Genomic DNA, 69,082 nt, shown 5'->3' on the forward strand with positions numbered 1-69,082 from the left:
ATGAGGAGGATGATATGGAGATTTTACCGACACCAATGATTCGGCCTTTAGCATTGTCTCCAAATGTGACTACTCCTCCTTCTTTTGATTCCAAGGTGACGAAGAGACTCTTGTCACCGGTCATATGCCTTGAGCAACCGCTATCAAGATACCACATTCTCTTTTTATTTTCGGCTGCAAGGCATACCTGCAAAATGATCATGTGAAGCTCTTAGGTACCCAAGTTTTCTTGGGTCCTTCGTGGTTAGTGTGGTTGGTTCCCTTAGGCACCCATACTTTAGTTATGTTTTTGGCTTTCACAAATGTACTCTTGTTAGTTTGGATTTTTCTTTGAATACAAGAATAGACTTTATGTCCAGTCTTTCCACAATGAAAGCATGTAGGTTTTTCAGTTTTTACATCTTTCGCTTTTACAAAGAAATTCTTTAGATACTTTTGTTGTTTATTAGTTTTATAACCTAATCCGGCTTTATTAAAAACGGCTCTTTGATTTGAAAGAATGAGATTTAATTTTTCAGAACTTTGTGTAAATTTTTCAACAATTGGTTTGTACTTATGTACCTCATTCTTAAGATTCAAATTTTCTTTGACTAGTTCTTCCTTATCTTTTTTAAGAGATTCAACATTTTGTGCAAGTGAGGTATTAATATCGAATAGGGATTTTAATTTTAGATTTAATTCCTTAATTACTGTTTTTCCCTTTTCATTTTCAATACTAAGTTTTGAATTCTTAATTTCTAGGTTAGTAGTATTAATATTTTTAACGCTCTCCTTTTCAATTAATAGGTTTTCAATGTCTTCCTTTAGTTTTTGATTGGAGGCTTTTAATTCTTTATTTTTTTGCTCCTAACATACTACAATCACCCATAAGTTCTTGAAAAGCTCCATACAATTCTTCTAAAGTAAAATTTATGGTTGGGTTTTGACATACCTCGTCGTCCTCGAACGCCATGAAGCATAAATTGGCGGTCTCTTCCTTCTCTTCCTCGGAGGATGATGTGTCACTATCATCCCATGTTGCCTTCAATGCCTTCTTCTTCTTCTTTCCAAAATACTTGTTTTGTTGAGGGCATTCGGAACGAATGTGTCCCGGTCTCTTGCAATCATAGCATATGATTGGATCTCTTTCTTTTTCCTTTTCTTTTTCCCAATCATTTCTACCTCCAAATTTCTTTCTTGGGAAGGGTTTCTTCCTTCTCATGAATTTCTTAAACTTCCTAACTATCAACCCCAAGTCCTCATCTTGGCTTTCTTCTTCACTCCCACTGCTCTCTTCTTCACACACACTTGAGGTAGCCTTGAGTGCGATTGTTTTTTTCTTCGGCAACTCTTCTTCATGTTGCTTCATCGTGAGCTCATGCGTCATCAATGAGCCCAAGAGTTGCTCTAGCCCCAAGGTGTTGAGGTCTTTGGCTTCTACGATCGCCGTGACCTTTGCTTCCCATGCTTTTGGCAAAGACCTGAGAATTTTACTCACAAGTTCCGGGTTAGTGTAGGATTTACCCAAGCTTTTTAAACCATTAATTATATCCGTAAAGCGTGTAAACATGCATGTGATGGTTTCATTGGGTTCCATCTTAAACAACTCATATTTGTGAACTAGAATGTTCACTTTGGACTCCTCAACTTGATTTGTACCCTCGTGGGTAACTTCAAGCTTATTCCATATTTCCTTAGCGGAACTACATGTGGAGACTCTATTAAACTCATTTGCATCTAAAGAACAAAATAATGAGTTCATGGCTCTAGAATTGAGTTGAGCCATCCTATCATCATTCTCATCCCAATCCTCTTCAGGTTTGGGAACTCGAATGCCATTAACTATGTGTGATGGTTCTTGTGGTCCCTTGACTATAACCCTCCACAAGGCATAGTCTTGTGCTTGAATGAAGATTTTCATTCTAGTCTTCCAATAGGTATAATTTGTCCCATTGAAGAGTGGAGGTCTATTGGTTGCTTGCCCCTCGGCAGGAACATTGTTAAAGGGTGTTCCCATCTAGATCTTTGGCTAAGACGGTTAGGTCTTTCAAGAAATATAAGAGCACCTGCTCTGATACCACTTGTTGCCCAAAGATGGTCACCCAAGAGGGGGGTGAATTGGGTGTTTTAAAAAACTTTTTGACTAATTTAAGATTAAAACACACAAATATATAAACTAAAGCAAGGATAAAGGGATAAGAGAAGACAACCACAAGCACACGGTTTTATAGTGGTTCGGAGCCTTCACTGCTCCTACATCCACTCCCCAAAGCGCCTTTGGGTATTTCCACTATAATCCAAGATTACAGTACGGTAGTTTTGCGAGTTCACTACCCAACTCGTTGTTTTACACCGGGCTCACAACAAACCCTAAACCCCCAATTTCTCTTAGGCTTGGGACGCCTTTTCCTTGTTCCAAGTCCCTTGACTTGAACAAGCACCACGATAAAAGAGTGTACAAAAGAATATAAAAGCTCTAGAAAGCAAATATAGCACTTATGAACAATGAAACCCGGAAGAATCTTTTTGCCGTTGGAAGCGTGGGAGATGTTGATTCTTCCAAGGTAGACCGCGTAGGGTTGAGTGTGAGCTTTGATTCCCGAGCGCGCGAGAGTGGTTGAGCTTGAAATCACTTGGGAGACTTGAAAGTACTTGATTTCCTTCCTTGGATGCACTCACTCCCTTGAGCTTTTCTTTCAAACTTCTCTCTTGAATGATTTTGCTTTGGGTTGGTGAAGAGTTATTGAGAACCACTTAAGAGGTCCCTTTTATAGCCCAAAAAGCAAATATAGCCGTTAGAGACAAAAAGAGAAGGATTTGAAATTCAAAATCAAACCTGAAAAGCTGTCAGTCGCGTCCCAGGCGCTCCGGGGACGTCTCCGCTACAGCGAGAGACGTCTCACCTACAGGATTTTACTTTTTACTTTATCTGGGGTCGACTCGGCACTTTACGGGGACGTCTCGCCTTGTCTGTGCTTTTTGAGTGGGGACGACTCCGCTTCTTTGGGGACGACTCCGCTTCTTTGTCTCCGAAAAACTTGCCCTCTGGAATTCCCTGAGAGAGTCGTCTCCGCTCTTTCAGGGGACGTCTCCGCTTGTGTCCACTTTATGCGTGGGGACGACTCCGCTATCTCAGAGTCGACTCCGCTTCCTTATCACCGCAAAAACCATTCTCTGGAAAACCCTGAGAGAGCCGTCTCCGCCATCTTGGGGACGTCTCGGGGAGTCTCCTTTTTGCTTGCGGGGACGACTCCGCGTACAGCGGGGACGTCTCGCGCATATCCCTTGAGAAACGTCTTTCTGCCGCCACTGAGAGAGTCGACTCCGCTTCTGAGAGAGTCGACTCCGCTAACGCGGGGACGACTCGGCAGGTGCCGGGGACGACTCCAAGTGTGCCAGTTCTTCCTGTTTGTGCCAGAGACGTCTCTGAAACTATCAGGAGACGTCTCGGCTGTCCCTGAACTTTTTCTTTAGCTCAAAATATTCTTCAATAAATTCATAAAAATTGTGGAAACTTGCCTAGACATTTCTTAACAATTTTCTAAGTAAAACACATGAATTCCTCAATCGAATTGTTAAGATATAATGGAATTTTACTCTAGTGTTTTGTATTCATCAAAATCCATTAGGGGGTCAACACTTTCTTTTATGTATATTGTAGAGATGGCTTTCTCAGTTTTAGGGTCAACTCGTCTAGTGACAAGAGTCGACTCATTATTTTCAGGGGCTGACTCTTCAACAAACTAAGTTTTACTGCTATTTATCTTTTCATTTTGGTCGTTCAAAGGTCGACTCATTGTTTTCAAAGGTCAACTCTTGTTTAACTAGAGTCAGCTCATGATTTTCATGGGTCTACTCGCCAATGCATTGAAGTTTTCCACTCTCTATCTTTTCTCTATGGCCATTCAGGTGTCGACTCGTTTGTTTTTTGTGGTCGACTTCTACTAGATTGGAGTCGGCTCATATATTTCATTGGTCGACTTCTCATACTATTTTAGGGTCGACTCGTAATCTACTGGAGTCGGCTTATGAAGGCGTATCAGTCAGCGATAGTATACTAGGATCGACTCGTTGTAAGCTTAGGATCGACTCTTGAGGTAGCTTAGCATAAAATTTTATGTATTTGCATGTGAGCTTTCAAGAATTATTTTCATGGCCTTTTTGAAGTTATGCTTCTTGATGTGGAGCTTCAGATAGATGATATTTGTTTGAGAGTAACTGAAGACTTTCTTCTTTACTTTCTAAAATCAATCAATTAAGCACAAGATAATAGATTGGTTATCTTTTTACTTAATTATTTTGTAATATCAAAATCAACTCTCAGTTCAACTCTAATCCAAATGGAAGATGGAGAAATTTTCAGAAAAAAATGAGATACCTTAAATCTTGCTCGATGTAGGAAGTGAAATACTTGTAAGTAATATTATAGAGATCAACTATTATATTGAAGCATAAACATTGACTTTTGATTTTTTATTTATTAAATATTCTTAAAATGTAAGAAAGAATAGTGTTGTCCTTCCTATATTTGCAAGCCATTCTACCAAAGCATTAGCTTCATGGTATATGTGAGTTAAAGTGTGCTCCTGAAGCCGATGGGGTTGTATCCTTGTATCCTGTATGATAGGTTTTAGCAACCTAAGGGATTCCCTTAACCCATTTTAGAATATTAACAAGGCTGAGAGAATTACTTTACCCTAATAAAAACCAAGGTTAGTAATAACAAGCAGAGTCTCACATAAGGCCCAAATTTCCGCAAACCGAGGACACTTTGTGGGCAAAATCTGAGCCCTTGCATATGCAATATAGGTATTGGAGTTTCATAGGAGAAATCTTGCTCCGATGGCAGATCCTGTATAAAAGAGCCATCCATGTTGAGTTCATTCAGAGTAGAAGGAGGTTTCCATGTGACCTATCGCCTCAATGTGATGGGGGACAACAATATGGCAAACCTATAAGTAGGTAGAATATATGGCTTAAATCTTACTATAAGAATTTAACCCTCTTTCTCTTTATTTATATTAAAGAAATTTGGTGATGATGCTATCATCGGGCCTTAAAATCTAAACCTCTCCTAGCTAGAAGGGGATATTAATGTAAGGTCCGTCTCATAGGCCAACCTAGCCTGATAACAAGTCCGGTCCATTTGATCGGCTTAAAATAGCCTAAAAAGCCTGAGATTGACGGAGCAAGGCAATAACTTTTCAAACCATTAATTAATCAGCATCTACATCTTTCTTAACTGTTAGGTTGTGATTACTAATTGGCTAATCGCCAGATTTTTTTATTAAGTAGGGGAAATCATATTTGTTTCCCCTATTTTTAGTTTTATTCTAGCTTTCTTTCTTCCTTTTTCGGCCATCCACACCACCAGTGCTTGTTGGTGAAGCTCTCAGCCAATCTCACACATTGGCTCATGGCCATGGCAGGAGCCCCTGCCACCGACACCATGAAATCTCTACTATAAAGTCCGAAAATCCTATTCCATCAAATTTCTATGCCTCTTACCAGCCGCCCTATCGTTGGTCATCGCTCATAATAGTCCTGCCGTCGGTACTCCGACCGGCAGTCACCACCACAATCTCTGTTAGGTCCATGAGGCCCCTCCATTATTCTAGAGAGGGGTGAGGATGAGCTCGCCTATTTTGCCAAAGAAACAAAGAAAAAAAAGAAAAGAAGAAAAAAACATGGGTTGTGGGGGATGAGGAAAAAAATCCCACCCTATGCCTAATTCCTTCTTTTTTTCTTTTTCTCTCCTCTTCTTGACACATGGGTTCCACCAATGGAACCCCTTGTAGCAAAAGTTGACCATCATAAGAGGTCCTGAACTATGGTTGTTGGGCAGTGTGCCAGCTTCTACCCTCGTCCTGGTCGGATAATGCTAGATGTGGTCTCTATTAAGCCACCTGCACCTAGCCTGACCTTGGATAAAATAAAATTGCATTGTTCGGACCAACCGAGACATCAAGCATTACTGCTTGGCTAGCCTTTGAGGGTGTTAGGACTCAAGATTTTTATTTTAGTATTTATCATAGCTAAATTTTCATAAAAATATAATTTTTGAATATTAATCATTAAGAGAGATTTTCAGAGTTAGAAATTTATCGGCTGGTTGTCCTCACAAGGTCATTAATGTGACTATATTTTTTAGATTTATCGACAAATTATATAATAATTTCTAAATCAAATTATTCATGATTCATGAATTTGATGTATAGTACTTTATTACATGATGTATGATCGAAGGTATTGATTTTGTTATGAAATATGTTTGATTGATTGCGATATCGCATGGTTTTAGGTATTCCTCACTTTGAAACACGAAATGTATTTTTATAATAAAGAGATTGGATTCGAATTGGTTTTGGGGTTACGGCCTGACCATGTGTCGATATCCTGCCCGTAAGATTATATATTGACATACAATACTGTGGTGTGATTGATTATAACCCTATTTGATTTTGATGAGCTCAAAGCATTTGAGTATATCTTATGTTTACTAATGAATTCAATTTAGTGTTTTAGTGAAAATCTTATAAATTTATGGTTAAGTGTCTCTAGATTTGGTTCAAGACATTTTGGATAAGTTAAGAAGTGAATCTGAACCAAAGTCTGAGACTCGAGTCGACTTCGGGATATTACGAGTCGACTCCAAGCGTATCAGAAGCATTGGCGCAGGCTCGAGTCGACTCCGGAACGTTTCGAGTCGACTCCGACTGAGAACTGACAGACAAATAGAAAGACCCAACTCAAAACCTGTCAGCGAGTCGACTCCTGAAGACGCGAGTCGACTCCGATGCTTGCCGAGTCGACTCCGGAGTAGTATGAGTCGACTCCAGGGAGTTACAGACAGAAAGACAGAGAAGGTATTTTGGTCCCTGAGAGCCGAGTCGACTCCTGAGGAACGCGAGTCGACTCCGATGGTTGGCAGGTCGACTCCAAAGAAAGCGAGAGTCGACTCTCAGTGTAATACAAGGCAAAAGTCATAGAGCAACTTTCAGACACTGAGAGCCGAGTCGACTCCCGCAAAGCCCGAGTCGACTCCGAGACAGCGCGACCCAAAAAAGACAGAAGACAGTATTGTTGTCTCTGAGACGCGAGTCGACTCCAGGACAGTTCGAGTCGACTCCAAGGCAGCGCTACTCCAAAAAGACAGAAGACTGTTTTTCGGATACTGAGAGCCGAGTTGACTCCGAAACAGTCCGAGTCGACTCCAAGACTGCACGAGCTAAAAGACAGAAGATCGGAAGTTCGGGCTCTGAGCGCCGAGTCGACTCCCAAAATTTCCGAGTCGACTCGAGTGAGCAAAGTTGAAGAATACCTCTATGGATTTCTTGGAATGAGTCGACTCCAAAAGTGCAAGGTCAACTCCAGTTTTTGGAGAGTCGACTCCGGGTTAAGTCGAGTCGACTCCCAGTCGAGAAGACCCCTTTAATTCAAATCCGGAACAGTTGTCGAGCCGACTCCAGAAAAGCATGAGTCGACTCCTGCTACAGCCGAGTCGACTCCAGATCGCGCGAGTCAACTCCGATCCCAACGGACACATTGTCAGGATGTGCAGAATATGCAGAACGGCTAGTAAAGTGTGTCTAACGGCTAGTTTCCGTAGGGAATGGCTTAAATAGCCACAGAGGACTGTAGCAAAGCAGAGAAGTGACATTCCTTACAAAGAAAACACATAATCTTCATCTGCCAAAAAGGATTTCAACGAAAAGAAGGAAGAGGGCCATTAACTCCATTCAACCAACTCTTCCCAGCATTAAAGAAGTCTCCTTCAGCCTTCAAGTCTTCAAGAGATTCAAGAGGAGACCCAGAGTTCAAGAAGCCCTCCTCTACATCATCATAAACTTGTTTGAGGGCTCTTAACTTTTCTCTTATTTATATCGCTGTATATCTGCTTTTTAGAAGCTCTATTTTTCTGTTTGTCTTTGTTCAAACCGTTTGTTCCTTACTTGATTCAATCAGGAGATTGAATCAAGGGTGTAAAGGTTTGTTGGTGAGCCTAGGTTGAAACCAACGGTGTAAGGGTTCGATTGAGATCCCGAGAAAACAATCGGGTGGTTCTAGTCGGTGAGCCTGAAAAAACCGACCGAGTTCGTTGTGATCTCGTAAAACAACAAGTTGGGTTATGAGTTTGTAAAACAATCGGCTGTAATCCGAGAGGTTATAGTGAATTCCCAAGTGAGGCTTGGGGAGTGGACGTAGGAGCAAGGGTTAGCTCCGAACCACTATAAATTCCTTGTGTTTGTGATTGCTCTGTTGTTCTTTATCTTCATTTCATTCACAGCACATAGCATCTAATTAATCAACTTGCAAAAGGTGTTAATTAGTATTTCATAAATCAAATAATTGTAATAATTATTTTAAAACCCAATTCACCCCTCCTCTTGGGTTGTCTATCTGGGCAACAAGTGGTATCAGAGCCGGAACTCTTTTACCCAAAGAGTAAAAGATCAAAATGACAACCCCATTTGGATCTTCCCACATTGAGGGCCAGTCCACCCAAAGACCCCCATTCTTTAATAGATTCGACTACTCATATTGGAAGGCTAGGATGAGAATATTTATCCAAGCCCAAGACTATGAGATGTGGACCATCATAATAAATGGACCATACATCCCATCCATTTATCTAGAGGGTGTCACTGTACCCAAACTTGAAAAGGATTGGGATGACAATGACATTAGGAAGGCACAACTCAATGCCAAAGCAATGAATGTGCTTTACTGTGCATTAGATAGAAATGAATTCAATAGAGTCTCTACTTGCAATTCTGCAAAAGAGATTTGGGATAGACTTGAAGTGACCCACGAGGGCACGAATCAAGTCAAAGAATCCAAAATAAATATATTAGTTCATAAGTATGAATTATTTAAGATGGATTCTAATGAAACAATCACTTGCATGTTCACTAGATTTACTGACATTGTCAATAGCCTAAAAAGCCTTGGCAAAAATTATACTAACAGTGAGCTTGTCAGAAAGATTCTTCGCTGTCTACCAAGGTTATGGGAAGCCAAGGTGACGGCAATCCAAGAAGCCAAGGACTTGAACAAGCTTCCACTTGAGGAGCTTCTTGGATCCCTAATGACGCACGAGCTCACAATGAAACAACACAGCGAAGAAGAGTCCTCCCACAAGAAAAAGGTAATAGCCCTCAAATCTGTTTCTACTAACAAAAACTTATCTTGCAGCAGCAACAGTGAAGAGGAAGACAATGAGGGAGATGATGATGAGGCTCTTCTCGTACGTAAGTTCAGAAAATTCATCAACCGTAAGAAGACCTTTCATCAAAGGAGAGGCCCCTCAAGTTCCTATCACAAGGATAAAGGTAAGGAAAGGAAAAATGAGGGAATCAGATGCTACGAATGTAAGAAGCCGGGACACTTCAGAGCAGACTGTCCTTTGCTCAAGAAGGCCAGCAAGTACAAGAAAAAGAAGGTCCTCGTCTCCACCCTATCGGACTCCGATACATCTTCATCATCATCGAATGAGGAACAAGAAGAAAAGGCCAATCTATGCTTTATGGCAAACGAAAATGAGGTAACATCTGAAACGCATTTAGATTTTACCTTTGATGAGTTATATGATGTGTTTAATGAATTAATGGATAAATATAAGACAATAAGCTTTAAGAATAAAGAGCTAAAACTAACCAATCAATCTCACCTCCATAAATATGATAAATTAGTTAAGGATAAGGATTTTATCACTAAAGAAAATTTAGAACTTAAGACAAGCAACCAAATGTTAATTCAAAAAACTAATACCTTGAGTAAAGATAACGAAAAACTAGCCAAGGAAATTTCTGAACTTAAAAAGGATAAACAAACTATTGGAAGTAATTTCACAAAAGACTTAGATGCACTAAAAACAGAAAAACAAAAGTTGGCACTAGAACTTGAGAAGTACAAGCCTTTTGTAGAAAAGTTTACTTATAGTTCAGAAAAATTAGAAATGATACTTAATAGTCAACGAGCTGTGTTCAATAGAGCTGGTTTAGGGTATAAACCTAAAAATAAGCAAAAACTCCTTAGTAATTTCTTTGTTAAAGCAGGAGAAAGCAAAACTAAGAAAATAATATATTTTTGCTGTGGAACATTAGGACACAAAGCAAATGTGTGTGATTATAGAAAAGGAAAAACTAAAAGAAAAATTAAAAGGGTTTGGGTTCCAAAAGGAACCAACATTACTAACCATGAAGGACCCAAGAAAACTTGGGTACCTAAAATTATATGATTTGCTTGTGTAGGAGTGTCTTGCAGCCAAGGTCGACAAAAATTGTTGGTACTTGGATAGTGGCTGCTCAAGACACATGACGGGTGACAAGGATCAATTCTTCACCCTTGAAGCTAAGAAGGGAGGTGCTGTGGCTTTTGGAGACAATAACCAAGGTCACATCATTGGTATAGGTAAAGTATAAATTACCCCTTCAACTTTTATTGATAATGTTCGATATGTTGATGGTCTTAAGTATAATCTACTTAGCATTAGTCAATTGTGTGATAGAGGTTTTGATGTTTTGTTCAAACCATCCCTGTGCATCATAACCAACTCAAATGACAATAGTTTAGTTTTTAAAGGAATAAGACGTGGGAATGTGTATGTAGTAGACCTTGAGGATCTTGCCAAACATAACCCATGTTTAGTTGTTAATGAAACTAAGGATAATGATGCTAGTTGGTTATGGCACCGTAAGTTAGGTCATGCAAGCATGGACACAATATCAAAACTAGTTAAAAGAGATTCCGTGATAGGTTTGCCAAAACTAAAGTTTGAAAAGAATAAAATATGTGAAGCTTGTCAATATGGCAAATAATCAAGGAACTCCTTTAAATCCATTAATTGTGTCTCTACCTCTAGACCTCTAGAACTACTACACATGGATCTATTCGGACCAACTAGAACCACAAGTCTAGGTGAAAATAAATATGGTCTAGTTATTGTAGATGATTTTTCTAGATACACTTGGGTCATGTTCTTAGCTCATAAAGATCAAGCATTTTCAGTTTTTAAGAAATTTCATAAGAAAGTAACAAATGCTAGAGATACTTCAGTCATAGCTATTAGGAGTGACCATGGAACCGAATTTGAAAATTATTTATTTGATAAGTTTTGTAGTAAAAAGGGGATAACTCATAATTTTTCTGCACCTAGGACACCACAACAAAATGGAGTTGTAGAAAGAAAAAATAGAACTCTAGAGAAAATGGCTAGAACTATGTTATGCGAAAGTAACCTCCCTAAGTACTTTTGGGGAGAAGCCATTAATACCTCGTGTCATATTTTAAATAGAGTTTTATTGAGACCCATTATAAAGAAAATACCTTATGAACTTTTGAAAAACAGAAAACCAAAAGTAAACTATTTTCATGTCTTTGGTTGTAGGTGTTTTGTTCATAATAATGGGAAAGATAATGTAGGAAAATTTGACTCTAAATCTGATGAGGGTATATTTTTAGGGTACTCTACAACTAGTAAAGCCTATAGAGTTTTTAATAAAAAAACCCTAGTTATAGAAGAATCTATACATGTAGTTTTTGATGATTCTAGTGATATCTCTTCTAGCAAGAGAGTTAACCTTGATGATGATGCTAAAATTCTTGAAGAAAAGATTGATGAGATGACATTACAAGATGATGAACAAAAATTAGTTGGAAATGCATCATCAAGCCAAGAGGCTATTGTGGATCATGGGATGGATAAAGCTTGGAGGTATGCTCACGGGCATCCTAAGGAACTGATTTTAGATGATCCATCTCAACCTGTTAGGACTAGAGCATCTCTTAGGAACTTAAATAATCATCTAGCTTTTGTCTCACATTTTGAACCCAAACACGTAGAAGAAGCTGAAAATGATGTAAATTGGATAAATGCAATGCAAGAGGAATTAAACCAATTTACTAGAAACAAGGTATGGAACCTAGTTGAACGACCCTCTGAATATTCAATTATAGGTACCAAATGGATATATAAAAATAAGCTTGATGAAAATGGAATTGTAATTAGGAATAAGGCTAGAATAGTAGAAAAGGGCTATAATCAAGAAGAAGGTATAGATTTTGATGAAACCTTTGCTCCTGTAGCTAGACTTGAGGCAATTAGATTATTACTAGCATTTGCATGCTCTAAGGAGTTCAAATTATTTCAAATGGATGTAAAAAGTGCATTTTTGAATGGGTATATTAATGATGAGGTATATATAGAACAACCTCCTGGTTTTGAAAAACATCAATACCCCAATCATGTGTATAAATTGAACAAAGCACTTTATGGTTTGAAACAGGCACCTAGAGCATGGTATGAAAGACTTAGCAAATTTCTACTAGAACATGAGTTCTCTAGGGGAAATGTAGATACAACACTATTTCTAAAGAAGAAAAACAAAGATATGCTAGTAGTACAGATTTATGTTGATGATATTATTTTCGGTGCTACTAACAATCGCCTCTGTGAAGAATTTGCTGACTTGATGCAGAGTGAGTTTGAGATGAGCATGATGGGAGAACTGAACTATTTCCTCGGGCTTCAAATCAAACAATCTAAAGAAGGGATCTTCATCAATCAAGCTAAATACATCAAGGAGATGCTTAAGAAGTTTGATATGGAGGGAAACAAGTCAATCAGCACACCCATGAGCTCATCATGCAAATTAGACCAAGATGAATCAGGTAAATCTGTAGATCAAAAGATGTATAGAGGTATGATAGGATCTTTATTGTATCTCACTGCAAGTAGACCTGATATCATGTTTAGTGTATGCATGTGTGCTAGATATCAGTCTAATCCTAAGAAATCTCATCTAATTGCAGTCAAGAGAATCTTTAAATACCTAATAGGAACAAAAAATATAGGCTTATGGTATTCTAAAGAATCTAGCCTGAACTTAATAGGATACACAGACTCAGACTTTGCTGGTTGTAAACTTGATAGAAAAAGCACCAGCGGGTTGTGTCAATTCTTAGGAGAAAATTTAATCTCATGGTTTAGCAAGAAACAAAACTCGGTTGCATTATCTACTGCTGAAGCTGAATATGTTGCAGCCGGGAGCTGTTGTGCTCAAATCATGTGGATCAAACAACAATTGGAAGATTATGAAATTAAACAAGATAAAATTCCCATTAATTGTGACAACACAAGTGCTATTAACTTAACTAAGAATCCAATTCAGCACTCAAGAACCAAACACATTGAAATAAGACATCACTTCATAAGAGATCATGTATTGAATGGTGATGTTACACTTTAATTTATTTGCACAAATGATCAACTAGCAGACATCTTCACAAAACCCTTGAGTGAAGAGAGATTTAGTGTGCTTAGGAGAGGATTAGGAGTGATTGATCCATCCTAGTGATATTCTCCTCTAGTTCATTGATTTTGATGATTAACTTGTGTTAAATATGGAGTTTCTCATATAGAATCATCAAATCAGATCATAACTTAGTGATTATCCCTTGTTTGGTACGAAAATAGCATAATTTTTAGGTGCGTGCCAGAGTTCGAGTCGACTCGGATACGTTTTAGAGTCGGCTCATGACGAGGAGTCGACTCGCACATAGACGGGAGTCGACTCGAGGCCGATGGAAGCATAAGGGGAGTCGACTCGCGCATATTTTGGAGTCGACTCGAGGTCGAGTCGACTCGCGACTTACAGGAGTCGACTCGAGGTCGGGATCCGAGTTTTTAACCCTAATCCAAGCGTTTAATCAACACTTCTATTCACCGCCTCCACTGTTCACAAACCCTAGAGCCGTCTCCGACAACGTCTCCGACCGTCGTTAGGGCTTTTTCGTCGACCTTCTTCCGTCCCTTAGGTTTTTACCCCATCCCTAGGTCAAGGATGCCTCGGAAAATGGTTGTCCCAAGCCGGAAGAGGCCCCAACCCACGATCGGTGCCGAGCGACGGTCCAAGGCTCGGAACGATCCCGTGAGGCCACAACCTCCAGTTCGTTCCCCGCCGAGGCCGGTTCCCTCACGACCATGCGCCGGGAAGGCGGTCTCCACCGGAAGATACGTCAACTTCGACTATCTCTCCCGGAAGGGCTTCACCATAGGAGATAGGTTGAGGGGCCAAGGTTTAGAGTTCTTTTGTTCATTAGATCTCCCCACATACCCAGGTCTTGTTAGGGAGTTCTATGGAACAGTGCATAGGGGCAATGGAGGGATACAGGGAACCGTAGCGGGTGTCCCTCTATTCATTTCTGAGGATTTCATAGCACAAATCCTACATCTTCCCCAAGTTGGGGTATTTCCTACACACTCAGAGGATAGGACTGAGGCCCTTACGACCATTTTAGGGAGTCCACCCCAGTCCCCACTCGATGAGGTGTCCGCTAGTTCACTGTCAGTTGAAATGCGGCTCCTCCTGAGCATTATTTCTAGGACACTATTCCCTAAAACCGGCCGTTTTGACTTTGTGTCCGAGAGGGACCTAGCTCTCATGTACTACATTCTCCAAGACACCCCTATTAACTTTCCTAAATTGATCTACAAATACCTATGTGAGCCACTAGATAAACCTAGGCTCACCCTTCCATATGGGATGCTATACACCCTTAACTTTAGGGAGTCTGAGATCCCCATTCCTGAGGGGAAACCCTCTTGCGCACTGCGATGGACAGATCGCATGGGTGAGGGAACCCTACACAGCATGGGATTTCATAAGGTAGAGGGAACCTGGGTCAGGAAACCATCCTCCTCTACACCTACCACTAGACGCTCCCCCAGTCCTGATCCAGATTCTGACTATCCTACCTTTTCCTCCACCTCAGCACCATTCACCTCAGCCGGACCCTCCTCCTCAGCTCCACCCACTCAGTCGATGGAGGTCCGGATTTCTCCTGAGCAGCTCCGGGAGTTGCGGCAGGAGATTGTACGGGATCTTCGAGACGACCTGCTGAGGGAGCTCCGAGGTCCAGCCACTGCCCCTTCTTCTGCGTTAGTTCCCTCCTTATCAGCCGTGACCGAGATGATGGCTCATCTGAGGGAGGAGATCTTCAACGTCAGGAGCCTGATACAAGCCCAATTCTCCAACATGAGCGATGTCACAAGCAACACAAGACAGATGCAAGATGACATCCGACACGACATGGGCAGCCTGAATCAGGGGGCCGAGCGCTTGGCGAATGTGTTGATCGCCAAGCTGGATACACTTCAGGAGACTCTGTCTGAGCTCTCCACGACGCACAGTCGGGCCACCTCGGCCATTATCACCCAGCTAGGGAACGTCACGGATGGAGTCAGTCTCCTAATGGAACAATCAAGACTGAGCAGAGGAGCCACATCCTCGAGGAAGCCCTAGCTTATTTTGTGTATTTTGACATGTATTTACTGCTTTACTCTTTGTATTCACAAATGTACCTACACATACATCAATACAATGAGTAGACAATTTTCTTCGATACTGTGCAATTTAATCTCTAACTGCTTGTGTGTTCTGCTTACTTCCTTTTTGCTATGATGACAAAAAGAAGGAGAAATATATTGAATAGACATGTAAAGGGAATCAATGAAAATCAATAAAAAGAAAACTTTTATAACACACAAGAATTTGTTCTTAGTGGATTCGATACCTCGAGGCTCATTATCTCTCTGTTGGGGCTCCTAATGGAGTAATCTCCAGAATCTATTCAAGGGATATTCGGAGATTAGTTGAATCATACTTAAGAACAAATTGGTAGATTTTCCCTCTAAAAACCAAAAATTTAAGTTCAAAAGCTTCAACGCACTAAAAGAAAATTCAGAGAATCGAAACAAAATTGAATGCATATGTTGAGGGGGAGAATCTGAATTTTTTAAGAAAGCAAAATCATTAAATATATATAAGCCAAACAATTGATTGCATGACATGAAGGCTTATATAATTCCAAATGAAAGGGGGAGCTTTAACTCCAAAATTTATTGTTTCACACCTTTCAAGTTTGGATAAATTAAATAACCAGACACTTGAATTCATTTTAAAATTTTATTATAAATTTCCTTATTTGTTGAGCAATTCACTTTACATATACTCAATGTTTTGTCATCATCAAAAAGGGGGAGATTGTGGTGTGATTGATTATAACCCTATTTGATTTTGATGAGCTCAAAGCATTTGAGTATATCTTATGTTTACTAATGAATTCAATCTAGTGTTTCAGTGAAAATCTTGTAAATTTATGGTTAAGTGTCTCTAGATTTGGTTCAAGACATTTTGGATAAGTTAAGAAGTGAATCTGAACCAAAGTCTGAGACTCGAGTCGACTCCGGGATATTACGAGTCGACTCCAAGCGTATCAGAAGCATTGGCACAGGCTTGAGTCGACTTCGGAACGTTTCGAGTCGACTCCGATGGTTGGCAGGTCGACTCCAAAGAAAGCGAGAGTCGACTCTCAGTGTAATACAAGGCAAAAGTCAGAGAGCAACTTTCGGACACTGAGAGCCGAGTCGACTCCCGCAAAGCCCGAGTCGACTCCGAGACAGCGCGACCCCAAAAAGACAGAAGACAGTATTGTTGTCTCTGAGACGCAAGTCGACTCCAGGACAGTTCGAGCCGACTCCAAGGCAGCGCTACTCCAAAAAGACAGAAGACTGTTTTTCGGATACTGAGAGCCGAGTCGACTCCGAAACAGTCCGAGTCGACTCCAAGACTGCACGAGCCAAAAGACAGAAGATCGGGAGTTCGGGCTCTGAGCGCCGAGTCGACTCCCAGAATTTCCGAGTCGACTCGAGTGAGCAAAGTTGAAGAATACCTCTATGGATTCCTTGGAATGAGTCGACTCCAAAAGTGCAAGGTCAGCTCCAGTTTTTGGAGAGTCGACTCCGGGTTAAGTCGAGTCGACTCCCAGTCGAGATGACCACTTTAATTCAAATCCAGAACAGTTGTCGAGCCGACTCCAGAAAAGCATGAGTCGACTCCTGCTACAGCCGAGTCGACTCCAGATCGCGCGAGTCGACTCCGATCCCAACGGACACATTGTCAGGATGTGCAGAATGTGCAGAACGGCTAGTAAAGTGTGTCTAACGGCTAGTTTCCGTAGGGAATAGCTTAAATAGCCACAGAGGACTGTAGCAAAGCAGAGAAGTGACATTCCTTACAAAGAAAACACATAATCTTCATCTGCCAAAAAGGATTTCAACGAAAAGAAGGAAGAGGGCCATTAACTCCATTCAACCAACTCTTCCCAGCATTAAAGAAGTCTCCTTCAGCCTTCAAGTCTTCAAGACATTCAAGAGGAGACCCAGAGTTCAAGAAGCCCTCCTCTACATCATCATAAACTTGTTTGAGGGCTCTTAACTTTTCTCTTATTTATATCGCTGTATATCTGCTTTTTAGAAGCTCTATTTTTCTGTTTGTCTCTGTTCAAACCGTTTGTTCCTTACTTGATTCAATCAGGGAATTGAATCAAGGGTGTAAAGGTTTGTTGGTGAGCCTAGGTTGAAACCAACGGTGTAAGGGTTCGATTGAGATCCCGGGAAAACAATCGGGTGGTTCTAGTCGGTGAGCCTGGGAAAACCGACCGAGTTCGTTGTGATCTCGTAAAACAACAAGTTGGGTTGTGAGCTTGTAAAACAACCGGCTGTAATCCGAGGGGTTATAGTGAATTCCCAAGTGAGGCTTGGGGAGTGGACGTAGGAGCAAGGGTTAGCTCCGAACCACTATAAATTCCTTGTGTTTGTGATTGCTCTGTTGTTCTTTATCTTCATTTCATTCACAGCACATAGCATCTAATTAATCAACTTGCAAAAGGTGTTAATTAGTATTTCATAAATCAAATAATTGTAATAATTATTTTAAAATCCAATTCACCCCCCCTCTTGGGTTGTCTATCTGGGCAACAAATACTATGATAATGAAGGTTATATCTTAGCGTATCAATATCCTACCAGTGGAAGTTAAACATTGGCATATCAACACCCTATCAGTGGGGATTATACATTGGTACATCGATACCTTGTTAGTGGGGGTTATATGTTGACACTTATTACCTTGATAATGGAGGTTAAATGTTAGCAAATACCTTACTAGTAGAAGTTATGTATTGGTATGTCAATATTCTTCAATTGGAGGTTATACGTTGGCATATTGATCTCCTACTAGTGGAGATTATGCGTTGGTACTTTGACAATTTTAAGCTTATTATCTTAATTTTTTATACACCTGTATAAGTTATTTGTTTTCGTACTCTTACAAATTATTATTTTTTGCATGTATGCTCTTATCTCAATAAAGATAGAAGTGAAGAAACAAATAATTTATAAGAATATGCATTCATATAGTAAATTTGTGAGGGTATATTTGTAAAAAAATAATTTGTAAGAATATATGTGTGTGTGTGTGGATCTAAGATTGCAAATGGGTCAGGTGGACCCATGACCCAACCCAATTAAATCCGATTCGACCTATTTTAAAGGACCCGTGGGGCTGGGCTAGGTTCTAAAATTAGACTGTCCATTTTTGTGGTTGAGTTGGAGCTTTTGAATTCAGACCCGACCCGACCCAACTTGATCCGTTTGAAATTTGAATAATTTTGGGTTTGCAACCCCACAACTCGACTTGACTCGACCCGAATCTGCTAGACTATTTGGGCCTGCAGACTGCAGGGGTGTAGGCCCAACTATCCAGGTAGTTACGTGCAACATGGAATAGAGCAATACATGCTACTACACTCTTAAAATCATTATCAACTAGGCATGTGTTGACCATGTGTTGACTTCCATTGCTATGACCTAAATTTAGAAGAAGAAAATAGCTGAAAGCATATAACTGAGAAGACATTTTAACAATAGGAGCTTATTTTTTCCAAAAGGAGCGCAATCTTTAGGAGGTAGCAGCGTCACGATGCTACCCCGCTTATTTAAATTGAACCATATAGAAATTTGCTTACTCTGACAAGAAAATGTATATAAATTGTCCATTAGAATTCTTAAAATTATAAACCCAGCTAGTTGACATCTCCACACCACATCCGAATGGCATAGATCATATCATTTTCTCTCTATTTCTCTACTTTTAAAAAATGATCTTAAAATTATAATAAACTCTCTAGTTTTCTGTAGCATATCCATGGGGTTTCCCATCTCATATTGTTGAAGCAATTTTATCTTTAATACAACTAATAATTCTATGACATCATTGATGCCTCCATGTTCTTATGTCGGCAACTAATAATTCTAAGCATCAACTAGATTAGATTCCTTTTCATATACCATTTTTTGATGCCTATTACCTAAGGGAGAAACTATAGTCTCATGGTCATGGGTTTGGAAACCATCCAAGATCACCATGAAAATGGAAACACTAAACATATGAGGTCACATCAGAAAAGAATGATAACTCACTCGTAGATGGGATAGAGGGACATGGTTGTGGGTGATCATCACATCTGATGCTGAAATAATGGAGAAGAGAAAGAGTGCATCGAGAAGAGTTGGGATGATGAGCAAGCCTATAGATGGAAGAAGAACACTCGATAAAGTAAATCATATGAAAGATGAATGTGGTTCTATCTCAGAAGAGAAAGGAGGCGCCTAAAGCTGGGAACAACCTGGGAAGGGAATGGAAGGACCAAGCTACTGATTTCAGCAAAATAAATATTTGCAGTGTATGCAAAGTCATTAGAGTATTGGCTTATATCCTTACACAGACCTGACTTTGACTCGGACCTAAATATTTTGGGTTGGGACCAGATTATACATGAACTTGACCCAACCCGAATAACCCATTAGATTAAAAATTGTAGTTGTGGATCCGACCACTATAGAAAAATTAGTAAATACCAACTGTTATCAGCTGGTGCTAGAAAGAAGTGTCGGTAAGTTGGCTACTACGCCAAAATTTGCCGACGCAATTTATTAACATTGGAAGATTACGATACTTAAAAGTGTCGGCGAGAAAGGACATAAATTTTTCAACACTTTTGATAAGTGTCGTTATGTTATGACGCTTAAAAGCATTATCGGAAGCCAATAACATGATGATGCTTGACAACGCTTATAAATGTCATCTAGTTCCATATATTCCCTAAATTCCTATCTGACCCACCATTAGCCCCTTTCCTCTCTATCCTAGAAAACTGTTGGCCAAGCTCCTCCTCCTCTACCTCTCCACCGGTCTCCTTCTCCTTCTTCGACTCTCCGCTGGCCTATATCTCCTCCTTTGCCGGCTTCATCTCCTCCCCCTCCTCCTTCTTCTCCTCCTCCCTGCGGGTAGCCCCTGCCAATCCGTGGTATTTTTTGAAACTCTAGCTAACCATCCTCCTCCGTCAACATCATTGTTTCCTCCCCGTAGATCTCAACCGACTGACTTTGCAATAGCGATTTTTCGTTTCTTCTCTCTAATGATATTTTTGCTTGATACCCTCATAATCCCCTTTTGATTTTTTGTTTGATTTGAAGTGATTCACTTCACAATTGGAACATTTAGTTGGTGCCTTCTATTTTCGGTGGAGCTGGTATTTATCACAAGTTTTTGCAAATAACTAAGCTGCAAAATCTGGAGATGAAACCAATTCCTTCTCTAATCTACTTTAGGAACTGAATATCTCTTACAAAAAAAAAGAGAACTAATTATCATGAAAACAACATTCTGTTAAAATTGTTGAGTTCAAATTAGTAGTTAAAATACTATTTAGTGTTGAGTATGACATTCTGCAGGGATTTCAGCACAGGATAACCAAAACTCTTGCATAGCATCCATCGTTCCTTTTTTAAATTGTCTATAATCATCATACCATCCTTGATTGTTCAAATAACTAGGTTGTTCCAACAAAATTTCTTTGATATGCTTTTTAATTTCTTTATCCTGCAAGATGGAATGATATTATTGTCAATAGGTAAGTGTTGTAATGGGCCCGAGTGTTCCTCGCAAAATGATTGGCTTTGGTATTTCTTTAAGGTTGTCAAGAGGTTTAGCAAAATAAAAACACCTACCAGATTCTTTGCAAAACATGCTTGCGTACTACTGTAGATTTATTTATTATTTTCTCTCCAGCATGTTCTTGGGGAAGATATGAAAAGACTTGATACATGCATTGTCCCTCGTATATATGGGAGGTCAAATTTTCAAGAACATGTTCCATTTCCATATCAGGAGTGAAATGCTTTCTCATTGATATAGTGAAGGACATCACCTAGCTGGCATCAAAATCTGATATGCACCTAAATTTCAGTTTTATCTGAGACAATTTTGATAGGCACAAATATAAATATATATATACCACACAATTTCAGTGTTGCTATGAGGGAGATTTCTAGTAGGCAGGAACCGCTTAACTATATATATATACACACACACACATCACCTCTCTCTTCCTCCTTCTTTCCCCCTTTCCTGCTTTTATATTTTTTTACATCCATTCTTAGCACATGCAAAATCTTATTATTATTATTATTTATCGGTTCGAAAGTCCTCTACTCTCCTATTTCTATTAATCACAATTCAACTACTAACTCCTTATCCCCAATATTGTAATTCTGAACTTATTTAGGGTGTGTTTGGTTCGCAATTAGAATTAGAATTGGAATGGGAAGCAAAATGGATTGGAATGGTCACATTCCTCGAGGCGTTTTCTTCGTGACTAAAATCAGAATTGGAATCAGATTTGAATATTAGGTGAGAGTCCATATTGGATTTTAGAGAATTGGGATATTCTCTTTCCCCTCTAGAATCAGAATAGGAATGGAACTCTTCCTAACCAAATAGCTGAAATTAGAGTCACCTATTTTCATTACCACTTCAGAGCCCAACTCTCTCTAACCAAATACGCCCTTATTTATTATTTTTTTATAAAATTCAAGAGAAAGGGAGGGAGGGATCCATGCTTCCGAGACAATGGATAAAACAAATCCATACTTGTACTGCCACTCCTTTTACTATAACTATTAATTGGACGAGTACTACTTGGTTTAAAAGGCAGCGAGGTATTGGGATCCATTTCTTTTCATTATGTTCTCGCAGGTGCTTGTATTAATGGAACAACTTCTAATTGGTTTAGGAATTAGGGTTTAGCCTATTCCCGAAGTACTCTTTTTAGCTTATTTCCAACTATCCTCCTCGAAAACTTTTGTATTATGTAATGGGAGTCCTCTAAAACCGTTATTAGACACCATTATAGACCTCAATCCCATGTCTAGCTCCAACCATGAACATTTTTTTTCCAATGACATGCCAGAGGCATTTTCCAAAGACAAATTTATAGCTAGCCATCTTTTAGGTCACCAAGAATCATAGCACACCAAATACATGTGTGAACTAAAAAGCAAACCTACTCCTAAACCGTCACCCACTCACGCTAGCTTCATGATCCATGCTTCCAATAAATAAACCTCAACGTAAGCTGGAGCGTCCCAATGGGGAGATTGGTTTTGGGTGCGCAGGATGGCCTTCCGCCAAACCCATGCCTCTTCTTCGCAGTCTTGTTTCTTGGTCTAGTTCTCATGGACCCGTTTCATCTAGGTCCACTCAGTGGGCATGATTATAGACCAGTGAAGCATGCCATTGCACCCTACAAGCAGGTCATGCAGCAGTGGCCTAGAGACAACCAAAGCAGGCTGAGGTTTGGAAGGCTCGAGTTCGTCGACAAGGTCTTCGGGCCGGAGTCGATAGAATTCGATCCAGAGGGGCAAGGACCTTATGCAGGCTTAGCCGATGGCCGGGTTGTCCGGTGGATGGGCGAAAACATCGGATGGGAAACATTTGCAGTTGTTAACCCTAACTGGTGAGCAAGACTGAAAACATTCATCTCCCTTCTCTGTTTCTCCATTCAATGTTCTGAACACTATATATATATGTTGTATTAAGAACCAACAATGCTATGATTGTTGCCATGGAAGGTCTGAGAAAGTTTGTGCTAATGGTGTGGACTCAACGACTTCGAAGCAGCATAAGAATGAGAAATGGTGCGGCCGGCCTCTTGGCCTAAGGTTCAATGAGAGGACTGGGGAGCTTTACATTGCTGATGCATACTTTGGACTCACGGTTGTAGGATCGAATGGTGGCGTTGCAACACCTCTAGCAACTCATGTGCACGGGAGGCCTATTCTTTTTGCAAATGACTTGGATGTGCATAGCAACGGGTCTATTTTCTTCACGGATACTAGCATGAGATACACTAGAAAGTGAGCATTTTTGGTTCATAGACTTCCATACTATTATTATTGATCTTTTAGTGCTAATTGGAAACTGGGTGCTGTAGAGATAGTTTTATCTTTGTGTTGATTTGTGAAACTGGTTGATGTAGAGATCATTTTCTAATATTGCTAGAAGGAGAAGCCACAGGAAAGCTTCTCAGGTATGACCCAGCATCTAGGACTACTCAAGTTGTACTGCGGGGCCTGGCTTTTCCAAATGGAGTACAGATATCAAAGGATAAAAAGTTTCTGCTCTTCACAGAGACCACCAATTGCAGGTATCTCTCTCTCTCTCTCTCTCCCCCTCCCTCCCTCCCTATCCATTTGTGTGTGTATGTGCATGCACAGTGTGCATGCGTGTTCATGCACATATTTGTTCACTTATGTGCTAGTTTGCATGCAGCTTACACCTTGGTTGCAGTTTCACCTATGTTGCTGAATCCAATTAAGAACCTCTGTCCCACTCCCACTTCACCATAGCATGCACTTGTTTACTAGTGTTAGCATCACTAGCTACTACTACCATAATTTGATCCAAACAAATTGTATCTAAATAAATTTTTACTAATTAAGTTTGAACTGTTTGAATCTTATGAAGAAAAATCTTATTAGAAATGAATCATTTGGCAAGCTTTTATCATGATCATTTAGAAACATTCGTATAAATTAAAATACGCCTTTCTTTTAACTAGTATCCTACTTCATGTGATTATCATTGAACACTAAAATGCAACAGGCATTTGGTGATACACGATGCAATAATCGCTTGAGTTTGCCACTGTTGCGATGTGCACAAATAGTTCTCAAAAAGACTTTATGTAGTGCATATCTTAATGGATTCATGGCATGTTGCAGGATAATGAGGTATTGGCTAGAGGGACCAAAGATGGGGAAGTTGGAGGTCTTTGCAGACTTGCCAGGGTTTCCAGACAATGTAAGGATGAATGAGAAAGGCCAGTTTTGGGTGGCCATCGATTGTTGCCGGACTCCAGCCCAAGAGGTCTTCTCGCAGAATCCATGGCTAAGGAGTATATATTTTAGATTGCCTCTGAAGATGAGCTTTCTGGCGAGGCTGGTGGGGATGAAAATGTACACCGTCATCTCTCTCTTTGACGAGGAGGGAAAGATTGTCCAGGTGCTGGAAGATAGAGGTGGTGAGGTGGTGAAACTAGTTAGTGAAGTTAGGGAGGTGAATGGCAAACTTTGGATTGGAACAGTAGCTCATAACCATATTGCTACTTTTCCTTACTCCTAGTCTTGCAAAGAATTAAGGTACTCTGAAGAGATGTTATGCATTTGTAGTTCTTAGCTGCGGTTTTAGTGATATATACCTTGTTCAAAACAGTGTAATCACATTGACTTGCTATCTAGTTAAGGTTTGATTGCATGATATTTGCTCATGCCCACAAATTAATTGCTTCACTTGGTCAACTATTCCATAGTAAAAATGTGAGCTAAAATAACATGATGCACTCCTTACTCTTTTTTAAATTCCATGAGATTCTAAAAGTACCATATTTGATTGGTTCGATCTTTACATTCAGCAAGAGAAGAGATCTAGGGAGAAATTTGTGTTGTCTTCCTTGATCGAAAGTGCACAAATTATTCATCTTTCAGAAAAAACCATGATTTTCAGTACTTGAGAAACATGGTGAATTTATCCTAATCGGGATATATTAATGGAGTCTTTAGTTTTGATAAGAATTAAATAAAATGATAACCATGCAGCATCGGTCCTACTGGATCTGATCTGACAAGTTGAATACTTTTAACCTAGTGAACAAATTGGACTAAAAATTCAATGTATAGTAAGAGAACCATATATATTGAAGTCAAATATCACTTCATCAGTGAGGTTGCAAATGGATGGGTGATAGTTGAGAAGATCTGTAGCACATAACCCAATAGTTACAATGACTAAGCTTATTACTATTGCCAAGTTCAAGTATTGTTGGACTTGGTTGATGTTCGTGTGGCTACGCCTTTAGGGGCTTGTAGAGGAGATGGTCAGGGAGCTTGGTAAAATATAAGTCATAGTAGAGATTTATTATGGCGTCTTATATTTAGAGAATAGATTGCTAAAATAACCTCTATGCTTGAACCCTCAACCTAGGGATTAAGGCCTATTGCAAAGGCTAGAGATTTAGGTGTGAATGTCTTCCAATTGGTCTATCTTGGAGTTTGAGGGTGGAGATCCCAACACCAATTTTTTGAGCATACAAGTATAGCTTTTACCTATCATAGGGCTTTGGGGATTACACCTTTATATTCTTTTTGGATCTTTTGAGTGCTTATTGGATTCAATGCTTTTATAATTGGTACAAATTTTTTTAAAAAAAATCTAAGAACAAAACATAGCTAAAATTGATTTTATTTGATAGAGACCATAGGTTGGGAGGAGGGTAAGACGGACATAGAAAGGAGCTTAACTTTTGTAGATGATATCTAAATAGTGCTCATCTTTGGAGTGGTCATTGATGCTAGTAGATGACAAGGGTCAAAATTTGAACTCTTGGATCCATCCTTCAACTTTATTTATTTTTTAATATTTTATTTCATGAGATTGTAAAAGGTGGAGTCAAAAGGATATTAGAGTTGACTTTTGATTTTTATTTGCATGCTAGACCCAAGAAAGTTGGGTCATAGTCTAGGATCTTGACCTTACTCGTATATAGTATAGATGGTTTTTACTTTTTTTAAGAAAAGAGATTTCGGTTAATTGTTCAACTATTTTAAAATATACGAGCTAAAGGTCTATCCCTTAGGTCTTTTGTCATCTCTGGAGTTTGAAAAATAACTTTGAGGCTTTAGTTTTTCACCATTGGTGGGATTCCCAAGTTACATAAAAATTTTGAGTAGTATGGTAAAAGAATAAAGGTCCAACTTTGCTGAATTGTTTTATTACTAATATAAATGTATCCAATTGGTAATTTTGAAGTTAAAGGATCTTTTCTCTTAAATCCATCTATTAGTTTTTAGGGCAAGTTACACTTTGACACTCTCAACTTTGGTTGAGTTCTCTTGAGTCCCCTCTAGTTTAAAAGCTTTCAATAACTAAGTCCTCAATTTACTTGTTTGACTTAGTGTCGTCCTTATGTCCATCTCCATTGACATGGTATGTAGGAATTGGGTCAAATGCCTATGATTCCTACCTATTAGTGTCATTTCAAGACCAAAATATCCTTAGCAAATTTGTCACAACTTGTTTGGATGGAAAGCCATTGGCGCCAAGGTAGCCTAAAATCATATGACCTCACGTGATTACCATCTTTAATAACAAGAATTTCTCTTCTATGAGAGAAACCATAAGGTGAGATAGAGATACTTTTAGAGGGAGATCCTAGAAAGTGAGGGGTGGCAGAGTGGGAGAGAGTGAGAGAGAGTCTCAGCATGGAAGCAGGTGTAGTAAGCTCTGGTTTCTTTTCCTCTTCGACCCACCTTAAGGACTTTTGCCATTGTGGAAGAACAACCTCTCATTGAAAATTTTGTGGACCAATGAAAATCTTGACCTACACTTTTATGGATACTCCATATATGAGGTGTTGTGAAGCACATATCGCCCTTCTAGTTCTTCAAATTTTCAATTCAATCTCCCATTTTAAAATGTTGTTGGATGTAAAAAGAAGTTGTATTTATTTTGCTTGGAGCAATCCCCCTATAATGCATGAGAGAAAATCATTAACAAGCTAATCTAGTGCAGTAAGAAGCTTAAGGGTGAGCTCTGTAGCTACAAAACAAATAGGAGTTATATAGCTTAGTATATGCTAGCTTCTTGGTTGCGGGTGGTTGTTTGGATTTAGGTTGAAATTTGAAATTTAGAGTGTCTGTGAATGGTTTTCTATAGTTGTTTAGTGGTTTTTAAGGGGTCGTGATGGCTATGTATGAGGGTTTCTATATCATTAGTGTCTTAGGATGAATGTTTTGGCGATTAAGACCATATGGTGGGTTAAATATATAAAGGGATATATTGGGGAATATGTAATGAGGTCATCATTTACTAAGTTTGTGCTGTAATCAGTAAGCTATAATTTAATGAAAATGAATATATCAGTTTAATTATTTACTAAGTTTTTATGGAGTTTCGCTCTTATAAGTGTCCAGTCGAGTTTCAGTCTTATAAGGGTCCAGAACTAATATGAAATGAAGCACAACTGAACTGAAAGCAAATGGATTTCTTGTAGGATTCACTATTATAAGTGTTTAAAATTGATATGAGATGAAGAGAAATAGGACTAAAAGCAAATGAGTTTTTACTCAATTGATCTAAAATGATCCCCTGACTTCAACATAATAGCACTACTATTTAAATATAGTGCACAATATAATCATAATATGTGACCATAGTCTTTCTCAACATGCTATTTAAATAGAGCTAAGTACTAATATACCACTACTCCTATTTGGGTTACTTGTGGCAATACTTAATATAGAATAAAGTTAATCACATACATTCATAATTAATCACAAGTTCTAACCATAGTACTAAATTGCCTTCAAAGCTTCAATTCAATAAATTGTCAAACAACCAAAATCACATGGATAATAGTGAAAGTACTATCAACAGTCTTGAAGAGACACTCTCTAAAATGCTTGTAAAAAAGAGAGAACTTACACCATCTCTAAATACAAAATGTATACCACATGCAAACACAAACTATACCAATTAAAAGCAAATCTCTATATCATATACCACCAAATATTCAATGGCCATAAAACAAACCAAAAGTTAAAAAATGTTTCACAGACCAAACTCAATGTCATATACCAAAAATCAAGCCAAGTTTTAAAAGAGTCTAGCCTAATATTCCCTTTACATTACCTCTACACATTTGTTCTTAGGATCTTGTTAAAAGTGAGTGGAAGCATCATCTAGGATGCATCTCTTTTGGTTCTGACAGTTGCATCTAAGCAAGTAGCTATAGCAGTCCTAATCACCTTAGCTACTGAACCCACATATTGTCCTCTCTACATGAACCTAACCTCTTGGACACCATAGACTGAGGGAATGGTTGGAGGTACTGCTCCATGACTTTGGATCCCATTAATTTAAAATTTTCTTATAGTAACATGCAACCATATACACAAAGCACTTGCAATTCAATTAATTGGATGGCATATAATCCAGAATCTATGTATAGATTAGTATGTAAGAGATGACATGAGATGCATAGTTGCCTGTACTCTAACTTGAGATTGGCACTACATTTGATACTGATAGTCTAATTGATTATCCCTCTGACTGTGTGACCTGAAATTACCATCCAATTAAATTGGGTTATAAATGTTGGAAGGAAAAAAGGAGATATGTCATAATAACTAAATTATATGGCTTAGAAGCTGACTAAGGGATTTCATTCCTTTCATTCTTGTGCTCTTTCCGCCTCCCTTTTTTGTTGCAACCTTTTCCTTATGCTTTTGCTTCCATACCTAGCCTTATTTGCTGCTTTGTCCCTGATTCCATGACTTTTTTAAACTTCTTTCTTTTTCATTTTTCTTTAAATTCTTTAGAAATCCTTAAATTGTGCCCCAACTCCTGACAATTATCACATTTGAGTGGAGTGCCTTTTTTTTTTTATCCCAATACTACAACTCACATTATCATCATTCTTCCTTCTTACTTTCTTATGAGCTTGCCAAGAAGCCATGATTGCATGCCTGCGATTGGTTGATTACTAGGTTCCTATGAGTTAAGGGCCATGATTGCATGTCAGCACCCGGTTGATTAATAGATTCATATGCATTCGTCTATGTTTTCTGAAATTCCATTCACTAACATTGGTCTAAGCATTCTTTCTTATGAACAGCGTGACTACCATAGTATGACAGCATCGGATTTTAGAAATATCCTATTTTTTACATTCACGAACCTTTTCACCCAAGTTCACCACAAACCTTTCATCTTCATGGTCAATTTCAAACCTATCCCCTTCTCTCTAGTAAAGTAGTAGTCCATTGCCCCCATCTTGAATTTCTCATGTTTCTTTTGCATATTTGGATAAATGGGGCCTTCAAATTTGCCTATGTCCTAGTAAATTAGTAGTCTAATGCTCCTATCTTAGCTTCCTCCATCTTCTTTTGCATTTTCGGACAAATAGGGCCTTCAAATTTGCTCATATACTCTCTCTCTTTGCTTGAAATCTTTGCATCAAAAATTCTCTTATCATCTCCAACATGGTGATATTGGCTTATCTCTAGCATTAACAATATACTTGTTGAAATATTCACAAAAATTAGTCGATAGCATGGCTAATTTGGGTTTGGGGCTAAATGCATGGTAGCCATCAAGAGCAATGAGTGGTTTGCACCCTTGTAAAAAACCCTTTTTGGAAACATCAAGGCAAACATATAGGCTCCTAAATATAAATCTTTTATTTTACCTAGCCTCTACACGTCCAACAATAGTTATTGAGGTTTGTTATTCTGATTACCTTGTAGTATTCCTAGAGATGACTATATTGCTTCTTATAACTTCTCTGTATGATCTAAGTTGCCTTTTCTTTCAACCTTATGGCACCGTGATACTTTTACGTTCCTCCTAACCTTGTATTTGAATCATTTCAAACTTTATTTACTGTAAGAGCTAATGTCCTCTATGTATCTCTTAGCCAGACATCTAGAGTTAATATTATGGTTATAATATTTTCTTCCACACAGGATGAAAAGTTTAAATATGGAATTTGACCTCTATTTGCATTGGAAATGCATTTATTCTCCACCTATAGTGCTTGCAAACTATTATGACTCTCCATCTATTTTTTTTCATGCACTTGAAATCAAATTCCTCTAGAAGAGTACAACTCAAGGGCCTTCTTAAAGACCTTATAATTATTGAATTTCACTTGAAAATGAAGTTTGATAGGTTTTTTAAAATTAGACCACTTACTGACTTCAAAAAACCTTGTCCTTTCATCATCATCAGCTTTACTATCAATGTCGAGACTTCTTATATCCTATTATGATCATTATTAGACTTTGACTTATTTCCTTCAATGCTAGCAACATCTCTAAGCACATCATCCTCAATATTAACCCTAAATTGTTCAATCTACTTCCTTAAGTCTTCCTCAACCATATTTCTATTAATATTCTCCTCCAATAGATTCATCATCAGCCTCCCTTAGTTCACTAAGAGCAACTGGGAAATCATTATTACTTAAATTACTGTCATGCTGCTTGCTCCCTCTTCCTCATCTTCATGTTCAATAGGTGCCTTTTCTTTATGTTCTATTAATGTTGTGGGAATAAAGGATCTCGAACTTAGTCCTACATCGGCTAGGTAGTGGAAATGTCTGTGCCTTAAATGGATTGGGGAACCCTTTCCCTCGCAAGGCACCTTTTGTGGGGTAAAATCGTGCGGGAGGAAGAGACAATGAAACTTCTCTCCAAAACGGATAATACCTTGCAAGGAACGCAACCATTCTTCTACTTACGATCGGTGGGGACTAAGGTCCAAGGTCGGAGGATACCTTTGACCTCATCATTGGTGCTTTCATTAAGAGCTAAATGGATAGGAGAGCCCTTTTCCTTTCAAGATGCTTTTTATAGAGCAAAACCATGAGGAGGGAAAGAGACTATGAAACTCCTCCTCAAAGCGGACAATACCTTGCGAGATGCAGCTATTCTTCTGCCTACGATCGGTGAAGACTAAGGTCTGAGGCTGGAGGATACCCTCGACCTCATCAAATGTCTTTACAGATTTTTTCCACTCTCTTTGCCTAGGGACCCTAAAATCACCTAGTATCAATAAGATCATGAACCTACACTTCGCCACCATTATTCGTAGCATAAACATGCTTCTTTTCTTGTGTGGCCTGCTCTCCTAATTGCTATGATGCATAAAATAATTTAGATTAAGCACTTCATTCTCCTTCTCTCTTCCCTATTCTTATGTCTGGATCTCGAGTTTTCAACTATGATCAACTTATATCCAAACACGATCCAATAAGAGCTAGGGTCTAATGTCGAGAACCAAACCGTATCCAATAGCCTATCGGGCCTATCTTTTAAATCAAGTCTTACGCTTTGGATCACTTTGGATGATCAGGTTGCAGAGTTCCCGGTCTCCTCAGGGTGGTTCTATATACACCCCCCCTATTGCTAAGGACACCGCCCCAAAAACCAAAAAAAAAATACCCAAACTAACCTTTAGTGTAATTACCATATTGCCCTTGAAATTTTCTCATACACCCCCCTTCCTCCTCCTCCGTTTCGTTTTGAAAAGAAAAAAAAAAACACCCCTCAAACCCCCCTTAAACCCCTCGATCCATTTACATCGTTTAGGCGATCTTTGAAGGAGATTTAAGCCCCATTCGAAGCATGGACAAGCAACTAGTGATTTGGGACGAAGAATCGGCCGCAAAGGTACGTGTTCTACCTTGTTTCGAAATTTTTTTTTTTTCACGGTTCGTGCTCCGTTCGGCACTGGATCGCCGAACAAAAGGCTTCTGTTCGGCTGAACAGTGCCGAACAGAAGCCTTCTGTTCGGCAACCCTCAACCGAACAGATCTGTTCGGCTGCACAGTGTCGAACAGAAGGCTTCTGTCCGGCACTGTTCAGCCGAACAGAAGTCTTTTGTTCGGCGATCCAGTGCCGAACGGAGCACGAACCGTGAAAAAAAAAAATTTCGGGAGAAGCCGGCGAGGTGGTTCCGGGAGAAGCCGGCGAGGTGGTCGGAGATCGGGAGAATGCCGGCGACGAGAGGGAGAAGGGGGAACGGGGGGGTTTTGGGCGTTGGCGAGGTGTTTTGGAGGGGAAGAGCGGGGTGGGGGGGGGTTTGGGGGTGTAGAGAGCAATTTAGGTGAGGGGGTGGGGAGGGTGGGGGGTAATTTAGGAATTTTTAATTTTTTAGGGGTGTCCTTAGCAAATGGGGGGTGTAGAGAGTATTTAATTTTTTTTTAATTTTTGGGGGGTGTCCTCAGCAATAGGGGGGGTGTATATAGAACCACCCGTCTCCTCATGCATCCCTATCCCTACGAGCATTTCTCTCAGGTGCATAGCACGTGACACACGAGGCCTGTACGAACAATATCAGGGCAGCCGCGGCTGTACCGGGATAGCAACAGTTCCGGTCAGGGACCAGCAATCGGGACAACGATCCCCGCGGGCGGGGATGGAGTTGCCGCGCCATCTCTCTTTCTCTTAATCCTAGTCCCCCTCTTGCGAAACCCTAGCGCTTGCGAAACCTTCGCCTCCGCGGCGTCCTCAGACCCCATCTCTCCTTCGCCTTGCTCCTCTCTTCCGGAGCGACCTCCGTGCCGATCGCCGTCCACAACTCCAGCGAGCGGCTATTGGCGTAGAGACCGTCTCCGACCGCCTACTAGGCAAACATCTGACCTTTGTTACCTTTCTCTTTTCTGTTCTGCGGCTTTCTTCCTCCTCTCCCGTTGTTTTGGCCAGATCGTCGCCGCATTTTCAAGCTCGAAAACAACGCTTTGGCATTTGTCTAGGACAGCCGCACCGAAATCGGCCTTCACCTCCACTTGTTTTTAATTATTCACCGACCTTCCTCCTGTTGGCCGAAACCCTAGACTTTTGTGCGAAATACATTGCGGATTTCTTAACCTCGTGGTTTTTTTCCAATGGATTTGGGGGATATTTTCACGTAACATTTTGATTTAGAATCAGTTGTATTAGATCAGGATTGTATTTTTTTCCCCATCCACCCTTGTTTTCTTAATTAATTCTCTGTTGTTCTTCTGAGTAGGGTATTTTGGTTCTACCCGCAAAGATCTATATGCTTGTACTATCTACATCTATCATCCAGAATTCTTCTTTTTTAGTTTTATTTAGTAGTTGAAAACTGGAATCATTTGAAAAAAAAATCTTATGTCTTGGCAATTTAAAAGACTCGTTTTGATGACAGAAAACAGGGCTCCAGGACATGATTTGAAATCACTTTTGAATTTTCTGATCTGTGTTTTCCAAATTGGTAGTTATACTATCATTGAAACTGTACGTCTTTTATATAATTTCTTATGTCTTCGTACTCCACTATCATAAATTTCTGTGGTTTTTTATGTATGAATTTTCTATATCTGTTAAAATTATAATATAGTGGCATCAATAGAAGCGAGGAAAAGCATATTTCTGTTGTATTTGGATTTCTCTTCTTCCCTTTGTGTTGTTTATGACTTATTGCCATAACGGGGAATCAAGTTGCAATGAACGCAGTTTGGTTGATTCTGTTTTTCATCCATTTGTTTTTCATCAATTTGATTAATTGTCGAACTTTGAAATTGTGATTACGAAACTTCACTCATTTTGATCGTTGAGCATGAAATTTTTTATTTTTCTGTAGCTTTTTGTTTGATCAATATTTCCTTTCAACTGATTGTGGATTGATATGTGAATATAGGTTAGTAGGGTTACAACATCAGATTCCTCCTGAACATTTTTAAGGATTATCCTATGGGTGCTCCGAAGCAGAAGTGGACCGCAGAGGAAGAGGCTGCACTCAAAGCTGGAGTTGTTAAGCATGGGGCTGGCAAATGGCGCACGATATTGAAAGATCCTGAATTTAGTGGCATCTTATGTTTGAGGTCGAATGTTGATCTCAAGGTGAAGTCCTTTCTTGACTTAATGTACTTAACATGTTCAGTTATTAATGAAAAAGAAAATCATCAAATTTTGTGAATTAAAAACGCGAAGTATGGTGGAGTTTCAAATATGTGATGTCAAATGCTGCCATATCAATCTAAAAATTGCTATGCTTGTTTTCCTTTTTATCTTATTGAATTGGACAGGATAAGTGGCGGAACATAAGTGTGACTGCAAGTGGATGGGGATCACGGGAGAAGGCCAGGATAGCTTTGAAAAAGAGCAAACAAGTTTCCAAGCATGATGATAACCTGATGGCACTCAGTACAATAGTTAAGGATATCAATGATGAAATTGTTAATGCCGAGCCTCTTGCAGTGTCTAGTGAATCCTTACGGATTCCTGGTCCTAAAGGATCTAATTCAAGGTTTGTGTATTTGATGCCTCATTGCTGCCTAATATATGTGGTTGCATTACTAGTTTCACTCTTTGATCTGTTGGCCCATTAGTATAATATCAGTTGGGTCCGGATATGTAATTTGAGGTGAATGTATTTGCTCTTTGTATTTTTGCCGAAGGTAGTTTATTTACTATATATAAGAGATGCTGCAGGAGATTTCATCTTGTATGCACTATATTTCACACAGTGTCAACATATGTTAATGGGAAGGTGGTTTAGAGCTGTTGAATGGAAGTAGTTGTTTAGATTAAGCTGGAGAAACAAAGAAATGCATACCTTTTCTAGAATTATATATGTCCATGAATAATTGGGAAAGGTAGTAAGTTGGGCTAGGAAGATAGATTGATGATGTATGCTTTATTGTTGAAATTTTCAGTAAAGTTAAAGTTGCCCTGTGTTCATTGAGCAAAAAATTAAAAGTTCTGAATCTTTTGGAAGCTTTGCAAGATTTCAAATTATTATATGGTTTTTGTTATAGTTAATAATTTCATTGGTTTAGGAAAAGGGATGAAATAATAGAAAAAGACGAGCCCAGGAAGAAATGGTGTGAAGAAAAGGTTATGTAGGTGGAAAGAAGATGAGAATGAAGGCGCAGGAAAATAGGTATTAAATAAGGAAGAAGTGATCTATTCTATGAGCAGGGAAAAGAAAAGGTTAGAGGAAGGAGTCATAGCTTTAGGAGGAAGAAGTGGTGAAGGATTTGTTGCAATTGATATATTGTATTTGTTGAAGTCATTGAAATAGTTTATTGATTTACATTAAGGTTTAAAGAGAGTCAGAAAGAAGAATCAAAAAACAAAGTGTTAAAAGGGGAGACCTAATAGGTCGAAGATTGGAACACTAAGCATTGTAAAAAGATTTGGGGACGAGGAGGCAGGAATGGAAAAAGAAAGAGAAAAAATAAGACTAGAGGAATGAGGGGCTGTTAAAGGAGAAATGGAATGTGAAGGATTTATTACTGTCTATCATTCTCTAAAGATAGAAAGGAAGGAGAAAAAGTTTAAGAAACACCATGTTGGGAATTTGTAACCCGAAGTCATTGTTTTGCAAAAAAATAAACTCTATCAATTGGATTATCTCTCTTCATGTAAAACTATAAAGAGTTGAGCAGCCCTAAGATTATTGAAATAGCTGTTGAGTATTGCAGTATTAGTATTGTATATCTCAAGAATGTAGGTCTGCTTTTATCTTTATTCAAGGTTTTGTGGTAGGTCTCTTCATGTCGATTGATGTGTTTGTGGGGAAAGCTTCCATCAGGTGGAAAGCTACTTATAAAACAATTTTAGATGTTACTAGATCACATGTTAACCATAAAACTGATGAGGCATAGTGCAATTGGGCATGTTGATTGTTTCCAAGAAGCACCCTGCTAGTTGACTGGAATGCAAAAATAACATGGTGGTATGTAGAATAAAAAAGGCAACGATTGTAGCAAGCATTATTATGAGGCTGATTTATGGAGATGTCTCTCATTGTTATTCCCATATTCACCGGTGATCGGCCATATGTCTGCATTCCTTATGTAACCATCTATATTTATCTTGTTAGTTTCCTTTCTCAGGACAATGTGGCATGTGCATGTCAAATTAGCAGTTCATTGAAGATTTGTAACTATGGAATAGGAAAATTAAGCTTGAAGACTCATGCCTACTAGCATTTAGCACATGCATTGCATGCATTGGTTAAAGAAGAATAAGGATTTGATGATGGCTATGATGGATAAGGCTTTCAATGATGCTACTACCACAGCACAATTAGAAACTATCTTCACTAATATTTAACAAAAATGTTGGTTTGTTTCTGATCATGTCATTATTAGGTGCTCTCCTAACATGGATTACCTACATGCTAAACTAATTTCAAGAAGGGGAGGGGAAACAGTTGATTTGTTGTGATCATGTCATTATTATTTGATTCTTTTGGTCCAAGTCACATGAGTTGATAAATGCGCTCTTGCATTTGGTTGTTGCATGTTTTTTATTTTGTCTTCTCTACAAGGTTTGCAGTATCGATTTTGGTACCTATACAGGTACCCAACTGGTGTGGTTTTTGTATGTTTCAATTCTTACTAACACTTGGTAAGGGTGGCATAATGAGTTTTAGTTCCCTACTGATAGAAGTCGGCTGGTACATATTGCTACAGTTAGATTCTGCAAACTATGCTTCTTTGCATAATTTTTGAAGAGAGAACTAAAGGGGGTTCATTTATTGGAATAGTATGTGCTTTACATAGATAGTCTTATGGTGGTCTTATATAGATAGTCTCTAACCACATGTACTTGATGTCTTTTAAACTTTGATAAAGTTAGAAAAAACTAGGATGTCTTGTTGAGAAAGTGGTGAACCATATGCTAGTAGAGTGTGCCTTCAATAGAATGAAAAGTGTGCTTTTTCAGTATGGACACTCTTGTTTGAGATCTTTAGAAGTTATGAAAATTGGAAATAACTAAGTGAGAGGAGAGAATTAATCACTAACCACCCAAACTAGGTAGAGACATAGACTCATGTATGGGCAACAAAAGTTTTTGCCAAGATCCTCCAAACCGGTATCGGGACTCATACTGATCGGCAGGCAAGTCAGTATGATACCAGTTCAGTACCATACCGACACACGGTATGCTTGGGCATGCTGTTTTCGAACTGGCACGCCCATTGTTTTTTTAATTTTTTCAGGTTTGATTAACTAGTAATCAATTACTTTTAACTTTTTTAATGATCTTAAGTATAATTTGATGTTTTTTTGATGTTTATATGTTCTCGGTTTAACCTAAATGATGCATATTACTGTTTTCAAGTGATACAAAACATAAATAATTAGTGAGATGTTGTATGCTACAAGAAGCAACATGAAATATCGTAAAATCAACTAGTGAGGTAGAAAATATAAAATAATACAATCAATTATATATATTTAAAGTACAACATGCATACCGATACCTAAAATCTCGTCGAATGGTGATGCCTGTCTAACTAAATGGCGTTGTAGTCTTGTATGTTCATTTCATAAGGAACACATTTTGGGTTATAAACACTTTCGGATCTCTTGCTGAAGTTCTAGCTCTGAGAGGTGTCGTCTGGCTGATAATATGATTGTGGAGGTGTCCATCCGAATATACCAACAGCAAAATCTAACTCATAAGATGCTCCGGACTGCATAGGATGGTAGCCACTGGAAGACGATGCCTCAGATGCATCATATCCATATTCGTATCCATATAGATTACAGACTGCCTATGGCTGCAAATAATAGAATCCAGTATATGACTCGAAATATGATACTCCATAGATCCTACTCTATGTGCGAGGTCATTTGCAGCTGCATCATGTCCTTCTGAATGACCTTGAGGAGCCCATCTCTTATATGCAATCGTATCCTTTGCATTGTGGTTCCTATCTTGTGCTGCATGAGTAAACTAGGACTTACCGGTGAATCTTAGACCATCCTGCGGCTGTCTCATATACGGTGGTCTCATGTCCTCCACTCTCTTTCTGATCAGCAGATCTATGACTATCAGAACTATCATCGCTGTTTCTCTTGGTTTCTAAATCTGAGTGAACTGGTTTCTCTTCCACACTCTGCACGGGGGCTGCAAGTGCCTTTTCTTTTTCTTTTTTGGTGTGCTAAGCAACTGCTTGCTTACCTTTCGTGTTTCTCTCTGCCTGTTTATCCTTCGTGCCCCTCGCTGCCTGCTTACTCTTCGTGCCCCTTTTTGCCTGGCTATGTTGGAAGGATGGATGTTGCCCTTTTGACCAATTGATCGGATAGCGTAGTGACCTCGTCTAAGCATCTCTCGATCATATCTCTGAGAGGATGTCTTGGATAAGGAGTCATGTGATGATTGGCTCCCCAGTGACCCATGTCGCTGTGGCTGATCAGCTGGAAGGATGCGTGGAATATTGCGAGCTATATTTTGGAGGCCCCCCCCCCCAAAAAAGAGAGGAAATGAGATAGGAAAGTGGAAGCATACCTTTTTTAGGGTTGGATCCTTCTTCAATCATGCTAAATTTGTGTAACTGTCGCCATGGGGAAGGGGGTAACTATTCAAAGAATGTTGGAAAGGCCTAAGAAACTTCTCGGGTCTTCCCAACGGTCCTTTATAACAAAAGGAGAGGGGGAGGGGGGCGGTTCGGAATCGGCCCGACTCGGTGTGAACTGGATGGTTCACACCAGTTTTGCACGAAACCAGTTGGTTTAGACTGGTTCCAGCCTGTTTCGGACCAATCCCAAATAAAAGAGGTGAACCGACACGGTCCTCCATTGGGTCAGCTTGGTACGGACCGAACCAGACAGTTTGGCTCGGTTTGGTAAACCTTGGTTTTTGCATTACAATAATTAAAAATAGTTTGTTTTAATTGTTTAATTATGAGAAAGATTAAGGTGATTGCCATTTGCAGGAAGTGGTAAGTGATTTCCTTGCATCCTTATCTAAGTGGCATGATTATATATTATATAAGTTTGATAAAAAAAAGCTAATGATCTGATAGAAATAGTAGTAGTTTTATTCCTAGAAACATAAAGATAGATGAGGCAGAGAGGTGGTTCACTCATTGAACATTGAAATTGAGTTGGCTTTGAAAATGCCATAGAAGGGTAAGAGAAAGATGAAATATCAGCTGAGTTTTGGCAAATCACGAGATAAATTAGGTTAATTTGGATAACTAGGTTACTTAATTAGACCTTGAAAGTTAGGAAAGTGTTCAAGTGATTAAATAAGTGTTATGCTGCACATATAACAATAAAGATGATGCACAACATTGCAGATTTTATTGCGGATTTTATTGCATCATCTATGTTAGCTAAGTGACAAAGTTATTTATAGGTAAATTTCAATAGATAAAATACAACTTGGATTAATGCTAACTCTTAACCTCTTCACACTGGTCATAAATGGATTTATGATAAAAATCTAGGGGTTGTTTGGATGTACAGTTTTGATACAACCTGTATATCCAAAACCTACTAGAAAGAGAGTTTTACTTGAAACAATTTTTGTGGTTGGAATAATAAAACTCATATTCTGTTTACTTGGTAATTAGTAAATTGCAAAAATTTGAGTTTTATGAAGAACCTGGGGATCCTCTTTTTCAGAAAATGAGATTTTATCAAATGGATTTATTTACTCTCAATAATGTGCGACTTCTTTTCTTATCCACACAATATCCTTCCCTCCCCTCTCAAGCCCTTCCTTCTCCCAAATCCCTTCCTCCCTAACACAAGCTTATCCATATCTCCCATCAGAGAATTCGCCGTTCCTTCTTATGCTCGAAACACCACGCCAGCCTCTTTGTGAAGATTAAGCAGTTTGATCTCTATAAACTGTGTACTTGGGGGAAAGGGGTTGACATCTATGAAGTATGTACTTAGGACTAAGTTTTGAAGTGTGTGAAGTATGTATTAGCGGTTCTGGTTTTAATCCTTGTGAAATATTTAGTGGTTGGGTTCATGAAATATGCTTCTTTTGATTGTCTTTCTCTCTTACTATTTTCTGTTACGTGTTTTCTTTCTTTCATTACTTCCACGAATGGAAGCTTGGGTGTGGTTCACACTTCCCTTCTTTCCAGCTCCCCTCCAAAAACAAAACTTTGGCTTTTTTATGCTTTCCAGATTTTCAAGCTTTGAGAAGACAGTTTCCATATTTTACTTTGTCTGCCATTGAAGTTAACCTATTATCTTTCATCTAAATCTTTGACTTAATCATCTTAATCTTTCTTTAGTTAATAAATAAGTTGGTTTCTCATATATTAATCAACTCGGTTCATTTTTAAGTCATCATTTGCAATATTATAATGTAGCAGGAGGGAGGTTTATGCAAACCAATGGTGGCTATACCTTTAAAACCCATAGTAAATTTGAATAACCAAACAACTTCTTAACAAAGAGCTACTGTTAAACTTTGTTTTAATGAAAATATAGCTAAGTAGCTAAATTTACAAAACGGGATTTGCATATATAAACATGCTTGTATGAAATTCAGCAATAAAACCTGTTTTGTGAAAAAGTGACATATAAAGCTTGACATCCAAACAACCCCTTAACAATGTACAAATAGGTATGTTATTTGTGATATAGTATGTATTGATGAAATGAGGATAAGTTTAAATACCCAGTTGGATCTGCAGAGAAAATACTAAAAGACAAGGTCATCAAAACCAATAGAACAAAATGGAGCATACGGAATGTGATTTTAAATGGTTTTGCAAATGAGTTGTCCATTAAAATTGGTGCTTAAGAATGATTAAATTGGGGAGCATGGTTGTGTTATGTAGTGCATGTACTTATTTTGATTTCTTTATGAGTCTGACACTTTGATGGAGTAAGGCTGGCCAGCTTGACAAATTTCATTCCTCTTGTTCTACGGCTTGTGGGATAAGCATACTGTTTTGATGACATACAATTCTCAGCTTCAAGAAGGAAAAGTGAACTGTTAAAATTTCAATAAACTTTTAAGAAATTTCTAGAGTTAACTTCAAGGCATGTGAATTCTTCATCTGAACTACTCTTCTTAATTCTTAAGCAAACAAAGCAGAAAATAAAATCAGTCAAGGAAGTTATGCCCTTTGACAGTGTTGACTTTTGCACCCTAATCTATTCTTCCAAAATGCAAATAATGTTACATATATTGAATCTTAACACCCAAGACTAATCTGGACATGCCTGATGCTATCTAACTAATCCATATTAGTTGAAGTGATTCTTTTAAATCAGAAAGATGTCATATCATGATCATCTTTCTTATTTTGGATCTATTATACCAAAACAGTAAGGAGGGGGGATGAAGATATATCTAATACAATAAGAGCATGTTGGATGAAGTCACATGGTCTGCTTGGGGGATGCATGACTTTATGATGCAAAGAAAAATTTATAAATGAAATAAGTCATGCAATGTTGTGAAGTTTAGAATGTTTGAGAGTAAAGCAGGCCAGACTTAATATATGTTGCTTTAAGTATATGAGTATTCTATTTCGTAAGCCTTCTCTCAGGCAGCCACCAAACCATGCTGCAGTAATTGCCTTCAATTCTGAGTCTGTCTCTATATTGTCACGGTGACATCAATTTGAAAATAGAAGTTTGATGGCATCTCTGTAGCTTCTACTTAGCATTATTGTTAATTCTGGCAGTAAGCCTACAGTAAGTACATGGATTTTGGTCCTTAGCCAGATGCTTGACATCTGTCTGAAGATTAGTTGTCAAAATATTATCTTAAGTTCACATGAATATACGTGTGTTTACTTGTATGCATCCGGACGGTACTAAGGGTGAATGCTTGTAAAGATGTCTTTAGATGGATAAAGCTTTCTCGTTCTGATTAAGTTTACATGGTTTTTCATTTGAGATCATGATGATCAATATTCAGAAGAGAACACTGATCAATCTTGATGGAAGTTCTTGTTAAATCCATGCATTTTGTATTAATTCTTAAATATGTCTGTAGCTTAGTTTTATCGATGGCATGCTGTGCTATTAGCTTGGACACTACTGTCGAGAAAGGCTGCAGTTTTTTTGAATGTGATGATTATGGATACTTTTTGGTTTTGGTCGGCAGTGCTACTGCTTGTTTAGTTTGTTTTGGGGTAAGAAATTATTAAAAAATCTATTTCTATGTATATGAGGATTTAGATATCACTTGTTCTGGTGGCCTTTCTTGCTTGCATGCCTGTTTCATAACTTCATCAAATTTGAATGGAAAAATTTTATTGCAAGCCAGTTTAGATCCCCTTTTTTTGTTATATTTATTTCTTATGAGTAAAGAAGATCCGCAAGGGCAGCAAATAGCTCGGTATCATTATTTTTGTTATTTAGATCAGCAGCAACAGCAATGGCAAAACGACAGAAATTTATTAGTCCTCAGAATGTTGACTTTATTCCATGCTTCCATGCTTGTTTTATCTATACTTTTTTCTTCTCACTATAGCAAATTTAATATTGATTCTCCTCTTCCTAGACAGTTAATCTTATGTTGAAAGTTTCACGTAAGATGTGCCTTGGATTTTGCAATTATTGCTTCTACCTGTCCATGCTACCTACTTGGTTCTATTCTTATCTTATTTCATTTTGTTTTGATGTATGTAGGCTAGAAAATCTTATATTGGAAGCTATAACAACGTTGAAGGAGCCTTCTGGGTCTGACAAGACAGACATTGCCATGTATATAGAGGTGAATTCCTACCGTGGTTAAACTTTCTCAGTTGTTTTGCTTTAAAGAACATGTACAATCAAAACCTTAGCCTATCTTTTCTTGTTGCAGTTCTTTGTATGATTGACAATTAATATACTGATAATTTTTTATTTGCTGATTTTATTAATACTAGGAGCTTATTCAACTTTTGAAACTTTTTATTTTATTTTATTTTTTGTGAATGAAACTGGTTGAAATTGTCAAGTTTGTTTAACCATTCTTGCTGCACCTGAATTTAAGAGAACATATTTTCATGCATTGCTAGTAAAATCTGCACATTTGTATGTATGTAGAACTGAAAAAGTGATTTTATTTAAAGGGAGGAAAGTTAAATCTTTAAAACAAAATTATTTTGATCACTTGACGTATCAGTTAATTAAGAACAGATATTATGTGTATACATGTGTAAACATGTCCACGTAGGGGTATAGACAAATCGAGCTTGAACAAGCTAGGCCTATCTCAAGCTTGGCTCATTTTGTAGTTAAGCCAAACCCATGCCAACTCATTTGATTCTGAGCCAAATTTGAACTTCTTACAAAGAGCTCATTTAAATTATCTGGTTAGAGCATGATGTCCTGCATGGTTTTTATTATATATATCTGAGCTAATTTCTTCTGTTTATTTCTCGATATCAGAGTTAAAATACATTTTTTTTACGTATACTTATTATTTAATGAGTATAATACAAAACAAATTTTTATGTGTAAATTAATTGTTAATTCTATTTCAAGTTTAATTGAGCGATCATGAGGGAGACAAACCTGGCTCTATCTTGGCTCATTTATTAATTGAGCAAGCTGAACCAAAGCTGAATTTCAAGCCACACACAAACTGCTTGCAAGCAGCTCACTCATTTGATAGCCCTTGTGTACACAAACGGGTCGGGCTACCTTGCTTGCTGCAGTGTCTTCTTATCCTTGCTTTTAGATAGAAGCAGTGTCTTCCCCTTGTCTTTTGCTTTCTTCATGATATCTGGGATTACTGGAATGTGCATGAAACCTTCCCAGATGGTCCTCATTTCTGACTGCTTGTATGTCTCGGGCTTCTTTGTGCTTGCCCTTGGATAAGATAATACTGGGACTCATAGGACATAAGTAGTTCATAATCATAATTATAATCATCAAGCATTTTCCCAACTATGTAGGTTTGGTTTTATGGATCCTCCTCATTTGCCAAGTATAAGACATATGGAGTTCAAAAGGGGAAAAATGGGAAAAAACTTCGTAGAGGAGAAAAAGTGATAAACCTTTCATTCTGAAATTAACAATTCCAAATCTAATCTCATCAAACTTGGCTCGTTGTAGGGTTCTCAAAGGCTAATGCCTTAAAGCCTAATGTGCATTTAGCTTATTTGGAAATGAGTTTTTAACCCTTGAAGAAGAAGGCTTTACACCTTATGTCATCAACCGTCCACAATAACTGAATTCAATTGAAAGGTTCCTTTTTTGGAAGATTGAATTTTAGATAGAAGCCTTCTTGACAATTGACTTTGAATAATGCTTTACTTGGAATGTGCACATCATTGTTTATGACCTTCTAAAGTTTTGTACTAATTAGTTCTTACATCAAGGTTCTAAACTGGTTCTCCCTTTCGGTTTTAGTCCTCTGGATAGATTCTTGTTTTTGGTGCCTTGGAAAAGTGTCGACAGATTCTCACTGACTTTAGGAGTTTTGTTCAAAAAGATTGAGAAAAAAATAGAAAAAAATAAAAAAAATGTCACATCATTCTATTTGCTTTTCAGTTATTAAGGAACATAGTTTGTGTAGTTGGGGACCTTTAGGTAGTTTTAGATCGAAACTAAACTATGTTAAAGCATAATATATTAAATATGTTAATTTTTCTGTAATTTCTAGTTTATGTTTTCTCTATTTTTTGTAATTTTTCTCATTTGTTCTAAATATTATATTTAATTGAACCTTTTGTCCAAGCATATTTCGTTATATTTTATTTTAATAACCCATATACAAGGAAAAATTCTAGAGTATTGAATTTTTATTTCATCTCAATAACCAATCTAAGCAAGCAAATATCCATCTAACTACAAACCTATTTTATTTTATTTTTTTATTATAATATATTATTTTATTCAAAAAAAAACCTATAAGTAAGAAAAGAAGAATGGTAGAGTCATGTAATGTTCTGTAACTAATAAAGTATAAAGATGCACATTATGATCACATGTTGCCTACTACATATTAACACGCTTAGCCTAGGGTAACATAGATTGGATCATTGGACTCTTTGATTAATCATTAATGTGATATTGAATATTATTGATATTTCCAGAAAATATTAGAAAATTTTAAACATATATACTTATCAAATGATAAAAATATTGGAAAATGACAATTTTGGTTACTTCAGACCAAAAATGCCAAAATTGGTTGAAACTTTGCCGAAACTGATGTAATTTCAGCTTAAATTGTATTTTCAGTGAATCGAATTATAACTTATATCCCATGAAACAATCATCAAATAAATAGCACAGTAAATTGTAGTTTCAGTGAATCCAATTATAAGTTTATAACTTATATCCCGTGAAACAATCATCAAATTGAAAAAATAGGAATTCCTGTTAGGCTCCATATTTTAAAGAGAAACAGAAAATATGCTATTGAATTTGACCTGACAGCAAAATGATGACTGGTACCCCGTGTGCAGAGGATGCATGTTAGATTAAAGCATGTAATGATGATTTTTGACAAAGGATTCTCTTAGACTGCAGATTTGTTCATGAAGTTGCAATTATGTGTTTCAGCATCATAAAAACTCTAACGGAAATTTACTAGCACAGTTCATTATTTTCTTGGTCCATAGTCCACAATTTGAAAAAACTGTGATGAGAATATTCATTATAGAATGTAATTAGGGGGCACCATACATTCCATGATGATGCAGTAGCTACTTAATCCACAACTACTGATTAAGGCATGTATCCTTTTTTCATGACATTGTTGATGTGTAATGATCTTATGCAGAATTACAACCCAGAAAACCTGATTAGCATGGTTGGTCCAAAAAGAGGATAAGATGTTATTCTATTATTGGTGAACAGGTTCATGATCAGGAAAGTATACATGGAATAATAACATTAATCTGACAATATGCAATAAGTAAAAAAAAGGGACTAACACACTTTCCTTATGAAAAACCAGTGATGGAGTTTACTCTCATTTCACTAAGAAAATGGACTTGATAGGAGCAAAAAAAGGAAAAAGAAGTGGATATCGAAGAGCTCCCAACAGGCAGAAACCAGAAAATAAAATGAGACAAAACCACCAAAATCCCCAAAAGCTCAGAACAAGGTTTAAAAATCCAGCCAAAGGAATCCAATAACAGCTCACAACACTCAAAGCAAAAAGAAAAAAAAAGCCTCTCATGTTAAACTTGAACTGATAACGATTGAAACATTAATTCAGAACATCCGTTAAGCAGTGATATTTGAGAGTCATTTGGTGTCCTGGCCATTTGGTTGATAAGGATGAATGAAGGTTAAGATTATGCTGTTACCATATAACCATTTGACTGATAACTGGACAGTATCTTTCCAAGTTTTGTTTATGTGCAAAGCAAAATCCAACCCTATTCTTTCACAAAAGAAAGAAGAGACACTGAAGATGCGCTCAGAACAAAATGTTCAAGAGCTATCACCAGAATAGCATGCTACCTTAATGAAGCCAATATTTGATTTATTTCTTTCACTCAGACTTGGGTACCGAAAGTAAGGACTAAGAAACAACAAATTGAAAAAGTCTTACGCTGTTATTTGCAGGATATAGTTCTCATTAAGTGTAAAGAAGAATGATGATAGTAAAACTCCATATATTTGTATTCTTCAGAAACTAATAATTTCTATGATGCTTTTGGTTGGAAAAGTTGTGTCGTGGAATGCGAAGTTTGACAACTCCATAAAGGAACCTTGGAGAAGCACTCTTCTCAGACTCCATGTGTCTTGCAATAGATAAAAAAGAATGAAGTTGTGGGGGTGGGGGGGGGGGATGTGAAGATGGAGAATATGTAAAGAAGCATTTGGTTCTTTCCTCTTGCAGAAAACATTTGGGATATGGAGATTTTAGATGTTCTCACTTTAGGATGTTGGCATGTGGAATAATTGTGGCTTTAGAGAGAGAGCCCTGTGCGTGCCTGGAATTGTGCTTGTGAAGAAATAGGGAATGGTTTGGAAAATTGTTTATTTAAAGGAAAAACATTAAAAGAAATTGTTTGTGCTTGTTAAGAAATGGTCGGACTAAGAAGGCAACTCTATATGGGTGGATGTTTTAGGAGAGGATGGTTACAGGTTTCCTTATATCATGGTGCCTTTGTCTTGAAAAAAATTAATTGAACAGTAAATACGATGTCGTGGAAGCTTTGAGACTAAATGTGGTAGGATATGAAGAGAGAATTGCAAGTTCCTTATCTCATGTTATGGGTTCCTTGCGCGCGCGCGAGAGAGAGAGAGAGAGAGAGAGAAGAAATTTTTGATAACAAGATTAGTGGGATTAAGGAGAACAGTATTTCTTTTCCATCCTTTCTCATAACTCCTTTTCTGATTAGGTCAGCCCATAATGAGTAAAAATTGATGGTATAATCACATAGAGTCATGAACATTCTCTCTCTCTCTCTCTCTCCCCCTCTCCCTCCCCCCCCATCTCTCTCTCTCCCCCTCTCTCTCTTGGTATATATATTGCTGAAGATTTTAGGAGGGCCTTCTGGACTTCACATGGTTCCTATGAGTAATGAGCCCACTTATTTTTACCTTCTGGAATAACTATAGAAATACTCATTGCACAGGTTCTTTAAGGCATGTATCTGTTTGTAATTGTCTTTGTCATCTTAAAACAGTTTTCTTATGTAACTGGCTTAAGACAAACAAATAAATAAGTAAATAGAAATTCTATACTTTTCTTTAGTATGTTACAATTCTTGTGTTTAAAATGTCTTGTTGAGACTGCAACTAGTTTTGGATCAACCGATTTAATCCTGATAGGTACTTGCATGTTCTCTCTAAAAGTCAATCTGCTTTTAGGTATATTTAGTTTTATATTTTGTGCTTGGAAATTTGTTAGAGCATTTATTAAGGGAATATGGGCTCTTTATGATATTTTCATTTTTTTAATAGTTGTGTACCTTGGAATATAATCACTTTTTAGGCTTGCTGACTTTGTGTTTTATTCAGTGTACTCCCCCATCTTGTCAGTGCTGAGTGGGTTTGTTTTTGAGAATTGATTCCTGCAACTTTTTATGATTCCTATAAAATGTGTATGTGCATCCTTTCATTTAACTTAAAATTTTCGTCTTATCTTATTGTAAAAATGGATGTGAATTCATTCTTTTTTCGAGAACATCAATTGTATACCTGTTTTTATGTAGGACAATTTTTTCTCCTTTCCTTTTTGGTTATGGTTTCAAGAAAAGGGAATTGGGTCAGAGTTATGCCATTACGTGCTTAGCTTTACTATTTTTATAATGATGGGATATATGTGTAAGTTAATGATAAAGGACGTGTAAGCTAAAAGCAGTAAAGGCATGTCCTTTACTTGTTTTTTGTTGTCGCATTATCAAGAATGGAGATCATCTTAATTTGGAGAAGGCTGGTAATCATGCATTAAATGTAAAATTCTGGGAACTCTGACATGAAAATGAAGGTGTTGTTTGAACCTTCTTCTAGTTTCTTATGGATGGCTCAGAATTTTGTCTATCTGATTCATGTAGGATCAATATTGGCCTCCTCCAGATTTCAAACGATTGTTGTCTGCAAAACTGAAGGCATTAACAGCAAGTGGGAAATTGATTAAGGTAACTCACCTTTCCAATATCTTGCGAAATAGACAGTGGATATTATTAAGCATACACTACAATATGGTGAAGCTCATCTGATTATATCTATACATTTTAAGCTACAAAAACATAAGGTTTATTGGTACCAGTATATCAGATAGGTTGCTCTTCTCCAATCAGATAGGTTCCTTTCCTTCAACCAGATAGGTCTCTTTTCTCCAACATACATAAAGATGCCAGATGTCTTTGATTCTGACTTGCTGGGGCCTATATCACATATCAAACTGTCCAATTGTGGGCAATAACAGACAGGTACTTATATAGTAAAAAAGTTTGGATTTATCTAGCAAAAAAAAAAAGTTTGGATTTGTAGCTCAGTGCGGTTAAACTGTTTCTTGGCAGAATAATTAGCTGTTGAACTTTCTTTAAATGATTTTCATGATCTACTCAGCCAGTAGCACGAAAGACATTCGCCGGTCACCTGTCGGTCCTTTCTTTTAAGGAGATTTCTCATTACTTTTCCATAGGACTATGTCATGCTGGCTTGTTTCAAATCTTTGTGAATCTTGTTACTGCCTTTACAGGTGAAGCGCAAGTATAGGATAGCACCTAGTTCATCTTTTTCATTAGGAAAAAACTCCAATTTGTTGCTCCCTGATGGAAAGCGAAGGGAGTCTTCCGGATTAGAAAAGGATGATGTCAAACCCCTTACAAAATCTCAAGTTGACGCTGAATTGGCACGGATGAGAAACTTGACGGCACAGGAGGCTGCAGCAGCTGCTGCTCAAGCAGTTGCAGAGGCAGAAGCGGCAATGGCGGAAGCTGAAGAAGCAGCAAGGGAGGCAGAGGCTGCAGAAGCTGATGCAGAAGCAGCACAGGCTTTTGCTGAGGCAGCTATATTGATGCTGAAAAACAGAAATGCAGCTAAGATGGTAATGCTTTTGTATATGATTTATTGCATATACTTAATTTTCCCTCTGTAAATTATTTCGTCTCTTTGGTCTGCATTCAGCACTAGGCTGCATTAGTTCATTGATGAGTATTCGGATCCCTATTCACAGTTAGGCAGCTCTCTTTTCTCTTTCCAGTACATATCTATACATGCCTTTGTACTTCAGCTTGGGTTGTAATTTCAGAATTCCTGCAGGATCCTTTTCCCTCCTTTCCTCTCTTTTTTTCCGTCTTTTTTTTTGAAGTTTTTAAGGGATACTTTGGGGTGGATTCTGCTGCATAAAGATATGTACTGGTCATGCATAGGCACTTCCACCTCAAGCGTGCAGGTGAATGTGAAGTGGATAGTCCAACTGTTCTTCAATAGTCTAGATATAAGATAATCTGTTTGAAGAAAGAGAACATCTGGTTCTTTTGGTTTTGAACCTCTCTCTCCCCAACCCTTTTTCTTTATCTAAGTCTATCATCTGAGGAAATCAATGTTTTCTTATGGTAGCTAACTACAGTCTGGTCTTTGGATCACTTATTTTAGATTTAAATAAATAGCTGGCATCAAAAACCGTGATATGGTTCCTTGGACCTGATTATGTTTTGCCTGACCTCTATCGTGTATTTTTAATTGTGGAAGCGCCATCTGTCCCTGATTATCTCATTCTTTTGGAAGATTTTGCATGCAGATATTATTGTGTGGGTTGTTGTGCATAGCATAGCATGCTTATATTTTCCTCTGTGGATTGTTGTGCAAGGCATAGATGATGATGCTTCCGCTCCTTTCGTGATAAATTCATTTTAGAAACCTTTTTATTTGATTAAAGTTTTTCGAATGTTGAGCTAATTTTTGTTCCTTCTGCAAATTATGCAGATGATTTGAGTTTGATGGGAGTCATCAAGGCTATTCTGCTGTGTTTCCCCATTTTCTCCATACTTGCAAGATATTCTGCCTTTCGTTTTGTCAAATGTGTATAATATAGTCTGTATATAATGTAGGTTTCGTACAAATAATAACCTGGCATACCTGTTTTGGTTCATGGTCCCTACCTGGAATTTCCATGATCATCATGATCTCCTGGGCACCGTCATTTCGTTCGTGCTGTTGCAGGGCAGAAAACTGAGCTGCACAATTGTTTCAGTTGCATGTGTTCTGCTATAGAATAGAGGGGAGAAAGAGGAGCTTAGTACGCTGTTGTATTCAGAGGTTAAAATTTTCACTTAAAAGTTTGTTTTGGTGCTATGATTCAGTGCCAAGGTTTTCACAGGCTTCTGTCCCTAGCGTTTGGTCAATTGCTATAGTTATCATACTTGTACCACCATTTTAGTTGGCCTATAGAACAGATGATCCAACTTTTGACTCGTGCGGGTTGCAAGAAAATTTTTTTTGCTGGAATATTTTTTCTAAAAACTAAAAAATAATTTCTGAAAATATGATATATAAAAAAATGATTTTGGGTTGCATATTTTAGGGAAATTTACGTTTGGTTGCGTATTTATTTATTCTTTTTTAGAAAGTTATATAAAATATTTATTATACTCTTAATAAAAAAAAATTAGTGATGGGTTTTGATGGCTTAAAATTATTGTAAAAAATAATTTTTAATCATTAGGAAAGTTGTTTTTTATATTTCTTATGATTTTTTTATGAAATAGAAAAATTTTATTCTCATAAAAATAATATTTTTTTTATTTCTTTTGACTATTTTTTTGTTTTTTCATTGATTTTTTTTAATTAGAGTCCGAAGTCTCTTTTTAATTAGAGTCCGAAGTCTCCATGGTATTTCATGAGTTTGGAGTTGGTGCTTCATATTGAGCTATTGACATCACCAATTGAATCCTCTTCTGAGCCAACCAGCCTCGACAAGTTCAAGTGACTAGATTTTAGGGGCTGTTTACAGCTAGCAAGAGTTCTAAATAATTCGAACACGTCTTTGAAAAAGTGAAAAGGTCATACCTAGAGTTAAGAAATATCTACCACAGAGAAAAAAATTCATTTCAACTCTGTCACATTATTTTATATATATATATATATATATATATATATATATTCATTAATATTCAATTTTTGTGTATACATATAGTGTCATTTGGATATAAATGTTTTTTTAAAGAATATCACATTTTTTTCTTCATGATAGTTATAACTTAAAAGTGTTTATCAAATTAACTTGTATGTAAGTCTTAGCATTCTCGCAGGGTAAAAAGTCCAAAAACATAACCGGCTCATTGTTAGTTCCAAAAACCACATGCCATGGATGGGCTTGACTCTGATACTATTTGTATTAAAATCTTTACTTAAGGACACAGATTTTCCAAATGTACACTTGTATCGAAGAGGACAAATATCACCAATCTTGAAAAATCAACAAAATTTTAAAAATATCATAAAAAACAATCCCATTTGATTGTCACATCATCTATTATTTTATTTTGCATATTAGTTATTTAGAGAAGTTTGACACACTCTTAATTTGAACCTCTCTAAAAAAATCAAAAAGGAGAGACAAGCCAAGATTTTGATGGACTCTTCTTTCATCTCTCACGTTAATTGTTGATTAAGAAAAATGTTATGGCCGTTAAGCCCGGACCAAATTTGACCGGTGGCCAAGTCATGACCGAAGTGATAAATATCTTGAACCATCTTTGTATCTACATCCCATCCCTTGCATCTTTCTCTCCTACAATGTCTCCATATTACATTATCTCATTATCAGTATTAACCCTTGTTTATCTTGCTCTCATCTCCGCCATGATCAAGATTGCTTAGCTTGTTTTCCTCTCACCATCTCCATCGAGAACCTAGTAAAGGTAGAGAGGTGCTAGCATAACCTACATGAGAAGTAAAAAACCACAAATAAAATAATAGCAAACTAAAAGTTATCTAGCAGGCTAATTAGAATAAGAACTAAAACTAGAAAAGAAACTAGAAGCCATAACCATGGATGACTAGCAGTTTGAGTAGGATCCTCTACGGTGCATGTTTTGCACTGCAGAGAGATATTTAGATCTGAATAGCCACCACATCATTCAATTTGAAACGGACACTTGGCGTTCAATATGCAACACTGTGTTTGCCGCTAAACATGTTGTATTTGGTTCTAAAGATGAACAATAGCCGTATGTCTTCGAGATGAATGACGTGGTAGCTATATAGGATTTTACAACCTCTTATAATGCAAAACACGCATCATAGAGAATTCAAGTCTTAAGTCATTCTTACCTAGTTATGGAAAGTCTTTGTTGATGTTTAGAATCCACTAAGAATCTGGCCACAATTCACCAAAATCTACCAACTCAACGTCAACATACCCAAAATCTACTAAAGCACTTGTAGAATCATGGAGAGAGAGATGCATAAGTGCACTCAAAAATAATTTATTGATACTATTATCTCTTTTTCATAGAAAAAATTAAAAATGTTAACCGAAAATATAAAAATCTTGTCTTTAATTCGAGTTGGTTGCATGATAACATTTTCATGATAACTTTAAATATTATCAACAATGTCAGGTTTTCTTTAAAATCTCCATATTTTCCTCATCTAACATTTGATTGAGAAAATTTAGTAGTGGTAGCCGCTGCTGCTGCTACTACTAGCCATTCCTATTTAACTAAAGTGGAGATTAAATTGCAAGAAAGATAATATGGCTTGGACCAAGTTACACAATAACTACAGAACTACATTGCTAATATTCAACCATCATAGCAAAAGAGTTTAAAATAAGAACGTACTGTAGAAATCTGGAGCACTTAAATCATTGCCTCAAAAATGGCAATTTAGGGCTTCTTTGTCGGCCAATCCGCAAAAGGGCATGACAGTTGACAACTGAATTTATACAATGCCAGTACTTCTACACTCAAGCCTCCTCAATCTGTTACACCCCTGAAAGACTGATAACTGTAAGCTGTCAACCTGGAAGAGTCTTTGCTGGCTCTATCTCAAGGTCTTGCCCTACTCTTCCTGGCAATCAAGGGTTACTATTCCAAACCAAGAATTCAATAGTTCCTATCAACCAACATTACCATTTGCATCTAAGCCAGGGTAATTTCTTGTCTGAGCCAAAATGTCTACCACATTACCCTGATATTTCTTTCATCAACTGGAACATGATCATTAACAGTTTTACCTACAAAAAATGAATAATATAAACCAGCAAGCACACCAAAGAGCACGACCCTCTCCCAAAGGCTGAGTAAACGTCTTCAGCTTTTTGATTTCTCCTTGATGTTACGTAACATTCCGGAACCTAAAGTCCAGAAAAAGCAATTCTGACTACTTCCACCTGGACTTTCAAGTCAGCAAAGCCTAGCTCGAAGTTGAAAAGGCAGTATCGATCGATTTCTCCGTCCCATTCATAGAAGGTACCCTGAGCCCTTACTCTACCATTATTACAGGGGTATGGGATGAAGACTATTCCGGATCATAAGGAACTGCTGTCTAATACACCATAACAGGAACAGAGGCAGTCAAAGTGGAAATTTTTATTCCATAATAGGGAAGCCAAAGTCTAGGATTTCAAATAAAACTAGCAAAATGAAGATACTACAAGATCCATAAGCCTGCAGTTGTGAAACATATGTAAAGAATCTCCAAACTTTATTACAGCAGTCCTATCTTCGATAGAGGAATCCTGCCAAAGCTGATCCACCCCCTATGGAAGAAGCTGTACTGCAACTGTATAGCATAAAGATGTTTTTTGAAAACAATCACAAGCATAATTGGAGGGACCAAAAAACAAGAAAAAAGCAAAAGAGAAGAGACCATGGCCTCCTCAATATTCAACCCTTCACCAACCCCTCCACCAAAAACCTCTATCATCAACCAACATTACTCCTGCTATCCTTGGATACCTCCAAACCCTCCTCAAAATCCCCAATCTTGCACAACTGAGCCAAAAAATTCTTAAAGCAGGGACTGTTTGAACAAGATGTGGCATGAGAAAATGTATTTATAATATCAAAAGCATGCTCAATAATGTCCAACGAAATGATTTTAGAACTATACTCCTGCTATACAGAACTGCAAAAGTTCTACTAAAAATCTTTGGTGCACAAGCAATAGCAAACCCTCTAGAAACAAGAGAAGGGATGATTCTTGGGTGTCTTTTTCAATCATTTTATACAAAGAACATCTCTATTTTGAGAAGCAATACTAAAGATTCTTCATGGAGATATCCTAGTGGAAACTTAAAAGGTAAGAAAGAACAATCAGTTCCTGACTTAAAGAGTTTTCCAAGGGATAATAAAACAAAATGCACAATGAAGTATACTAGATCAAATTATCTACTGAACTGAATCTAAACAACAGAAGAAAGTGAAAAAAAACAAAACATTTTATTGGGTAAGCTAAAGTTTTTATGGTAAGAAATCATTCAAGTCAGTAGCTAAGGTCTCCTCTCCCTTGAAGTGGGTACAATATGAAGGCAAAATGTATAAAGCATCTATAAATGGATACTTCTTCCCCTATTATGGACCACTCAATTATATTTTAGACAATCAAAATCCAACTTGCGATCTATATAACTAATATTATTAATTTCAGTGTTTGCCACACCACCCTAAACTGCCTGGTTCGTGGCGTACTATATTCTACCATATCGAAACCGGTATGAAACACTATTCAGGTTGGTAAAAAATCCGTACCGAGGTAAACTGAGGTGCGTACTAATCTGTACCATCTAGTTTCAGATGATACTATGACAAAAAGTGAGAAAAATACCGAACTGGTGACGTACCAGTACGATACCCGATACCAAAATTGTGGACCTTAGTTTTTTTTTCAAAAAAAAAAAGAGAATTTACTTACAGCTAATGTTACTAATCCATGATGCAATTTCTCTCAGTAAGACTGCAGAAAAGAAGGCATGGGATATACATTAGCATCATGATGAACCCCATCTAATGCTGAATGATTTAAAATCACAGCTACGTCGGAATCTAATTCTGTTTTAAACAAGCATATGGCTGCAGCTGCATGTATTTGGCTTAAGATGAGGGGGCCTCACAAGTACAAGAAATCAGTCGATGCAATAGAAAAAACACAAGAGTCCTTCAATTTGCATGTAGCCTTTCCTTTCAAAACTCAAACTTTGTTCCCCACTTCTGAATCTGGTGTTTTCAGTATAAATTACATCTGAAAAGTTGGAAGGAAACAATGACTGCAATTCCATACATTTCTTTTCGTCCAATTTTTTGGTGTACTAGACAGTTCAGGCTTACATACTACAATAGCACAAAGCTGAAATATTAACAAGAGCTAGACTCCTGAATAATTAGGAAAACCATCAAGATATATTTATTAAAAAAGGAGGAAGTTCTGTTTTGCATGACTAACCAGCCAATTTGCTGGTCGGTTGACCTCCCCATAAAAATGAGTAATTTGTACCTCTTGCAAGCTACTGAACAGGATTCCACAATGCTGCAGGCCATATGAGACCACTCATGGCCCATGTAGATGTTTCTGCATGATTCCACGGCCTTACCAGTATAGCTGATAGTCATTGTTTCTCTATTTGACAAGCCATCATTTACAAGATTCCCAAATTTTAAATTATTAGTACAATCTCCCCCTCATGATAGAGCATCGAATAGAGATCTAACAAAATAATCGACTCTTAACAATAAGCATAGACACCACAGACAAAGCTAGAAGGTGTTTAAAGATTGTAATTTCAATAAATTATGCTTCACGAATAACTAATCAAATGCACTCAACATCCAAAATACTGTGCACAATAAGAGATGTTGAATTGATTAATAAGTTTGAAAACAACAAAGTTCCTATCAAGTTACCTTTACCCTTTTAAAAGGCCCAAAATACTTTCCTAAGTTTGACTTTTTAGTCTATTCAAATTGCTAATAGCTATAGTTTTAAAAGACTGTAAGCATCAGAAAGCCAGCCAACAGGCCTAGCACCGAGGGAAGCAACCAAAGGTCCAGGCAGCCCAGAACTAATAAATAAAAAAATAAACAATAAGTACAGAGGAAACCTAAGAGATACCTTTTTTTTCTGTAGATTGATGCAAGGTGAGGGCTAGGGCCCACCCAATTAATTAGAAAATAAAAATATTAGCAAGCAAGAAAGATAAAGTGTACAAGAGACTGTTCCATGAATTCAGAGTAACTAAAAGAGAGAGAACATTCGAAAGCCAAGAGTGTATATTGAATCTAATAAATGAAGTCATCCTATAATCATCCTATAAAATAAGATGAGTTATCTTATATAATAAGATGTTGTTAGTTAACGGGACTATTAATATGCAATGTTTTAAAAACCGGGCGGACAACGAAGCAACAAACTATCCGGTTTCTAGGTCAACTGGTCCAACCGGCAGGTCCAGTGATCCCACCTCGACAACAACTCCTATATTGCATTCTGGTTCGGATCTTCTCCCTTTGCCTCGACAAAACCCTTGATCGTTCTCAGAAGTCTCGCAAAGATTCAAACCCTAGATCATATGGAGTACCGGAGAGCTTGTGCACTAGTAAAGATTCGATCTTTGGTTGAAACAGTGATTGAAATGTGGCGGAGGAACTTGGGCATGGAAGGAAAGGGGAAGAGCAAGGTGGATTTGAAGGCAGTGAGAGTGGTGGATTTGTAGGCAACAAGAGAATTCAATATTCGGCATGTGGGAGCCCTAAGCTTGATGATTCATCTTCGAATGAAAATATTGGTTCAAGGGAGGAACTAGGACACAGGAGTAGCACAAGTGTGGCATCTTGTTCACCTCTTCGAAGTCAAATGGTTTCAGCTCCTCAAGGTCGTCTTCCGACAAGGAAGTAGGAGTAGTTCGATCAGCTTGGATGTGGATTTGGAGAGAAGGGATGGTTTGAAGAGGCGAGGGAAGATGGTTTCAAGGTGGGTAAAGGAAAAGAAGTAGGCATTGGAGGGATGCTTCTAGTTTCAAGGAAACGAGAAGGGATGGGGAGAGTGATTAGTTGAAGCCTTCGACACGAAGGAGGGAGGGTTAGGGGCGATTTGTCGATAACATCAGCCCACCATGAAACTAACCAATAAAAAGAATCTGAGAACCGGACCGGCTGGTTTGACCGTTTCTTTCGATTCTCCTAGTTTTGACCATATTTAAAGTATCCTTTGTACAAAACTGGACAAGCAAACAGTTCCTGATTCGATCGGTTGAATGGGTCAGTCTGGTCTAGTTTTAAAAACATTGATAATATGACAACATCCAAAATTAATGTATAAATCAATATTATCCTATATATGCAAACATGGAACATAATGTTAAGGTGGATGCCTAGCCAGACTTTTAAGGCATTGAATATGGTTGTCTTTTAAAACCATGCCAATAACAAACCGACGAGTCATAAAAAATTGCACTGCCCAATATGAATACTTTGTCAAACAGCAAACTTGATAGAATTTCAGCCACCAACTCTCCCCCATGTTTAGCTAGCATGAAAGATAGCAAATGTGTACTCTCCTACCAACCACCAAATTCAATCAATTAGGAATCCTAGTTCAAGCCTTCATAACATTAATGCCATGTTCTTCCTCTCTAGCAAGTTCACATGCCTTCCCCTTCTTAACACATTATGTGATTAAGCCTCACTCCAATTGAAGATTCAATTTAACTATAGCATCTTGAATAGAACATATGTACATATGAATGAAGAAGTGGAACTCGAAGGATCATTCATCTATAGTCCCTAATTAACAAATACAGTTTGTGTTCAAGTATATAACATATAGGAAATATAGAGGTGTTGATGATGACTTCACTAGTATGTCCAAAAAAAAAAGGCTGAGTGCATCCCCCTTCCCCTGAAAAAAAAGGAAACTCACTGACAGAAATGCCTGAACCTGTAATTCATCATAATACCTACCTTAATCAAATTATTATAAATACCAACTAGACACCTTGTTGCAAATTATGTGCACATCCAACATTTGTGGTATAATCCTCCACTTCCTCAAGTTCCAACATCCTAGGAGTAGAGCAAAAGCCGACTCTCTCCTACATCAGTCCTGCCTTGTAAAAACTATTACTAGAAGAAAGGAAAAACTTAGTTCATCAGCCATTAGTAATTTGTCACTTTCTCTTGTTATTATCCTCAAGTATAACTTTCTTTTGAGCATGAATGGAAATGGAAGGAGAACCCAGATGAAAGATGGGCTGAAGAAAGCAGCCATTTGCGATCAACTTCTCGCAAATTATCCACCCTTTTAATGAAATCTTCATTCTTGGGCAGTTTTCATTTACATTTTGGCATTGTGACATGATTGACGTTTCAAGTAGCATTTGAGAGAGCATGGTAAAAGAAGGCACATTCTTATGGCATCATGACACTAAGTTACATGATTACCTCACCTAAACCATAAATGAAACTAAAACATGACATGACTGTTTAATAATGTAAGGTAGATTCAAGATACTGATCATCATTATAGTTTCAAGAAACCCTTTGAATCTTAAGATCAGAGACTAATAATCAATAGAATAATGCTCAATCGGAAGGCACAAAAGAAACTCCAATTATCTTAGAGTAGCTCACGTCACAACGGGCAACATTCAGTTGAACCACTTTTTGTATTGAAAAAAAGGAAAATGCATTATTTCATTAGTAATTTTCCTGGTAATTTAGCCTTTGTGCTCAGAAACCCCACGATTAACAAGGCAGAGCTCAAGAAAGATGCAGTTTGGTACTTCGGAAAGTTATGTACCTTCTCAAAGCAGATGTTACCGATCCAACCCAACTGGCCAATGGACAATCTAAGTCCACCAAGAGAGATAAGTCAATAAGATACCCTGCCATTTTGAATTCTCTAAGCAGCTTCTACTTGCTCAGATACTTCTCCATCTTGACTCAAACCGAGCAACTTCTCGACCTTTGTCCATCCGCGCACTAAATTCTCCGGGAACCTCTTCCTCACCCCATCAATCACCACCTTTGCCTCCTCCACCTTCGACCCCTTCGCCAACCCCTCCACCAAGAGCCTCACTGTTCGGAAATCTGGAACCTTATTCTGCTTCATGCTATCCTTGAAAACCTCCAGGGCCTGCCTCAATATCCCCATTAGCACATGATCGAGCCAACAAAATCTTAAAAGTCGTGGCATTCGGAACACAACCCTTCTTCCTGAGACCCTTGTAAACCTTCTTAGCTTCCTCAAGCTGCCCATCATTACAATAGCAAGTAATGAGATAATTATACGTGATGGTGTCTGGCTTCACTCCAGCAGACTCCATCTCCTGAATCAGCTCAAGAACCTCCTCTGGCTTCCCGTTCATCGCTCGATACATGACTCTAACATTATAAGCAGTCAAATCAGGAAAGCATCCCCTCCCCACCATTTCCTTCCACAGCTCCTCGGCCGCCTCTGGCTTCCCTTCCTTGTAGAGTGAATCCAGAAGAGTGGTGTAGATTACAGTGGTCGGCTCGAGCTTCTTCTCCTCCACAATCTCCTTGAGGGTTTCGAAGGCTTTGCCGGACTTGCCGGAGAGGCATAGGGCCTTGATGAGGACGCCATAGGAGACGGCGTCGGGGGTGATACCGTGCTTCTTGGAGATGTCGGCGAAGAGATGCGGGACGCGGCGATGCTGCTTGGACCGAATGCAGGCGGAGAGGAGGGCGTTGAAGGAGACCGGGGAGTGGGGGGCAGCGGTGAGGCGGGGGACATCGTCGAAGGTGCGGATGGCGTGGTCGATCATGCCAGCGGCGCCGTAAGAGAGGATGACGGTAGCGAGAAAGGGCTCGTTGGCCGCGTGGGGGGCGGACTTGCGGGACTCGAGGAGGGCTTCGACGTCGGCGAAGCGGCGGGCGCGGGCGAGGCGGCGGACGGCGAGGTCGACGGCGAAGCGGGCGGAGACAGGGGACGCGGAGGGGTCGGCGACGGAGGATAGGATGGAGACGGCGCGGTCGGGGTCGAACTCCTTGCGGAGGCGGGACTTGGCGACGGAGACGGAGATGGGAGGACCGGAGGAAGAGGATGAGGTGGTGGTGGTGGTAGTGGTGGTGGAGAAGGGGCGGAAGTGGCGGAGGAGGACGAGGGACCGGTGGCGGAGGGAGGAGGAGACGATGGCCATTTTGGCTTCGGCGCTGAGGTTGGGGAGAGGGGAATAGGAGGGACGAGGGGTTTTAGGGTTTTGCGGACGAGGGAGGGCTCGGCAAGCGCAAGGAAATCCTATCCAGATGCGGTCGAGCTCAATTAACTCGAGTTTAAGCCTATTGAGGTGGGGCTCAGGGCTCAGGGTTCAAAAGGATTATTGCTTAGTTTAGGAAGCAATGTGAGAAATGACATTGATCCTCCCTCAGCCCTGAGGATAAATACCAAACAAATTAAATTGATGGATAGAAGTTGGCTAGTCTTGACAATTCGATCAAACAAGCTGACAATTCGACCAAACCAAGTAAGAATCAACACTTCTATAGGGTTGCGAGAATTTTCTTACTCCCACATTTTGTCCTTATTAAATAATAAAAATATCAAAAATAGAGAGAAGGGGGGGGGGGGGGGGGGGGGGGCTAGATTGCATTTAGCAGGTAAATGAATATAGATGGCTCATTCTCAAACAAATGATCAAGATTAATCTTTTGGCAACTAGTTTTTTTGAGATGGAACCCTCTCTAGTTCAACAATGAGCTGGAGATGGTTGGTCGACCAATCACGGCCATCCGTGTATGATGAGTGGTCGAGAGTGCATCGATCTCACATAATAGAGAGGGTTCCCACTCTCTCTAGTCTACTCTCACTCTATCTCTCTCTACTCCATCACTACTATACTCCAATAGATCGCCCCAAGATGATCGTAGACTAGTTCACTACACGAAGCGAGCAAAGTATTAAATTTGGGCTAAAAACTTAAAGGAGAAAGGGTACATTAGTGCAACCGAGTGTAGCGAGGTAGAAATCACACTACGACACGTACAACATAGGGGTGGATAGTACTTAGAAAACAACTAGAGGTAGATCATTCTCTTCCAAGGCCAAAAGCATCATTTTGGCATGCTACTCCAAAGATACAACTTTCGCACTCTCATTTGCAAACCCTAGGAATCTATCAAAAGGGAAAAGAGAGAGAATAAAGAAAAGGCAAGGGAAGAATAGTTCCCACAATAAAATCTCCATTAATCAATAACTCAAGTATCACAAGTATGATTACAAGAGGAATTCTAATGAGGTATTTATAAGTAGTATAAAGGGACTATTTTCTTCAACTTTTTAATATAGAATTCTAAGTCCTATTCTAACTCGAAAAATTCTGACTACTAACTTTTATAATAACATCAAAGTTCTCAAAAAGAAGGTTCACAAAAATCAAAATTCTCTAAAATTTACTAACATCAAATTTTTCTAAGACAGAAAAATAACTAATCATCAAAAACTGGTTATGTCCAATGACCCATGTGATTAGGACTCACAACTCGTGCTGCATCACATGCACCCTAGGTGCTTTGGTATTATACTCCACTAGTTGGAAAAAGACTTGTCATCAAGTCTAGATCTTCTTGATCTTTTTGGTCTTCATATTAAGGCGATATGTCAGCTATATTGAATGTTGCAGGTACTCCATAGTCCTCCTGAAAGTTCAATTTTATAGGTATATCATTAATGCATTTCAGAACTTTGAAAGGGCCATCTGCTCAAGAGATAACTTGGTACTTCTAGAAAGGAATTGCTCTTTCCTTAGGTGCACCCAAACAAGGTTACCTTCTTTGAAGATGACAGTTTTTATGTACCAAAAAAAAGAAGAAGATGGCACGTTTCTTATGCTTGTTGGCATAATAATGGTATTTTGTTGTTTGTCGGTGAATCCTTTCTCACACATCTTCATGTAGTTTTTTAGTCTCCTTATCTCATGCATTAGTATCTCCACAAAATTGGCATGTCGTTGGTAGGAACTGCAAGGTCTAATAGGCTCAAAGGTTGTTTATTAAAGACGACTTCAAATGGATACTTTCCAGTCGCTTAACTCACCAAATTATTGTAAGCAAGTTCGGCTTGGGCCAATAAAAGATTCCACCTATTGCATATGGTTACCAATAAAATTTCTCCATAGATTTCCTAAACTTTGGTTCCCAGCTTCAGTCTAACCATCTGTTTGCGGATGGCTAACTGAGCTGAATTAAAGTTGAATACCCATCTTCCACCACAAGGTTCACCAAAAATGACTCATAAACTTCACGTTCTATCAAATATAATTGTCTTAGGAATACCATAAAGGTGCAGAATCTCGTAAAAGTAGAGTTCAACAAGGTGATAGGCATCATGTGTCTTCTAATAGGACACAAAATGAACCATCTTAAAGAATCGATCAACCACCACCATGACTAAATCCTTGTTCCATTAAGTCCTAGGTAAGCCCACAATGAAATCCATGATTATATCTTTCCATGGATCCTTTGAAACCAGCAATGGTAAGTAGAGTTTGGCATTCTATCTTCCTGACTGGGCAATGTGGCAAACTCGATACCACTCAATATGATGTATTACATCCTTTTCTATCCTTGACCAAAAAAAAATTTCTTGATAAGCGCCACAATCTTATCTCGTCTAGAGTGTTCCAACATGTCCACCATAATGGGCTTCCCAAGATGATAGCCTATTGAAACGAACATTGAGGCACACACAGGTGGATACCATGAACAGAAAAATTTTTTAGAGACAAAATTGCTGATAAAAACCTTCAGCACTAAGCTTCCAAATCTCTCCAAATCTAAATTTTTTCATCTAATTTCTTGACAACTTCAAATCTAACAACTTTCAACTATGTATTGGAAAGGAGTGCATGCCATCTACTCAAGCATCCGCTACTCAATTTTAGATATCCAATTTATTCTTGAGAAGGAAAGGAAAAAGATGAAGGAACTCACTCAAAACGGCATGCCGGTGGTTAGGTTTATGTTAGGAATTCAGGTGCTTGAGTACCTCATGGTTGGAGCAGAGAATAAACTTCTTATGCCATAGATAATGACTCCAATGATCCAAAGCATGTATGATAGCATAGAATTCTTGTAACATGTTGAGTATTTGAGCTTGGCATCATTCAACTTCTTACTAAAAATAATCCAACGGCCTTCTTGGCTGAGGACGGCACCAATATCAACACTAGAAGTATCGTAATCAACTTTGAAGATTAGGTCAAAGTTTGGAGGTGCTTGCTTTAGTAATCTTCTTCTTCGATTCTTTGAAAATTTGTTGTGCTTCATCTGTTGACCAAAATTGATCTTCCTTCATACACTTAATCATTGGCATAGCGATATAACTAAAATTCTTCATAATTCACTGATAAAAAAAAAGGTTAAGCCATAAAAGCTTTTCACCTCATGCAACATCTTAGGTGTAGGCCAGCTAGTGATGGCTTCAACTTTACTAGGATCCACTTCGATACCTCAGCTTGATATAATAAATTCGAGAAATTCCAATTTGTCAGTGAGGAATTGATACTTCTTTAAGTTGATAAACAACTTTTGCTCTCTTAAGCCGAGGAACACTTGTTGGAGATGTGTCACGTGCTCTTCCTCTTACTGTAGATAGGAATGTCATCAAAATACATGATGACAAATCTCCTAATAAATGACCTGAAGATTTGATTCAATGAAACCCATAAAAGTGCTTGGAGCATTGGAAAGGCCAAACAGCATGACCGTCTTATGGTATAGGCTATCTTGAGTCTTGAAGGCAATCTTCCATTCATCACCTGAGTGTAGTCGAATCTGATGATAGCCGCTTCAGAAATCGATCTTGGAGAAAATAATCGAGCCATATAGTTGGTCAAGAAAATCATCAAGTCCATGGATGAAAAATTGGTACTTGATATGATCTTGTTAACAGCTCAATTATCAATGCACAAACGGCATGATTTATTCCTTTTAGGTACTAGTACTGCTGGCAAGGCACACGGACTAATGCTTTCCTGGACTAGCACTTTCTCCATGAGCTCTATCACATGGCGCTGAGGTTCTTCATGCTACTTGGGATTCATATAGTAAGCAAGCTTGCTGGGGATGACGACATCAGGTACAAGGTTGATGCAGTATTGGATGTCGCATGTAGGAGACAGTCCGGCTAGGATCTCATCGAGCACAACATCAACCAACTTTTTGGACTCCTTATTCTCTCTTCTAGCATGATTACATCACACACAATAGTAGACTCCTTATATGCCTTGAGGAGTTCGGGCTTGGATTTGAAGGCATTGCCAATGTGAGCTTGGGGCAATGATCCATCTTCCAGGGTACTAAGGTGATCTTCATGTCATCTTCTCAAAAGTATAAGTAATTATGAAGTCATCATGAATAGCTCTATGATCATACTGTCATCAACGTTCTAACAATATATGACGAGCATCCATAGAATAACATTGCATCATGCCTCATCTTGATATCATTTTTTGATGGAGAATTGGACTAAACAAAGCTTTGCAACCCTTACTTCATTGCCTTAGCCACTGCAACTTGTAGGGATATGGGTGATTTTCGATAAGCAATTTAGCTTGTCAATCGTCAGCATTGCAACAATGTTCTCATAATTGCCTCCACCTATGATGACGTTGCATATCTTGCTATGCAAGGTACACTTAGTATGGAAGAGGTTGCGGTGTAACCAATCTTCATTATCAACTACCATGGTAGTATTAAAGGTACGACGAACCATCAAAATTTCACCTTGATCAGCATGCACTAGTTCTTCTCACTCAATCTTTCTCATCCCACTTAACTATATGATCTTCTTTCTCCACTTTATGCATGATTCTTCTTCCACCAAAGAGACAAGCTTTCTAATTGGGCAGCCAACTACAATATGCCCAAATTCTTGGCACTTGAAACACTCGTAAGGGTTGGAGGTGACAGTGTTGGAACGGCTGAGGTTGCTGAGGATGCCCTTATCCTTCTTCTAGAATAGTTAGGGGTGCTGGCTTTGGAGGGTGCTGGCATTTTCGATATAGAGATCCCTTAGTCCGATGCTCCATCTCTATACGTTGTAAAATATGAATTATTTATTCTTAGTTGCTGCTTTGCGACCTTTTGTTGCCAAGCTTATCACATCATTCAGCATCCAATAGGGTTGAAGTTGCATGACTTAACCAATTTCAGGCTTCATCAAGATATCATGCTATAGTGTACTCTTTGGGCTCCTTGATGTTGCACATCATGAAAGGTTGCTTGAATTCTATTGTGTACTTTTCTACAGTCATGTCATGCTACTGAAGATTGTGGAACTTAAAAAATTTATTCTAGTGACAAACTTCAAGGAGAAATTTATGTTTGTGTTTGCAATGCATGTTATCACACATTTGGAACTTGCCAACATCTTTCATGCTCACATCGTCAATTCTGATTTTTCCACCAAATTAATGCATACTTCTTAAGCTTCATGGCAACTAGCTTCATATGTTAATTATCAAAAAATGTATTAACTCGTTCCAATAGTGTGAAGCCAATCAATGAACTCGTCAGGTTGTAGAAATTCTTCAAAGTCATGGATGTCTATTTTACTACAAAAGTCATGATGGTTGCAATGTAGTCTTCCTTCACGTTAATGCTGGCTATCTTCTTAACTCAACGAAGACACTTTTTTTGTAGAACAGATTGAAATCTTCCACTTCTTCACTAGAACACTTTCTATCATTGTCAAAGGGCTCTTTATCAGAGTAGTGATTGGAATGCTCGCCGATGTTGGCATTCACATTGCTCTTGCCTTAATGAAGCTCCTGCTTTTCTTATCGAACTTGTTCAAGCTTGGTGGACAATTCATCTACTTTGATATCTCACAGATCTAGCTCATGTACAACATGTTCTTCGACGTTGTGTTAATAGGGCAGCATCTTAAAATCGTGCTCTGATACCAACTGACACCAAGAGGTGTTGAACTTGGACTAAAGCCACAAAGGAGGAAGAGTATGTCGGCGCAACCGATTGTGGCAGCTATTTTGGCAAGCCACTCCAAGGATATAGCTCTCACATACTCACTCACAAACACTAAAGATCCACAAAATAGGAGAGAGAGAGAATAGAGAAAAGGAAAGCAAGAATAGTTCACATAATAAAATCTCTATTAGTCAATAACTCAAATATCTCAAGTATGATTACAAGAGGAGTCTTAATACGGTATTTATAAAGGGACTCTTTTCTTCAACTTTCCAATGTGAGATTCTAAGTTCTATTCTAATTTCAAGAATTCTGACTACTAACTTTTCTAATAACATAAAAAGTTTTCAAAAAGAAGGTTCTCAAAAATCAAAACTTCCTAGAATTTGCTAACATCAAAACTTTTCTAACTAAAAAAGAAAAATAAAAACTAAACTAGTCGTGTCCTAAGACTCGTGCGTAGGATCTGCAACTCATGAGGTCGGAACTCATGACCTAGTGGCGTCATGTGCATCCTAGGCACTTCGGCATCATTGCACCTCACTGCACCCACCCCCTCCCTCGTGCTCTCTTTCCTGCTACATCGCCACCACCACCTCCTCTCTCTCTCCCCCTCCCCACTACTACACTATCATTGCTATTTTTATTGCAATCCAATCCATGGTATATTGCTATTCTAGCCTGCACCTTCTCTTGTTTCACCATCATTGCAATAACTCTATAGTACCTTCCAACCTATATGGCAGCTTCATATCATGAGATGCAGCAATTTTCTTCAAACAAGATAACTTACAGTATATTACATGCTTTTTGCATCAACCATTATATGCATATTTGTTTGTTCATGTGGAGAGTATTTGTAGCTATATTTGGTCATTTACTCCTATTCCTTTGCTTAATTACTCTTCTTTCATTGACATATCCTTCTACTTATCTATTACTTTTAAGATCTAACTCTCTGTTAGTCATCCTCGAGAATCTCTATCTATCTACCTATATGTAAGCCCTCTTCACATTTTTGTATATTTCTTTAAAGAACTTTAGCATTCTACAACATGACTTCTAGGCTTTCTAGACTTTTAAGCACATGGATGGGAACCTTGCTATTATGTCTTTCTAAGGATGAGGCTAATGCTACAACAATAGCATATGAAGTTAAAGGCTCTCCCACGATAAACGAGGGCATTTTTAAACTATACTTTAATGCTCACAAACTAATATAGGTTTGTTAGCGGATCCATATGAACTACCATTGTAGCACTGTTCTATTATAGTAAAACTCCACAACAAGAGAGGTCCAATGATGATCTACAAGATGATATTTCTGAAGAAGCTCATACTAATTACAAATTTACAAAAATCTAGTAATACACTTAAAATGTATGCTTCACATTCTACTAGTTTCGATTGGCAAGGAGTAGCTCTTCTATTATCTTGTTATATACTAGTCAAGTTCTCTCAGTTGGATGGAGTGGATTTACAAAAATAAAAAATAAAATGCCGAAATTATGTCCTGTTGTGTACTCATTAGGGTCTAGGGTGTTAGAATCACCACCTAGCTTAGGTAACTAGGAATCTAGTATAGATAAAGTTAAATAAAAATATAGGTTAATGGTAGGAAAGGGCCCGCTGGCATACCCCACTACCCTCCTCTAGAGGAAGATATGATTTTCTAACTCATTTGGGGATTTATGCATAGTAAATTAGAAAACGAAAAAGGGGGAGGGGTTATTAGCACCCAAGACCCCTTCATGGCTCCCTCTTGCTTGGGTGGTTGCCAATGGAGGCTAAGGTAAGGACCTCATGCAAGGAGGAAATAGAAGAGGAACAAGGTAAGAGATAGGGCATAGGGTTTAGAGGACTCAAGGTGGTAGGTTTTCCGTAGCACTTGCTAATTTCTAAGAGATTTTTGTGTGAATTTTCTATGCAGATGTTCTATAGATTTTTTAGAAGATGAGAGGGATTATTTATAAGAGAGCATGGGTAGCTAGGATTTATGGAGGGGACAACCCTAGATCTAAGGATTGATGAAGGGTGATAGATGGCTTAATCCTATTTTTACTAGGGTATTGAAAGAGATTAGTGATGTAGCTAGGTTGGAGGGTTAAGACACAAAAAAGGTATATTTGTTCTATTTCTTTAAGAATTAAGAACTATGATTATGTAGGAGGAAGAGAGGTTGGTTTAGGAGTTTAGATTTAGCTAGATGCAATTTAGTCGTGAGATATAGTGGTTAAGATGGAGTTGAGATGGTTCCTTTCTATAGCTAAAGGAAAAGGAGAATAATGAAATGTGCAGGGTTAGGACTTAAAGCAAGTGTATTTTTTAGGTTTGTATTTTATTAAGTGGCAAAGATTAGGAAATAGAGAGAATGGCTAGGATTAAATGATCAGAACTAATTGAGGGTAAAGAGATAGCTATGTGGGAAAAAGGATTAGGTCTTTCCTCCTCTTGAATCGATAAGGTGGAAGGGGAATAAAGGGTTGGGATATTGTAGGAGGATAAGAAGACCTAATGGTGGTTGTTTTCATGACCAAAGGTGTTAATAAGGCTAGATTTCAAGGGAGGCTTAATGATAAATATCTTTTGGTGGGGCTACTAGGGCTAAACATGAAGGACATACTTAGGTCTAATATATGCACAAGATTAGCCTTAAGAGAGGATAAAGGTTTGTTATGGAAGATATTTGGATATCTTGATTTATCTTGTAGTAGGAATAGAATCTGGTGTGACAAGGAGAGCATGTGGGGAGTGTATTGGAGAAGATATATGGCAAGAGGGGAATGAAGGATATCAATTTTAACCCAATTTTATATTGAATCAATAATAGGCTCAAATTTTAATGAGAATTTTGGACTATTTAGGTGTTTCGATGGTGTTTGGCTAGAGGACTTGGTTTGATTAGATCAAAGAAAAAGTTGAAATTTGGATTAGGCAACCTAGAATTAGGATCAAATATTTTAAAATAAAGATTAGGTGGTTTAGGATAGGGTTAGGTGGTTTAGGGTTAGAAGCAGGTGCTAAAATAAAGTTCATCAGGTTGTTGCAACTAGACAAAGGAGTTATTTACCTACTATAGCTTGGTAGTGTTTACACTTGGTACCCTACAAGTGTGAAAAGAGGGAGGGATAATAATTAATATTTTTTAATAGATAATATACATGAGGACAATGGATGTGGTGGAGCTTACATACAAATTGTAATGAGGTAGTGGAGCAAAAAATCTAAAAGAAACATTTGCTCTACAAAAATTGGCA

General features: G+C 38.2%; 3 protein-coding genes across 3 annotated transcripts; 2 read left to right on the plus strand and 1 right to left on the minus strand.

The window, feature by feature from the left end:
* The first annotated feature begins 22,312 nt into the window (after positions 1 to 22,312).
* Positions 22,313 to 24,347, plus strand: LOC120109040 (protein STRICTOSIDINE SYNTHASE-LIKE 13-like). Its single transcript, XM_039122780.1, has 4 exons — positions 22,313 to 22,680; positions 22,796 to 23,080; positions 23,203 to 23,370; positions 23,948 to 24,347. The coding sequence occupies exons 1-4, from the start codon at positions 22,313 to 22,315 to the stop codon at positions 24,345 to 24,347; spliced, it is 1,221 nt and encodes a 406-aa protein (XP_038978708.1).
* Positions 24,348 to 32,096: 7,749 nt separating this feature from the next.
* On the plus strand, positions 32,097 to 50,216 carry LOC103697710 (single myb histone 6-like). Its single transcript, XM_008779622.4, has 7 exons — positions 32,097 to 32,412; positions 33,447 to 33,649; positions 33,835 to 34,055; positions 42,163 to 42,247; positions 47,985 to 48,068; positions 48,635 to 48,982; positions 49,864 to 50,216. Exons 2-7 carry the CDS (start codon positions 33,500 to 33,502, stop codon positions 49,870 to 49,872), a joined length of 897 nt encoding a protein of 298 aa, XP_008777844.1. The 5' UTR covers positions 32,097 to 32,412; positions 33,447 to 33,499; the 3' UTR covers positions 49,873 to 50,216.
* Positions 50,217 to 54,734: 4,518 nt separating this feature from the next.
* On the minus strand, positions 54,735 to 60,117 carry LOC103697709 (pentatricopeptide repeat-containing protein At4g36680, mitochondrial). Its single transcript, XM_039122779.1, is given in 3 exon segments — positions 54,735 to 55,500; positions 58,678 to 59,031; positions 59,033 to 60,117. Coding segments are annotated over 2 exon segments (1,260 nt in total). The 5' UTR covers positions 60,041 to 60,117; the 3' UTR covers positions 54,735 to 55,500; positions 58,678 to 58,779.
* Positions 60,118 to 69,082: the final 8,965 nt, after the last annotated feature.

Source organism: Phoenix dactylifera, unplaced genomic scaffold, assembly GCF_009389715.1.
Source record: "Phoenix dactylifera cultivar Barhee BC4 unplaced genomic scaffold, palm_55x_up_171113_PBpolish2nd_filt_p 001755F, whole genome shotgun sequence".
Taxonomy (NCBI): domain Eukaryota; kingdom Viridiplantae; phylum Streptophyta; class Magnoliopsida; order Arecales; family Arecaceae; genus Phoenix; species Phoenix dactylifera.

Coding starts and splice junctions, on each gene's coding strand:
- LOC120109040 (XM_039122780.1), top strand. CDS start 22,313: ATGGGGAGATTGGTTTTGGGTGCGCAGGATGGCCTTCCGCCAAACCCA. Junction 23,081..23,202: donor AGCATGAGATACACTAGAAA/GTGAGCATTTTT, acceptor TGGTTGATGTAG/AGATCATTTTCTAATATTGC. Junction 23,371..23,947: donor ACAGAGACCACCAATTGCAG/GTATCTCTCTCT, acceptor GGCATGTTGCAG/GATAATGAGGTATTGGCTAG.
- LOC103697710 (XM_008779622.4), top strand. CDS start 33,500: ATGGGTGCTCCGAAGCAGAAGTGGACCGCAGAGGAAGAGGCTGCACTC. Junction 34,056..42,162: donor CCTAAAGGATCTAATTCAAG/GTTTGTGTATTT, acceptor TGATGTATGTAG/GCTAGAAAATCTTATATTGG. Junction 42,248..47,984: donor ACATTGCCATGTATATAGAG/GTGAATTCCTAC, acceptor TGATTCATGTAG/GATCAATATTGGCCTCCTCC.